Source organism: Bos grunniens, chromosome 11 (assembly GCF_055505025.1).
Source record: "Bos grunniens cultivar Pamir isolate PY7600 chromosome 11, Bosgru_T2T1.0, whole genome shotgun sequence".
In the NCBI taxonomy this organism is placed as follows: Eukaryota; Metazoa; Chordata; class Mammalia; order Artiodactyla; family Bovidae; genus Bos; species Bos grunniens.
In genome coordinates, this window is record NC_141175.1 from 42,172,937 (window position 1) to 42,245,025 (window position 72,089).

Below are 72,089 nucleotides of genomic sequence, written 5' to 3' on the forward strand. Positions count from 1 at the left end.
AATTATTTTTGAATTATGACTTCGATATTGTTTGTGCAATGATACCCATGTAGAAATATGGGTAAAGGAACAGAAGTGATTGTCTTGGGATTCTTTAATAATTATATTACCTTTCCTTTGATTTATCTAAAGTTTTTTGGTCTTTCACCTACTTTGAAGAATATAGCTATTCAGAGACAGAATGCTTCTTTTTGATAAAACCCAGATGCATAGGGCAAGATGCATTTCCTGAAGAGATTCATTCAGGGAGCAAAGGGTGCAGGAACTCCTTCCTCTTGTAATTCCACACCACATGTCCAGTTTGCTTTCACTTGGGAAGCAGGGACAGAGAGTGGACCTTTCTTTATGGCTATGCTTGTGACACGAGAATGACTGGCAAAGGATACAGCAGGTCATCAGCCTCTTCCAAGCACAACCCAGGCCCTAAGTGTGACAGTGTAAATAACTAACTGTAATTTGTTTTCTGAAACAATTTATAACATGATGGGGGTGGAGGCAGAATGTAGGGAGGATTCAATCTATTAAAAAGACATTTTTCTTTTGCCTTTTGGTTTTTGTTGTTGTTTTTAATATACAAATGCCTATGTCTCCTTTGTTCAACCAGAATATTAGATACTTTCTCAAGGTGGAGATGGAGACATGAATATTTTCTATATTAGATACTTTCTCAAGGTGGAGATGGAGACATGAATATTTTCTATTTCCTTTCCAAGAGATTCTGATATCCAACCTTCTGACCTCTCCATAGCCATTAGAACTACTGTTGTTCAGCAGCTAAGTTGTGTCTGACTCCTTGCAATGCCATGAATTGTAGTACACCAGGCTTCCCTATCCTTCACTATCTCCCAGAGTTTGTTCCAACTCATGTCCATCCATTGAGTTGGTGATGCAATCCAACCAGCTCATCCTCTGCCCCACTCTTTTTCTGCCTTCAATCTTTTCCAGCATCAGGGTCTTTTCCAATAAGTTGGCTCTTCACATCAGGTAGCCAGAGTATTGGAGCTTCAGTTTTAGCATCAGCCCTTCCAGTCCTTGCTATCCAAGAGACATAGGGTGTGGGTCTGTGAACACAATTTAGATGTAAGGCCTGTGAAATCCAGAATAGGGCCCAAGTTTCAAAAAGAAGGAGGAGTCATAGGATTGACCCTGGGATTGGGATCACAGGTCATGAGCCATTCTACCTATATTAGCATATTTTAACAGAATTCCAGTAGTGCAAGAAATCGAAACTCAACATTGGCCTTAGAGGTTAATTAATGTAAAAAACTAAAGCTCATTTTAACAGTTCGCTACCTTCATTATATATATTTTTAAATATAAAGACATATAATATGTGAGCTACCAATTCAAACACAATTTGTATTCTTGCTGAAGGTCCCCAAATTTTTAGAAGTGTGCCTGTCATTGGATACTGACATTTGTATCCCCCTTTTACATATAGACCATTCTGAACATAAAACTTCCAATGAAAAAAGGATCAAGAGCAGTTATTACTTTTTATTTGGACAGTTCTTTTGCAGCTGCCTACATTTCTTTCCAATGTTATTTGAATTTCACTTGCAAGCCGTAAGTGTCTCTCATATGCGGTGGGTTTTTTTTTTTTTTTAAAGACCTTTAACATGTACATTGGCCTATAAGATACTACTCTCTGTGGTATGGAGCAGTCAACAGTTTTTTTTTGGTTAACAGTGTTTGCAAATGTGACTTCAGAGTTGTAGGACAATGAAACCCACCCAGTTCAAAAGAGAAGGCTGGTTTGCAATGCTCCTTGGCTGTTTCACTTTTTTTTTTTAACTCATTCTCTCATTCTATTACAGTAGCATAATTTTACAAGTTTTGGGTTAGAGGTCAATTCTTGGCCTGGTCCCACCACTTACAAGATGTGCATGTCTAACTGTTCCAGGCCTCAATTTTTTTTTTTTCACCTCTAATATGGAGATAATAAATAATGTTTACCAATGAAGGATATTAAGAGGATCAAGTGAGATAAAACAAATAAAAAGTAATTAAAATTATTATCTTTACCTGCCTGATACAGAATAGTCAATAACATAATGTTTTCTATTATTTAAATAATTTATTTTTAAACTTTATTGAAGTATAATTGATATAGAACAAATTACATGTATTTAATGTATATGCTTTGATGAATTTTGACATATGCATATATCCATATACCACCACCACAATCAAGGTTTTTTCTCTTTGTTGAGGCTGTATAAATGTGTTTTTTTTGTCCCATTATATTTTTCTTCTTTGAAGTCCTTCACTTTTGACAACCATTATCTTACTATTTAACTTTTGCTTATATTCCATTGTGTAATATCAGTTTGATGTGGTTTTTCCAATTATATAGCATACTTCAGGTCAAAGGCAGTCTCTTTCACTTATTTTGTGTTCTTCACAGCTCAGTGTACAATACCAAACACAAGAAAGACCCACAAATCTCTCTTGCGTGTTTAATTAATCACTTGTAAAGAAATATTCAAAACAAATGGAACTTGAAGTTCAAGAGAAAAGTGAAGAGGAAGTAGCACAAATAAGAAGATGATTGGAATCACCAAAAAGCAAAAGTTGGAGAAGGGAAATCACCATTTTCTGACCACTGCATGTCTTCTGGCAGAATTTGGTGGGAAGACTGACATGCTTCTCCAGCTGTGTGAGGGGCCAGGGTTACTTGAATTATCAGTAAGAGTTTCCTACATCTGAGAGGCTTATCTCTTTGTGTCATATCTACCTCCCACCTTTACCCTGTGCACCCTTGGTAAATTCTGAACAGGTCTATTCTAAGTCTGCATCCTAAGAGCAGTAATTAAAATGTGGATCATCAAGGAAAAACAGGATCTGAGTGTGGAATTTTGTGAAGGCAGTTTTTTTGTGTGTTTTTGTGCATTGCATTCTGATCCTCTGGCTACTCTGTTGACCAAAAGGAAAGTAAAATCTCAAGTCAGTCCTTCCCTTCATGGTCAACTTCATCTCTCCTCTCATTTGCTTAAGGCATCAAGCAGAGCTGACTTCAGCTGGAAATGGAATTGAGCTGATTCGAGACCACAGCATAGGATCTGAACAACTGAAGGATTTAGCAAAATCCTATTTTTGTTTACTCCCTTCTGACAAAGAGAAATGTTTATGTTTATTTTTGAGGCTGTAGTATGATGCAGACTTCAAGAGTTCTGACACTTTAACACATCATGCAAGTTTAGAAGTTTATTCATCCCTTATTCATTTGTTGAGGAATATATTTGGGTTTTCACTTCACACCAATAAATGCAGGAAGGAGTGTCATTTTGATATTGTGTTTTTACTCATGCATTCCTTGTAAACAGAAGTTATCTCTCTGGCAGGCGAGTTCAGTTCAGTTCAGTCGCTCAGTTGTGTCCGACCCTTTGAGACCCCATGAATCACAGCACACCAGGCCTCCCTGTCCATCACCAACTGCCGGAGTTCACCCAAATTCATGATCATCGAGTCAGTGATGCCATCCAGCCATCTCATCCTCCGTCGTCCCCTTTTCCTCCTGCCCCCAATCCCTCCCAGCATCAGAGTCTTTTCTAATGAGTCAACTCTTCGCTTGAGGTGGCCAAAATATTGGAGTTTTAGCTTTAGCATCATGCCTTCCAAAGAACACCCGGGACTGATCTCCTTTAGAATGGACTGGTTGGATCTTCTTGCAGTCCAAGGGACTCTCAACAGTCTTCTCCAACACCACAGTTCAAAAGCATCAATTCTTCGGCTCTCAGCTTTCTTCACAGTCCAACTCTCACATCCATACCTGACCACAGGAAAAACCATAGCCTTGACTAGACGGACCTTTGTTGGCAAAGTAATGTCTCTGTTTTTGAATATGCTATCTAGGTTGGTCATAACTTTCCTTCCAAGGAGTAAGCATCTTCTAATTTCATGGCTGCAATCACCATCTGCAGTGATTTTGGAGCCCCCAAAAAATAAAGTCTGACACTGTTTCCACTGTTTCCCCATCTATTTGCCATGAAGTGATGGAACCAGATGCCATGATCTTCGTTTTCTGAATGTTGAGCTTTAAGCCAACTTTTTCACTCTCCACTTTCACTTTCACCAAGAGGCTCTTTAGTTCTTCTACACTTTCTGCCATAAGGGTGGTGTCATCTGCATATCTGAGGTTTTGATATTTCTCCCGGCAATCTTGATTCCAGCTTGTGCTTCTTCCAGTCCAGCATTTCTCATGATGTACTCTGCATAGAAGTTAAATAAGCAGGGTGACAATATACAGTGTTGATGTACTCCTTTTACTATTTGGAACCAGTCTGTTGTTCCATGTCCAGTTCTAACTGTTGCTTCCTGACCTGCATATAGGTTTCTTGAGGCAGGTCAGGTGGTCTGGTATTCCCATCTCTTTCAGAATTTTCTGCAGTTTATTGTGATCCACACAGTCAAAGGCTTTGGCATAGTCAATAAAGCAGAAATACATGTTTTTCTGGAACTCTCTTGTTTTTTCCATGATCCAGCAGATGTTGGCAATTTGATCTCTGGTTCCTCTGCCTTTTCTAAAACCAGCTTGAACATCTGGAAGTTCACGGTTCACATATTGCTGAAGCCTGGCTTGGAGAATTTTGAGCATTACTTTACTAGCGTGTGAGATGAGTGCAATTGTGCGGTAGTTTGAGCATTCTTTGGCATTGCCTTTCTTTGGGATTGGAATGAAAACTGACCTTTTCCAGTCCTGTGGCCACTGCTGAGCTTTCCAAATTTGCTGGCATATTGAGTGCAGCACTTTCACAGCATCATCTTCCAGGATTTGAAATAGCTCAACTGGAATTCCCTCACCTCCACTAGCTTTGTTCGTAGTGATGCTTTTTAAGGCCCACTTGACTTCACATTCCAGGATGTCTGGCTCTAGGTGAGTGATCACGCCATCATGATTATCTGGGTCGTGAAGATCTTTTCTGTACAGTTGTTCTGTGTATTCTTGCCACCTCTTCTTAATATCTTCAGCAGGCAAGTGGCTGTATATAAATTCCCTGTTTACTTAATTTGAATGTCCATTTCTTTTATGCTTGCTCTGCAAACTAAATTCAATGGAAAAATGTGTCTGAATTAGAAATGTGTGAGTCTAAAAAAGACATTTGGGTTCCTGAGTCACTAAAAGCACCCTCTGTTTACATGTTTCTGCCATTTCTGTCACTGCAGCTGTGTTACAGCTCAGAATAACTAATCTCTTTTTATTTGTATTTTGCTCTATTTTATTTTGTATTAAAGGTGCTTTTAAGCCATGTCTTCCAAATGTGTCTGAAGTTTCATAACTGTCTTAATAGTGTATACACATTACAGTGACAGCAGCAAATTTCCTCCAATTTGGATTTTGTTAAGAATGACTTTAAGAACAGTTTGTAGGACAATTAAAATGTGTTAATCTGTATATGAAAACTTGATCCAGTTAAAAATTGGTTTCCCCACTCACTTACATTTTGCCAAAGTTTATTATGTCATGGAGCTGGGGATTTCTTGAGAAGTGGATAAAGGAGTTTGTGGGGAGGAGAAGGTTGGAGAGAACTGGGAAGTTAGGCTAGATTTTAGGTCTTTGGGCTGATATCCTCTTAACATAACCCACATTCTGCTTTGGGAGAAAACGATGCCAAGGGGGTTGGCAATGGGGCTTAAGCAAGCTCACTTTTCATGCTCTACAAAGCCTAACGTCATTTCTCTATACATTCTAAGTTATGTGTGTGCTTTTAATAAACCAACCCTCACAAAAAATAAATAGATTTGTTCTGCTTAAACTGGCATCTAGATGGTTTTAGGGGAAAAAAAGGTCTTTAACACCTCCTGGGGATTGGAAGGGAACTTCATACACCAGCTTTACCGGGACCATGTGATAACAATTTGACAGGAAAGAAGTGGTTCCTGTCCCAGGCCTGGGAGGAGGCTTGACCCTGAGCGGAGTGTTGTGAGTCTGAAGGCCTGAGCTTCCCGCCCAGCAGGGGGTAGCCAAGCGCTGGTAACTGGGAGGGATTCACTCACAGGATCCTTCCCTCAGCCGGCAGCACAGCTCTGGGATTCTAGAAACTGTAATCCTTGCTAGTGCTTCGGTTATTTACTCCAAAAGGAGCCACTCACCTAAGGCCTTGGCCTCAGAGCTGAGACCTCTATGACAGGTTATGGTAAACAGGATCCCATCGGAGGGGTGAGAGGGTTCATCAAGCTACCTGAGGCCTGGGATGAAAACTGGTGGGAGGAGGGGCAAGTTTGACTTTTCCTTCTGACTCTTTTCCTTCTCTCCTTGTGAGCAGAAGCCCAGAGTTCCCTGAGGAAGCATGGAGAGAGACCAAGAAGTCAGGTCAGGGTATATGAGTGTGTGATTCATGGAGTGGGGGTGGAGTATGTGTGGAGTATGTGAATGTGTGTGTGTATGTGACTGTGTGTGAATACATGTGTTGGGAGTGGAGTATATGTGTGATATGTGTATGTGTATTAGTGTGCATATATGAGTGTGTGTGTATGTAAGTGTGTGTGTGTGAATATATATGCTGGGGTTGGGGTATGTGTGTAATACATGAGTGTGTATGCATGTGAATGTATGTGTGTGTGTGATTGTGTGTGAATACATGTATTGGGATGGGGTGTGTGTAGTATATGAGTGTGTGTGCATGTGAGTGTGTGAGCAGTGGTTGAGGGTAGAGTATGTGGGGGATGTGTGTGTGTGTGTCTGTGGTGTGGAGGTAGCTATGGACAGAATCTCCACAACCCTCCCTGAGAAAACCTGAGGTCCAGAAGGTGGGGCCTGGAATGGTCGGTGAAGGGGCTTGACCTGGGTGAAGGGGAGCCAGTGATGAACTGCCGGGTAGCTGGGGAGAAAGACCAGCCAGACTGAACTTGCCCGTAGGGAGGAGGAGGGAGGCAGGAGGGTGACAAGGTCACTACAGAAAAAATATTTTGAAGGAAGCCCGCGTTCCTCACTGTCTGCCATAGAAGGAGCTGGAGCCCGCAGCGCTGCTGGCGCCCAGCAAGGACGTTCCGGCCCGGGCCTCCCCAGCCCGCCTCACCTTGTTGCTTCGCACTCAAGCCGTTTTCGGTCGACGCTGCTTTTCTTTGTTCTGTTTCCTTCCAGTGCAGTGAACCCTTACGTTATGGGTTTCTGTTGTAGTTCTAACCTCTAATACACAACCATTACATCTTATCTCGTCTTCTAAATTACTCTAAAATCCAATTATAAACCCCCTCTCCTTCAAGAGCACACAACTTGCCACATTACTGAAATGTTGGGCTGCTCTTTTGTTTTTCTAAATTAATAATAACTACCATTTTCCGTCTGCTCTTAGCATGGGAGTCTTTTATATCACCACACAGCTTTCCAAAATGCATATTATGATTCTTTTTGCATCTTTCCTGGGCTACAAAAGAGCTAGGGATAATTTTCCAAATATTCATAAACGATCTGGCTGTTGGTTTTTAGTATCGAAGTGTTAGAAATCCTGCTATCCTTAAAAGAGAAAGCGTTTTTATCAGTTAAAATTGCACTACTGCTCTGCTTTCTGACAATGAAACACAAGTCCACCACTTTTAAGGTTTTAAGAGGTTAGAATGGATTTTGTCTGTTAACATTTTTATGGACTGCAAACCCTTAGTCCTACTAAGGTTTCAAAAGCACAAGTGATTTTTTCAATCCAACACACATTGTGAGTTTCTCAAATCTACAGGAGGAAACTATCTTAAAGACAGATTGAACTTCTGTTTATTATAGAATGTTTCAGTAAGAGTGAACACACCAATAACATTTTCAGGAAAAGTTTACTGAGAGTACCCGCAATTACTTTTTCTGACAGAGGGGTAATTGTGATTCATAATAGAAAATTGTTCTTATGGAAAATATGGTGAATTCAAATCTGATATTAGAAGAAGAAACCTGACTTTAGTGTTTTATTATAAACATGTAATTGAACTGCAATTGTTTTCTTTCTTACTCACAAATTCTTCCTTTTACTTTTAAGAAGAAAGTATATTTTTATACCTAAGGCATCTGACTATGTAATAACAAAATATATTTGATGTGCAGTTATTAAAACTACACATATGGCTAGTGAACCACTGTGCTTTTTGCTCCACAAGCTCGGGCAACGTTCAGTGGAGGTTTTCAAGGTAAAGTCTATATTTGTGATTCCTTTCTTATGCTCAGGCTTTAGCTGCTTAGGATAAATAAATCATTCAATCTTGTGAAGAGCAGAAAAATTCTAATGTTAAATTTCAATTGAACATTTGAATAGCAACTCTAGTTAGATATTTGGTATATGTGTTGTGCCCTGAAGTTAACTATTTATTCCTAAAATATTAAATACATGAAAGGCTAGCTATTCTTCTTTAGTAGATTTGTTAATATTATTTAATATTATTAATAAATTTAATATTAACTACTCTAGTTAGGTATTTTCAGAGGCCAAGGTGAAAGCCAAAGGAGAATTCAAGGGGGTACAACTGATTGGGCACCACTTAGAATTTATAGGCTAAGTGAGATAAACCAGAAGGACATACTAATGACTAGATAACATCATCAAATATGAAATATAGGGACCTGATTGCTATTATGGACAAAACTCAGGGAAAATGGAGATCAGGGAAGAAACACAAACATTATAGCTTTTCAGGTCATAGTAATTACATACACAATAATTATACATATAGAGATATTTATTATATATTGTATGCTTTTTAATTGTCTTGAACAAATAGATGCCATAATCTTAATTTAATCTCAATGAAAGCATCATGCTGTCACTTAACATTTCAACAGTAAGAATGAATTTCCCTTCTTTATCCCCTCCCTTCCTTCCTTTCAGTTTTTTTACCTTTTAAAAATTTCCAGTAAAGATAAAACATAGGCAAGTGTATTTTTCCCTTATATATCTAAATTCTGAATATTATCTTCTAGTTTCAGTGCAGCCTAAACACGATCTACTCATTTTGTTGGACAGAATCTAGCACAACTCACAATTTCTGTGCACTTTATGTATTTTAAGAATTGACATCTATTTTTTGCTTAGAAATGTTTGTAGTAAAGCATTCTAATAATGTGTTCTTTAAGGCATTTTTATCTTGTCTTTCATTCCTAATTTTTAATGAGTTTTAAACCATCTGGAAAAGCAGATTCAATTCTAACAATTCAAATATCTGAGTAACCCTTGTAAAATGGACTTTTTTAATATCAAGAGTGTGTTTCTTATTACTTGTGACTAGTGTGTAACAAACTTAAAAAGAAACATTTACTTTTACAATTTTATTATTTTACATACTTTGTGGGTTTTTATTTTTTTTTATTTTAAATTAAGATTTTGGGGACTTGACAAGTTAATACATGGACTATACCATCTCTAAGTTCTTTAAAATAATGTAGTATTTACATTTGCCAAACAAATCAAAAGTGACTGTGATTCGTGACATTTAAAAAATAGTATCCGGAAGATAAACCGTATTCTCCTAATTTATAAGTCACCTCTAGCAGGTCTTTGAGGTTTTGTGTCGATTTGGAGAGAGACCAGGCCTTGGGCCACAGGAGCACCATTTGGGGTGATGTAGCAGTAAATTACTCGGCAGGACCCCAGGGGCCCAGAAGGGTTAATGCAGCTTCCAGCAAAACGGAACACCTGGCCTGTAACTCAGGCAGGAGCACTGCCTGATTGAATCTGTCACAAGCATGTCTCAATCTTGATTTTTAAACAGCAAGATGCAACAGTGCCGCCGAACTTTCCCCCTTTTCCTTGCCATCCTCTGTTCCTAGGGGAGTGAGAGTTGGTGCCCCTCCTTGAAGTGTTTTGCAGCACTGGGAGATTATTATGGTCTTAAAAATGAAAGCCTTTAATTTAAAGTCATAATTCCACCTTTAAAATGGAGATTGAAATACAGTAATATAAAATACATACAGCATCAAGATGTAGCAAATGTTTCCTCCCGTTAGATTTCTCTATTTACAAGGCAGACGGTAATATGGAGTGTATTTTCCATGAGATTGTGTAGCTTCTCCATGTAAAACTGAGCAAGTTCTCTGCTGGACCCAAATTTCTTTTAATGCCTACTAAATGAAATTTCCTGGCCTTAAAATAAGATCAAATACAATAAAATGTAAAAACCCATAAAAGAAGGCTCCAATTTTCTAAGATACCAAGTATTTCTTAGAAGACACTATCTTGAAAAGTTGGATGTAAATGAACATGCAGATTGTATTTCTCTGATGGTGTCAATAGTTTACCAAAACTACATAAAATGCCACATGTAGAAAGGGTTCCCATCAACAGATCCTTGACTTTGGAAACAAAGGAACTCAAGATATTAAGCAAATTCAAAATCTCACCTTTCCTGCCTTTTATAAATGTGTTCATGTCTTTATTTCCATAACTTTTCAGAACTTTTACAGGATGCTGTGTACTGGTTTGAAAATACCAGTTTTGAATACTAAATAATGGTGAAATAAAATTTTCTGTGAATCAATTTTTCAGCCACGTGACAAAAAAAAATACTACATAGAAAATGACTGCTTTCATAGGAAAGGGAATGTCATGGGCCTCCAAATTCGGAGAAAACGTCCTTGCAGTGGTTCCTATTGGAAACTACATGCAGAATAAGCATTGTTTCTTTTTTTCCTTGAAATAAGGTTCAAGGTAACATTTAAATGAATAATTATTTACCATTTTGTTAAATGCTGGCATGTATGGCAGGAATCATGTATTAGGACAAATACTTTTTCTGCTAGAATGGCTCATTAGTTTTTGTGTAGGCTGCACTGGTTTTAAGATTCAGATTCAAAATCTCTTCTGATTTTGCTGTTCCATTTCTGGCAGCTGGCCAGCAGCAGATATGCATAATATTTCACTGTTAGACCTTGCAAACATTATATCCTGCTGTGCTAAAGAAAACATTGTGTTTCTTACCACATGAAAATAATCCATCACTTTTCAATCAGCACACACACAAAAAGCTCTACCTGTTTTTTCCATCAGACTCAAGAAAAATTAATGGCCCCAATGTGAAAGGTGGACCCTCCATACATGATCCATTAAAGTACAAACTAATCAAAATATATCTAGCATCTGATTTGCTAAGCAAGATGGAACACAAGAGGTGTGATGAAAAAATAGATCCTTCTAAGACCCTTGTAGCCTTGTTTTATCAGTACTAACCTTATGGGAAGACAGAAATAAAAGATCATGAAGTGGGTCTGTTGAGTTCAATCAATTCAAATAGACACTCTTTATGTGAAAAAGATGACGATAGACACTTTCTGTGGACTGGAGGAAACTTTTATAGTAAAAAATTGTTTTAAAAACTAAAGAAAGACAAATTACAAGTATCCCCGCCCCTGCCAAGTTGGTTACTAGATAATCTAATATACTGAAGTTTTCTTTGAAAGTTAAAATGTTAGGGTCCATGCCTTTAAAAATAATCTCAGGCCTTTAGCAATGCTGATGTTATAGTCAGTTCTGAGTAAGGCATGAGGACTTTTATTTCTAGGGCTATATGACTTCTGCTACAATATTCTAATCAGAAAGCAGCCATCTCAAAGGAGTATCAATTAAAAAACAATCCATTTAATAACTTTAAAGCAATTCCATTGAAATCACTTGGGGCTACCACTGGGGTTTTTTAGATTATTTTTCAAGTTTTCTCTCTCTCTTTTCGCTTTTGGTATAGCCTTGCCTTATAGTTTAATGTATTAATAAAAATGCAATATAATGCTAATACTTAGAAGGTATTACTGGTAAATAATTTTACACATAAGGTAGTGTTTTTTTATTCTTATAACTTTGTGTTTAAATACCACTGTTGGGAGGACAACTTCTTCCTCTACCTTTCTAGGTTCTCCTGGATGATCCAAGAATTAAATTGACATGGGACAGGTTAACAGGAGAAAATCAAACACAAATTTAATAACATGTATATATAGAAGATACACAGGAAAACAGTACCTTGCCAAAATGTCTGAAGCCCTCATCTTAAATGACATGTTTAGCAAAAGACAAAAGAGGATGCTGAGAGTAGTGGTTTGGGATTTTAAAGGATAGGAAGGCAATGTGCATGGAGAAAGAAAAGCAAATGTTTGGTAAAAAAATGTTTTCTGGGCTATGCAGAAACAGTGGGACATGCAGGGACTCTGATCTTTAGATTGCTGAGTCTCCTTAGCCCATCTTCTTTGAGGATATCGCTGGTGATGGCTCAGTTCTGGGAACAAGCTGTTTATCAAATTCTATAAACAGCTAAGGGAGAGGTTAAAAAAAATCTTCCTACAATCCTGCCTTCTGCAATCCAGAAACTGAGTTGGCAGATTGCTTTTTGTCTCATTGAGCTAGTCTCTTAGTTCTGATAACAGGTCAGTTCAGTTAACTCATATCAGGAGGCAGTGACGCAGGTGGGCTCACAAACTTAGGCTTGTGCTGTGTGCTAAGTTGCTTAAGTCGTGTCCGACTTTCTGACTCTATGGACTGTAGCCTGCCAGGCTCCTCTGTCCATGGGATTTTCCAGACAAGAATACTGGAGTGGGTTGCCATGCCCTTCTCCAGGGGATCTTCCTGACCCAGGGATAGAACCTGCATCTGTTCCCTTGGTGGCTTAAAGTTAGGCTTAGTTACAAGCAATGTGGTATTTGATAAGAAGTATTTTTATGGAGACAAAAGAGAAAAAAAAAGGTTAATAGTTGAAGTAAACTAGAAATCCCATGTTTGAGTCCTGAGAGCTGCCAGGCAAGAATATTTCTGAGTGTATGGTTCAAAACATCTTCAGATGGACTGAGAGCTAGTACTGACTCCTAAGAATTCAGGATCCAGTCCATTTCACAGGTAGAAAAACAAAACCTCAAAGACAATGAACAGAACTAGAATCTAGTATCTACAACTATCTACAACTGTGCATAATAGTTTCTACTGAAATACAATTTTTATCCCTAAAATATTCTTGTTTTTATCATAAATAGCCAAAATAAAGCTAATTTGTTCACAAAATAAGTCTAGTTTTAATAAAATTAGCTTTATTATTTATTTTTTTAGCTTGATTATTTTTTTAAGTCCAGCGAGAATAGAGAGTGACCATATAAGACCTTTAAGTCTGCTTCACTGTAACTTTTCATAAGGAATCGTTAGACTTAATTTTTTAAATGCCTCTTAAGACCAAGAAGCCAAGTCAAGAAATTGTCATCAAACTTGCCTATAATATCTATAGTTTTGGGGGAACACCTCTCTTCTTGAGGCCCTCAAAATATCCTGAAGTTCCTGAACCTGCCAGGAAGTGACTTTTCTTACTTACCTGGTAAGGCTGCTGGGAACCCTGAAAGCAAGGGACCAGGTTGTTTTCCCTAGGGGCTCCAGGACTCCATAAAGTCAATTTTATATCCTTAATGTTCTCTGGCCATATCTGATTTGATGCACATGCTCAAATATGATATTCTAGTCAAAACTTCAGTAATATAACTGATATTTCCAATCATGTCCTATTACAAGGAGAACAGATTCTTAGTGAACCAGTGTAAAACTAAATTGCCTTGAAAGTAAGAATGCTCTCTAAATACTTCTAAGTTCTGGAGTATTAGGTAGGGAGAAAATGATCAATGTTTCAATTCTGATACAAAGGTATAATTTATCAAATTGCTGTAAATCATAATTAGCTTAAGATAAAAGATTCCCTTATACCTGGAAAGCAAAGATTAAAAAGCCAGTAATATTTCAGACAAAAAGACATAAGAATTATAATTATATTCATCAGTTCATTCAGTTCTATGTAATTAATTCTTGTTGATCTTTTGTTAACAGTTTTATGAAGCCATCAGGTTTTACATTAGCGTTCTGTAATTTTTTATTCAGTTCAGTGGTATGATCTGAAAGTTATCAGAAACCTATATTTGTCAAAAAAGTCCTTTCTGTGAACAGTTTTGAAGTTGAAGAATTTTTGTAAAAGATCTGATTCATTATAATGCAATTGACAAAGAAATTTGGTTGTTTCTGTGATATAAAATTTTAAGATAACTTGAATTATGACTGATAACATTTTACCGGGAGACATCAGATTTTTAGAAATTTATATAATTTTGAAACACATATTAATAGCATTTATCCATGCAATATAACCTCAGGTTTGTCATCACTAAATTGACAATGCCTTCCATATAAATTACCATATCAAATAAGCCTAATTAGTTTAACATATCTCTTTGAGATATTTTATGGGCCCTTGAATATTACCAATGTTAGCTGCTGCTGCTAAGTCTCTTCAGTAGTGTCCAACTCTGTGAGACCCCATAGACGGCAGCCCACCAGGCTCCCCCATCCCTGGGATTCTCCAGGCAAGAACACTGGAGTGGGTTGCCATTTCCTTCTCCAGTGCATGAAAGGGAAAAGTGAAAGTGAAGTCGCTCAGTTGTGTCCAACTCTTCTCGACCCCATCGACTATAGCCCACCAGGCCCCTCCGTCCATGGGATTTTCCAGGCAAGAGTACTGGAGTGGGTTGCCATTTCCTTCTCCAACCAACGTTAGCTAGAAGGACTTAATTTAGAATTCAAGATGGGGAAGTTTTTTAAAGATATCAAAAGGTTTAAAAAGTACTTCGTCAAATAGGATCATAGATAACTGAAATGATACGTAGTTATCCACTTAACCAGTGCAAGAAAAGATTCCGAAGGCAAAAAACAAAAGTTAACAGCAGATTACTTACAATTTTCTTGTAAAAAGCAGATAACAGTCCAGGAAAATTTTGTTCTCTTAATAGAGATAGGAAACCAAATTCTAGCTTTGCACTAGCTTACTTTTGATACTAAATTCATTTGTTCAATTAAATTCAATCTAATCTTCAGTTCAGTTCAGTCGCTCAGTCGTGTCCAACTCTTTGCAACCCCATGAACCCACAGCACGCCAAGCCTCCCTGTCCATCACCAACTCCTGGAGTTCACCCAAACCCATGTCCACTGAGTTGGTGATGCCATCCAACCATCTCATCCTCTGTTGTCTCCTTCTCTTCCTGCCCTCAATCTTTCCCAGCATCAGGGTCTTTTCCCATGAGGGCAGGTCTTTGCATCAGGCGGCCAAAGTACTGGAGTTTCAGCTTCAACATCAGTCCTTCCAATGGATATTCAGGATTGATTTCCTTTAGGACGGACTGATTGGATCTCCTTGCAGACCAAGGACTCTCAAGAGTCTTCTCCAACACCACAGTTCAAAAGCATCAATTCTTCAGCACTGAGCTTTCTTTATAGTCCAACTGTCACATCCATACATGACCACTGGAAAAACCGTAGCCTTGATTAGACAGACCTTTGTTGACAAAGTAATGTCTTTGCTTTTCAATAAGCTGTCTAGGTTGGTCATAACTTTCCTTCCAAGGAGTAAGTGTCTTTTAATTTCATGGCTGCAATCACCATCTGTAGTGATTTTGGAGCCCCCAAAAATAAAGTCTGACACTGTTTCCACTGTTTCCCCATCTATTTGCCATGAAGTGATGGGACCAGATGCCATGATCTTCGTTTTCTGAATGTTGAGCTTTAAGCCAACTTTTTCACTTTCACCTTCATCAAGAGGCTCTTTAGTTCTTCTTCACTTTCGGCCATAAGGGTGGTGTCATCTGCATATCTGAGGTTATTGATATTTCTCCCGGCAATCTTGATTCCAGCTTGTGCATCCTCCAGCCCAGCATTTCTCATGATGTACTCTGCATAGAAGTTAAATAAGCAGGGTGACAATATACAGCCTTGACATACTTCTTTTCCTATTTGGAACCAGTCTATTGTTCCATGTCCAGTTCTAACTGTTGCTTCCTGACCTGCATACTGGTTTTCAAGAGGCAGGTCAGGTGGTGTGGTATTCCCATCTCTTTCACAATTTTCCACAGTTTATTGTGGTCTCAATCTAATCTTAGTGAGTAGTGACTATCCAAAAAACTCTTCTTTTCATGGCTCCTTTTCCACAAATTTTCCATAGCTTCCTTTTATAATATTCAGATTTTGTCCTAAGTTTAATTTCTCTTTAGGACAAAATTGCCTTCCCTGATAGCTCAGTTGGTAAAGAATCCACCTGCAATGCAGGAGACCCCAGTTTGATTCCTGGGTTGGGAAGATCTCCTGGAGAAGGAATAGGCTACCAGCTACATTATTCTTGGGCTTCCCTGGTAAAGAATCTGCTTGCAAAGCGGATTGCAAGATAGAAACCACCTGGGTTCTATCTCTGGGTTGGGAAGATCCCCTGGAGAAGGGAAAGGCTACCCACTCCAGCGTTCTGGCCTGGAGAATTGGTTGCAAAGAGTTGGACGTGACTGAGTGACTTTCACTTTCACTAGGACAAAATTACTTTCTTTCCCTAACAATATGCCTTTCCATTCCTTATCCCTTTTTAAAAATATTTCTTGCATACAAGGATGTTTTTCTTATTAATTTGGTAGTTTTAATTGCATATATTAATTATAATTTTTAACCCTTATAAATCTTAATTTCTAGTGCAAACTAAGAAGTAAGCAGTTGTAAATGGCTTGTAACACCACTCTTTTTGATTGACAAACTTATAAATATATTTTCTAATTGCTTCAAGCATAAGTTTCCTTATTGTATAATTTTTAAATGTGATACAGAATATGTGTAATAATAGAACCAAACATCTTTAGTGTTTCTATAATATTAAGAAAAAAGCAGGTAAACTTAGACTTGTTTAGCAATTAGTATTTCCCTGTTTAGTCTTATTTGACAGAGAAGGCAATGGCACCCCACTCCAGTACTCTTGCCTGGAAAATCCCATGGATGGAGGAGCCTGGTAGGCTGCAGTCCATGGGGTAGCTGAGAGTTGGACACGACTGAGCGACTTCACTTTCACTTTTCACTTTCATGCATTGGAGAAGGAAATGGCAACCCACTCCAGTGTTCTTGCCTGGAGAATCCCAGGGATGGGGGACCAGGTGGGCTGCCATCTATGGGGTTGCACAGAGTCGGACACGACTGAAGTGACTTAGCAGCAGCAGCAGCAGTCTTACTTAAAAATGATATATACGTTCAATGAATTTCTATCATTTAACTTAGCAAAACTCTAAAGTTTCAAGTTACCAAAAGATGTTGAAAGATATTTTTAAGTCTTATCCCACTTGTATCTGTCTAAATTATGTGCTCCCAGCAATTGTTTTGATTATCCATGAAAATTTCATGAGATACTAAACAAAGTCAGCCATTATCCCAAACTAGTTTCCTCACAAACAAATTTTATAATGGAGACAACATGAACTTATCTGACTTCTGGTAAACCTAAGTAGAATACAAACTTTATATTTCATGCTGAAAACACTAAAGATGCTCCTATTTTAATAAAACTAGAAACTATAAATTTACTAAAGATTAATCCTAGTTCACATGAACCTGAAAAATATTATGGTTAGTTTTCACTATGTTTTTGAGAATTTTTATATAAGCATTTGTTTTAGCCAGTTAAATATAGTTCTTTATATAAATTAATTTTTGCAATACTATATGAAGGTAGAAAATTATCACAGCTATAGTATACACATACAGATAGGCACAGTCAGAGATCTCATAGTGTTCTTTTTAAAATTTTAGTCAGGAATAATGTATAATAATACAAAGATCACTGATTTATAAATAACAGTTGGAATAAGTTTGCTTAGATCTTTCTACTATTAAAGTCTTTCTACTATTTAACTTTAAATAGTTAAAGTCTTTCTACTATTCATGTAGAAGAATTCTAAAATTTGTATTTGCCTTAGACAAATAGCATATTGAAAAGCAGAGACATTACTTTGCCCACAAATGTTCGTCTAGTCAAGGCTATGGTTTTTCCTGTGGTCAGGTATGGATGTGAGAGTTGGACTGTGAAGAAGGCTGAGCGCCGAAGAATTGATGCTTTTGAACTGTGGTGTTGGAGAAGACTCTTGAGAGTCCCTTGGACTGCAAGGAGATCCATTCTGAAGGAGATCAGCCCTGGGATTTCTTTGGAAGGAATGATGCTAAAGCTGAAACTCCAGTACTTTGGCCACCTCATGCAAAGAGTTGACTCATTGGAAAGGACTCTGATGCTGGGAGGGATTGGGGGCAGGAGGAGAAGGGGACGACAGAGGATGAGATGGCTGGATGGTATCACTGACTCGATGGACGGAGTGAACTCTGGGAGTTGGTGATGGACAGGGAGGCCTGGCATGCTGCGATTCATGGGATCGCAAAGAGTCGGACACGACTGAGTGGCTGAACTGAACTGAACTAGACAAATAATCTTTAGGAAGGCCGTGAATTAGATTTTGGGTGAGGAAACCTCTCCAGCAGTTTATATTTTTAAGAGGCCACTTGCCTTTTATTTCTTTCCTTTTGGTTTCGGGTTCTATCAATTGAATTAGCTGGTCTCAGTTTCAGGTGACTGCAGGCTGTGTTTACATTTCTGATTTTGTAGAGATTTATAACCTGAAGACATTGGTTTCTGTCAGACTTTGAATACTGGCTTCTAGCTTTTACCTCACCCTGTGTGGGCTCAGGCAACTCTATTTGCTCCCTTTGGCATGTTCAGTTAACACTGCCTGCTGGGTGGATTTGCATGCCCTCTTTTACAATACCAATTATGGAAAAGATCCCCATTGAGACATAGTGTACATCCCCACAATGCACTCAGCAAAAAGTACATAATCACTTTACATAAAACCTATTCACCAATTTTTCTACAAACTGTCATCTCAATTCTATCAATTCTTAAACCTCTAATCATAGTTTCCAGTAGGATCCCATCAACAAGAGTTGGTCTTACCATTTCTCCAAAGAAGACATACAGCTGGCCAAAAAGCATAGGAAAAGATGCTCAACATTGCTAATTATTAGAGAAATGCAAATTAAAGCTATAATCAGACATCACTTCACACCAGTCAGAATGGCCATCACTAAAAAATATACAAATAATCAATGCTGGAGGGCATGTAGCAACAAGGGAGCCCTCCTACACTGTCCTAATAAGCTTCAGAGTATGGCCCATGATGTGATCCATGTGTCACACCTTTATAGTAAGATGGTAGAAGCTTGAAAATTGAGTTGGGGGATAAGTGATACATTATTTAGATGGTTATCTATGAAAGCTGATTTTATGGAAAAATCAAGTATATTCCTTTGTCCAGTGTACCTCCTCATGGGCTTGACCCAATTCCTCAGATTTCCTTCTCATTATAGAATAATTTAAGTTATAATTAAGAATTGTATATGAAACAAGTCCCTTCTCTTTTTTGGTTTAGAATATAATATTTGGGTACCATCTATGATAAGGAAATTTGTGGATTGTCATGGCTAAGGGTCATCAAATTTTTTCTTAAAGTTAAAAATAGTAAGTATTTTAGATTTTGTGGTCTCTTTGACAACTACTCAATTCTGCCATTATAGTAGGAAAGCAGGTATTGGCAATATATAAACAAATGGACATTGTAGTGTCCAATGATCCTTTATGACCAAAAAAAAAAAAAAAAGGCACCAGCCAAATCTGGCATACCTATAGTAGTTTTCTGATCCTTATCATAGTGTGGTCGCTCAGTCATGTCCAGCTCTTTGCGACACCATGGACTGTAGCCCACCAGGCTTCTCCAGACGTGTCACAGAGTTGGATATGACTGGGCAACTTCACTATGGTAAGGATTGGAAAACTACTATAGGTGTGCCAGATTCGGCTGGTATCTTTTTTTGTGTGTGTGTCATAAAGGATCACTGGACGCTACAATCTCCATTTGTTTATATGTTGCCAATACCTGCTTTCCTACTTCAATGGCAGAATTGAGTAGTTGTCAAAGAGACCACAAAGTCTAAAATATTTACTATTTTGAACTTTAAGTAAAAAAAAAATGATGACTCTTAGCTGTGACAAACCACAAACTTCCAGTCTTTATTTTCTGCAGTTAACCTAGAAGTATGGTCATAATTAGATGTAGTAAAGACAGGATGAAAAATTTTTTATTAATTCTGATATTTTCCAAAGAAATTGCAGTTTCTCTTTCCTTCTTTAGCTTAATGTACCCCGTTTTCTGAGACTATCTTATTAACTCATACATTTGTTTTGTTTTATTCTTCTGTCCAATAAACAAACAGCTTTTGCAAAGATTTGATAAGCTCCCAAAGACTTACAGAGATGATCAGAAGGAAGAAAAATCATTTTGTATTCAATCACAAGAAAGTCTGTGTGGAGAATTAAGATTCAAGTTTGTTATTAAAAAGAAAAGTAGACATGATGTTCAAGCTGGTTTTAGAAAAGGCAGAGGAACCAGAGATCAAATTGCCAACATCTGCTGGATCATGGAAAAAGCAAGAGAGTTCCAGAAAAACATCTATTTCTGCATTATTGACTATGCCAAAGCCTTTGACTGTGTGGATCACAATAAACTGTGGAAAATTCTGAAAGAGATGGGAATACCAGACCACCTGACCTGCCTTGAGAAACCTATATGCAGGTCAGGAAGCAACAGTTAGAACTGGACATGGAACAACAGACTGGTTCCAAATCGGAAAAGGAGTACGTCAAGGCTGTATATTGTCACCCTGCTAATTTAACTTATATGCAGAGTACATCATGAGAAACGCTGGACTGGAAGAAGCACAAGCTGGAATCAAGATTGCCGGGAGAAATATCAATAACCTCAGATATGCAGATGACACCACCCTTATGGCAGAAAGTGAAGAGGAACTCAAAAGCCTCTTGATGAAAGTGAAAGTGGAGAGTGAAAAAGTTGGCTTAAAGCTCAACATTCAGAAAACAAAGGTCATGGCATCTGGTCCCATCACTTCATGGCAAATAGATGAGGAAACAGTGGAAACAGTGTCAGACTTTATTTTTGGGAGCTGCAAAATCACTGCAGATGGTGACTGCAGCCATGAAATTAAAAGACGCTTACTCCTTGGAAGGAAAGTTATGACCAACCTAGATAGTATATCGAAAAACAGAGACATTACTTTGCCCACAAAGGTCCGTCTAGTCAAGGCTATGGTTTTTCCCATGGTCATGTATGGATGTGAGAGTTGGACTGTGAAGAAGGCTAAGCGCCGAAGAATTGATGCTTTTGAACTGTGGTGTTGGAGAAGACTCTTGAGAGTCCCTTGGACTGCAAGGAGATCCAACCAGTCCATTCTGAAGGAGATCAGCCCTGAGATTTCTTTGGAAGGAATGATGCTAAAGCTGAAACTCCAGTACTTTGGCCACCTCACACGAAGAGTTGACTCATTGGAAAAGACTCTGATGCTGGGAGGGATTGGGGACAAGAGGAGAAGGGGACGACAGAGGATGAGATGGCTGGATGGCATCACTGACTCGATGGACGTGAGTTTGAGTGAACTCTGGGAGTTGGTGATGGACAGGGAGGCCTGGCGTGCTGCGATTCATAGGGTCGCAAAGAGTCAGACACGACTGAGCGACCGAACTGAACTGAACTGAACTGAATGAGAGAGAGAGGGAATAAATAAAGAGATTGAAATTATAACACTCAAAAGGTGTTCAGCAAGTGAGCAAGTAATAGATAAACCAGATTGGATGTTCTATACAGGTCAGTGGAAAATAGGGCTGGACTTCAAGGAGCCTGAGAGCCAGTCTAAATATTTGGCAAAGTCCTTCAATCCTTGTTACTCCACTGTAATCTCCAAAACAGCATCAGGATGCTCTGGAACCCTGTTAGAAAGGCAAATTTTCTGCTCAATTGACCAAAAGACCTGGGTCCCTTGACTCAACCTCTCGCTGGAGACCAAAGACCTCTTATACAGAAAATGGTTATACAGAGAAGTTTCTGGGACTCCTTGATGTGAGAACCCCATGAGCTGTGGTACCAAAGCCCATTGGTGGAACCCTGATGTGGGCTACAATTAGGTTGATAAAACATACAAGAGTTAATGGGATTATAATGTTTGGAAAGCCTGAGTGGATGTTACATGAAGAGGTTATAGCAATGTTGCCTGAATATTTTATGGAAATGGATGTTACATCTGGCCAGGAATGTTTCTCCTACCCAGTATAATAAGATGGAGTCTTTTTTTTTTTTTTTTTTTAGGTTTCTTAAAAAGCAGTATTTATTTATTTGAAGTGTAGTTGATTTACAGGTTGTGTTAGTTTCAGGTTTACAACAAAGTGATTCAATGATACATATGTCAATAGAATAATATGATAACTATTTTATAATCTTAGCATGCAGTGAGAAGATTCCTCTTGTGGAGATCATTGGGCATGTCCAGGAGAAGCTTTTGATAAGTCACATGAATACAGAAGTTTGTAAAAACAAGCTCAAATAACAATGTGGGGATTAAAATGTTTTCTAAGGATAGATAGATGTATTAACTGCATGGCTTTTTGTTTTTATCTGTGAGCATACAGGTTTGGGGTTGAGGTGAGTTGCTCTGTAAAACACAGGAGGCTGAAACCAGCATTGTTTGAAAGAAAAGTAGAAAGAAACCCCTTAGTTGCAGTAGGGAGACAGAGCTTTGAAGGAAAGCACATGATCGGGCGTGGGGTGTGTGTGTCATATAAAGTACTTTGTCTGATTCCCTGCAACAGAGTCAGCAGTTTCCACTGCTTATTCTGATTTCCTTTTCTTACTGGGTTTTTTCAGGGGTAGGGAGTGGGATGGGAGGAGAACCAGAAAGTATGCCAAAAAGTGAGTCATGGTGGAGGTGGTAGACAAAACGACAAAAAAATGGGAGGTCACTTCACTTCAAGGTTATATCAATATCTGATGAGAAGATTAAGGCTTCCCCGACACTTCTGTTATCAGTTTTTCACATTTAATTTTCAAGTCCTCTCCTTTCAAGACAGGGTTTTCAAATCCCACGCTGTATTAAAATCACTAATCTCTGGCACTACTCTCAAAAATTTTTATTAAGTTGGTCTGGAGGGAGACCCAGACATTGAAACATTTTTCAGGTTCCCATGTGAACAAGAAATATGCAACCAAGATTATGAACTAAAATAGAGAACCTAAATGAATCCAAATAATGCATACTGAGTGAAAGAGCACATACAGGTGAATTTCTTTCACTTTCTGTCTCTTCTTTCTTAACATTCTCTGCCTCCTTCCTTCTTTCTCTTTCTTATTTTCTTTCTCTTTATCTCTATCCCTCTTTCTTTCATCACTGTGATAATTTTAAACTATTGTTCTAACAGTTTTTTATTATGTAAACACTCAATACCTACCTTGAGTTCTTAACAAAGAGAGAATAACATCAAGCTAATCAATAAGTACAGACAAATGCATCTAAGTTATTATAATCTGTAATCATGAATAGTATAAATTTAGTACAAATATATTATAAATATGGTGTTTCCCAGGTGGCTCAGTGGTAAAGAATCCTCTTGCCAAGCAGGAGACACAGGTTCAATCCCTAGGTCAGGAAGATACCCCGGAGAAGGAAACGGCAACCCACTCCAGTGTTCTTGCCTGGGAAATCCCATGGATAGAGGAGCCTGGTGGGCTACAGTCTATGGGGTCGCAAAGAGCCAGACACTACTTAACAACTGAACAACAGCGACAAGAAACAAAATATTATAAATATATATGCATCTGAGTTGATAGTTACATGAATATACATCAGTGAAAGTAAACTACATGGAGAAGGGATCCCTTGGTAATAAAAGATTCATTAATGTGTTGACTCACTGAAATCAGTCTATTTGATTAAATTGACTCTGTCACACTAAGGCATTGGGCAGGAGATGATAAGCAAGGTATTAAAGTTGGATTCTCCAGAAAAAAAAAATCTCTCTTCATAGTATCTTCTCAAATTGGAGAAAAAATTAGAAAAGTAACCTAAGTTCTTAATTTAGCATAATATTGCTGCTAGTCACTTCAGTCGTGTTCGACTCTGTGTGACCCCATAGATGGCAGCCCACCAGGCTCCCCCGTCCCTGGGATTCTCCTGGCAAGAACACTGCAGTGGGTTGCCATTTCCTTCTCCAATGCATGAAAGTGAAAAGTGAAAGTGAAGTCGCTCAGTCGTGTCCAACTCTTCCCGACCCCATGGACTGCAGCCCACCAGGCTCCTCCGTCCATGGGATTTTCCAGGCAAGAGTACTGGAGTGGGGTGCCATTGCCTTCTCCAAGCATAATATTACTGGCTAGTTATTCAAAAGAACCTAAACAGTTAAAAGTTTACTAAAGCAGATTTGTACAGTTGTATTTCTATTACTATTGTTGTTTATTAAAGACAAACAATTTCTCAGTATATTTAATCATGTCTGTATGTACATAAGGTCATTGATTTTATCTTTTTTGAGCCCATCTTTTTACATAAACCTCATGCGAAGAGTTGACTCATTGGAAAAGAGTCTGATGCTGGGAGGGATTGGGGGCAGGAGGAGAAGGGGACGACAGAGGATGAGATGGCTGGTGGCATCACTGACTCGATGGACATGGGTCTGGGTGAACTCCGGGAGTTGGTGATGGACAGGGAGGCCTGGCGTGCTGCGATTCATGGGGTCTCAAAGAGTTGGACACGACTGAGTGACTGAACTGAACTGAACTGAGAAAAAAGTTTAATCTCACATTAATTATGTTGTGACTATTTCAGAGAAAAATTCATTCCAATGAGTCAGATCAGTTCAGTTCAGTCGCTCAGTAGTGTCTGACTCTTTGTGACCCCAAGAACCCGCAGCACGCCAGGCCTCCCTATCCATCACCAACTCCCGGAGTTCACCCAAACCCATGTCCATTGTGTCGGTGACACCATCCAACCATTGCATCCTCTGTCGACCCCTTCTCCTCCTGCCCTCAATCTTTCCCAGCATCAGGGTCTTTTCAAACGAGTCAGCTCTCCGCATCAGGTGGCCAAAGTATTGGAGTTTCAGCTTCAACATTAGTCGTACCAATGAACACCCAGGACTGATCTCCTTTAGGATAGACTGGTTGGATCTCCTTGCAGTCCAAGGGACTCTCAAGAGTCTTCTCCAACACCACAGTTCAGATATTGGTTCAAATATTATGCTCAAAAATTCAGCTAAGTGATTGATTTATTTATTAATGCTTTATTAAGCTATAATTGACATTCAGCAAGCTGTATATATTTAAAGTCTGCAATTTTATGTTTCCATATGTATGCACCCTTGAAGACATCACCTCATTCAAGACAATGAACATATGCAACACCCCTGAAAGTTTCCTCATGCCCCTTGTTATCTGTTTCCTTTCCCACTTCTCTGTATCAGGTCTTCCTTGATGGCTCAGATGGTAAAGAATCAGCGTACAGTGCCTGAGACCCGGGTTCTATCCCTGAGGTGGGAAGATCCCCTGGAGAAAGGAATGGCAACCCACTCCAGTATTCTTGCCTGGAGAATCCCATGGACAGAAGAACCTGGCAGGCTAGTCCATGGGGTCACAAAGAGTCGGACACAACTGAGTGACTAATACTTTCACTTCACTTTCTTTCACTCTGTCAAACACTATATGTTATAGTTTTGTCTGGTTTCTTTCAGTGAGTATAATTATTTTAAGATTTGTCTTTGTTACCTCACTTATCAATATTTCATTCCTTCCTGTTGCTGAGAAGTATTCCATTGTAGGAGTCACCCACAACAGTTTGTCTCCTTGTTGACTGACATTTTGGTTTCTAATTCTTGGCTATTGCAAAAAACCTATGAGTATATTTTTTATATGTCTTTGTATGGATATATGCTTCCATTTGTCAGGTTAATGCCTCTGAGTAGAATGCTGGGTGTAGAGTGGTTGCATGTTTCACTTTTGAAGAATGCACAGTCTGTTTTCCAAAGAAGTACCATTTTACATTGTTAAAATTTAATGTATATTACTGTACATCATGGGAGAGTTTCAGCTCCTTCACATCCTCAACAACACTTCATATGGTCAGTATTTTTCATGTTAGCCATTCTAATGAGTATACAGTTACCTTTAATAGAACTTCAGATAAATAATCTTAAAAACTTCCTTGCTAGGGGAATGGGAAGGTAACATATATTTAGTTTTCTTTTGCTTTCTGCCCTGTCCTAGATATTTCAAGTTGAGCATCTATTTTAGAATCTTTCTCTCTTCACTACCATGGTCAAAAAGTTCATTCACCTTTCCCCTTTGACTTTTGGAGACAATTGTGTGCCCTTAAAGGAGCTACAACAAGAATTAGAAGTGCCCTGGAGGCAAGGTAAATTTTGGCCCATGTAATCAATCATATCTGCTTCACTGAACTGTAATGACCTTGTGTACAGGAAACATCTTCAGAGTCACAGACTTGTTTTCATGAAGTCCTTAATATTTGGAGGGATAGAAAAGCAGTTTCTACATTTAGCTCCTACCAGCTCAATCACATCTTCTCTTCTTGGGCATATAGTGCATTGTCTTGGTGTACAATTATGGTAGCATATCAAAATATAAGGATAAGTAGATCAGAAAAATAATCTAATCCATTTTTTAAATATGATTAATGATTCAAGCTAAGGAAAGGATCATTTGTATAATATCCACTGTCACAAGAGCCATTTGCGAATAGTGAGTAATGGCAGCTGCCCCAGGTTTCATCAAGGTTTATCCCTCCAAATCAAATAAAATAATATAGATATAGATATATGGATAAGTAATGTGGATATACCTATATGACCTTGAAGAACAATTCCCAAGAGACACAAAGGAAATCAATTTACTAGTGTCAACATTAGGGAAAGTAGCTATAGTGTTGTAAAGATTCAGCCAATAATAATAGAGGCCAATAAAACTGCTACAAATCCCAAGCGCATGTAGCTTTATAGGGGAAGTCACTTTACAATCCAGTTTTCTGGTTTCTGTTTCCACTGAAGTTAAGATACAAACCTAGGATTTTATTTAGCTACCGAGGAGTTGAGGTTAAGCTTTTAAGATACATGAATTTCTCTGGGCACATTTCAGAACATAGAAAGTGAAGGTGAAAGTCATTCAGTCATGTCTGACTCTTTGTGACCCGACGGACTGTATAGTCCATGGATAGGTTAAGCTTTTAAGATACATGAATTTCTTTGGGCACATTTCAGAACATAGAAAGTGAAGGTGAAAGTCATTCAGTCATGTCTGACTCTTTGTGACCCAATGGACTGTATAGTCCATGGAATTCTCCAGGCCAGAATCCTGGAGTGGGTAGCCATTCTCTTCTCCAGGGGATCTTCCCAACCCAGGGATCGAACCCAGGTCTCCTGCATTACAGGCAGATTCTTTACCAGCTGAGCCACAAGGGAAGCCAAAGTCATTCCAAAGTACTCTCATGCAACATAAAGAACAAATGGGGAAAATCTCTGGCCAAGCTTCACACTTCAGAAAATTATTCCTGAATTAGATGTGATATAGTAGACATCATGACCTCTAAGAGACTAATCTACTGGATCTAATCTAAGCGTCTAATTTTGGCCAAGATGATGGTTGCGGTGAGAGGGATGATGAAGTTGCCGATAGGGATGAAATTAATGGTGATGACGGTAACGATAATCCTACTAATGATAATGGCAGCTAGCACTTTCAGAGAGCTTACTCTGGACCAGCACTCATCTAAGTGCTTTGCATGCATTGTTTCATTTAATCTTTGCAAAGCCCTGTCAAGTTGGTCCTATTATTATCACGCTTTTACAAGGAAGTTTAGTGAAATAAATTACATAGACCGTATACCACTCTGTAAGCTCTCTCCATTCTAGTCTTGTCTCTCTGTTACTACAGACATGGGAGTTTGCTCTAATAATTATTATTAGTGGAAAAACTGGAGGACAGACAACGTACAATTTGGTTGGAGGAAGAGCTCCATAATGCTCAACCTGGGTAACAATCAGTTAACGGATGTAGATATCAGGACTAAGGGAGAAAGCTCCTCAAGCAGCAGATTATTATGCAGCAGCTCAGCATGTTTATTAATCATTGTGCACAATTAAAATGCCATTTCATCCCTCTAATTAAAACAAGTAGTTCCCTGAGGCTAGCACCTGAACTAATGAAGCCTGGTTGCCTCAGGATCTCACTCAGGGAAGGGAATTAAACAATGGAGGAAGCAGTGTGTTTACCAAGTTGCCCAGACAATGTCAAACTGTATGTGACATCATGAGGGAGTGGACCAGTTGAGACGGGGATTTTAAAGAGCTAGGGATGCTTCTTCTTCTGGGCAAAAGTTGGGTTTAAGTGTTGAAATCACTCTAGTTTTTTAATTCATCAAGTTCTATCTTTTGTCATCTTTTATATGTGACAATCAAGTCTGAATTATCTTCTTTCCTGGTCTGTGAAATGGGAGTCTTGATGTTCAGAGGAAAGAGTTCTAGGAGTTGTGTGTTGGCATCTAGGTATTTGGGGGACTGCAAGGATTTCTGAAATTAGTTGATTCTGCAAATCAAAGGGAATATAGGCAGATTGTGGGATCATAATCTAAAACACTGGAAAGATGAATGGGCCAGAAGAAGGAAAACCTAAGATTCAGTCCAAGCATTGCCACCTCAACTAAATGACCCTGAACAAGGCACTTAGTTTCTTTATTGCAAAATGAAAGGACTGGGATAGGTAATTACAGAATATTCTTTTAGCTGTAAAACTCCATGGCTTTGGGAGAATTGGTGACTAACAAATCATCTCAAAGGGTTTTCATCATGTCCTAATGCCCCTACAAATTTGGCTGAATCAAGTCTTGCTTCTTCTTCTCTTCTCATTTCTGTTTACTTTACCACATATCTTTTGTGTCAGGTATTATGCACTGCATAGAGCAATTGTTCAATTAAGTATCTGTAGAAGACACAGGTAATGGCACCCCACTTCAGTACTCTTGCTTGGAAAATCCTATGGACGGAGGAACCTGGAAGGCTGCAGTCCATGGGGTCACTGAGGGTCAGACACGACTGAGCGGCTTCACTTTCACTTTTCACTTTCATGCATTGGAGAAGGAAATGGCAACCACTCCAGTGTTCTTACCTGGAGAATCCCAGGGACGACGGAGCCTGGTGGGCTGCTGTCTATGGGGTCGCACAGAGTTGGACATGACTGAAGTGACTTAGCAGCAGCAGAAGACACAAATTAGATTAAATCCACAGATTTCAGCAACTTAGTAGTTTCAGCACTCTGCTCCTAAGTATTTAGTAATGCAAAAACCACCCTACGTAGAGCTTTGCATTACTCATTTGGGGAATTGTGAAATCTGAGGATTATAAGAGTTACTTCCATTCCAGCCAAACTGCATACTCAATTTCCTACAATTCTGTGCTTGAAAAGTATGGTCCATGTTGCCTGTACTTGCACTAGGCAGAAAATCAAGGTTCATGCTTCTTCTGCTGTATCTGTTACCCTCTTGGTCCTTATAGTTCCCTAGTGCCATAGAAAAATATCTATTCCTAGAAGTTTGAAGAATGCAAAAGTATTTGTTCTTAATCTAGTTTTTATGGGTCACAGAGTTCTGTGAGTCTCTGATAGCTCTTACAGAACCTCTCACCAGAAAAATGCAAAAACAACTTTGTAAGCAACTATAGTATGAAGAGTTCACTGACTTCTTAAAATTTATCTATGGAATTCATATTGTTACAAATCCTATCTTAAAGAATCACATAGGAATTTTTGATAGTTCTTTAGGAAACCTGCATCTAATCACCTGTCTTGATTTCCTCCAGAAACTGAAGAAAGATAGTCATCTAACATACATGTTGGTATTTTTTTGTAGAGAGAGAACCAGTAATATCAATGCTGGCCAATGATGAGTTGTCTTTTACTGACCAGCAGATTCCAGAATGAGACATCATGATTTCAGTTATTATATCTTCTACCTTCTTTATTTGTAACCAGGCAGGTAGCATCTAAACAAACAAAAAGATAGCAATAAGGTGGTATTAGCCATTCTAGTAGAAAACAAATCAATTATCAAAAAATATTAAAGCCTTAATTTTCTCATACTATCTCTCCTGTTCTTGGGGCCAGGAGGAAATTAGTAACTGGAATTCACAAACTCTGATATGATCTAAGAAGCTAAGAGTGTAATCTTTCTGATTTGGGGCAATTATTTGTATGCTGACCCTAGATTTTTCTTTCAAAACAAACTCAGTCTCTCTTGTACATCATAGTAGGAAATATAACTCTGGTCAATAAGATATCCAGAAACTAGCAGAAATCAGCCAATAACTCAGATTAAGTGGCACGATAATTGGGTTTCCTAAGCATTTTTGAGTATTAAAACAAGTTAATCAACCATAAAACACAAACTCATCAGAATCCAAGGTCTTATTCAATTAACTTCTGGCCTCAAATACTTAAGTGTTTTTTTCTTTCTTTCTTTCAAATCATTATGTCATATTTCGCCAAGACATAAAGGATTTCTGGGGTGGGAAATTCCAAAGATGGAATGAGAGCCAATTCTTTTAAACTATATCATTTTACCCATAATTATTATTTTTAGTAAAAATGAAAACAAAAGTTTTATTCTTGCCCAGAGGGAGATAAAATCTTGAACTTACAAGTTCAAGCAGAAGAACTTGTCTGGATTTTTGTTTGAAGTGACCCTTATATTCTTCCATCATATTTACTCTAAAACATTGGATAAACTAGAAACTTGGGAGGCAAAATAATTATTAACATAATACCATCAACACATGATTTTGTACCTAGATGCTTTGTTTTAAATTGATTTACAACTTTTAAACACCTATTCTTGATAGTAAGGTCATAGATTTATAGTCAAACTAGGCAAGTGTAAACCTTTACTGGGCCCCAAATCATAGCTATAGCTTTAGTTCTCCTGCATATGAGCCTTTGGAAGGAAGCTTGAGCTTATATGCTGCCAAGCTATTGTGATAAAATTAAAATAGCAGAGCTTTACATATCCATCTATGTGACGCTAAGTTATTTAATCTATGTGAGTTAGTTTCTAACTGTATTTGAGAGAAAAATACTTCTTTCAAAAAGTTTATGGTGGGTACATCTACAAAAAAAAATCAGTTCCTCCACTATTCCCTGGATCATTACTACATTTGGGTAGTGTCACTATAATTTCAAGGTAAATAGGGAAGATGCAGGTGGTATAGGAAATAATCAGAGAGCAGGAAAGATGGTAGGTCAAAATTCTGGTAGCTAACCTGAGGGGAAAGATACAGGTAACTTGCTTTCAGATGTGCTAATGGACCACTGATCAAGAACACAGGTAGTTCTATAGTCAGGGTTGGCAAAGGGAAATCCAGGGGGTTGAGTATGGTCAGTGAAGTATCAGAGCATAATGTGATTCAGGAAAGGAATAAAGGAGTCAAATTTTCATTGCTCAAAACTATATACTGAGTGCTTGCACTGTTTCTGGTACTGGAGTAGTGCATTGTCTAACTCTGGAGGCAGACAACATACACAGAACAATTACAACACCCTAGAATAAGTGCTGGAGAAGGCAATGGCACCCTACTCCAGTACTCTTGCCTGGAAAATCCCATGGATGGAGGAGCCTGGTGGGCTACAGTCCATGGAGTCGCTAAGAGTCAGACACGACTGAGTGACTTCACTTTCACTTTTCACTTTCCTGCGTTGGAGAAGGAAATGGCAACCCACTCCAGTGTTCTTGCCTGGAGAATCCCAGGGATGGAGGAGCCTGGTAGGCTATAATCCATGGGGTCGCTAAGTAGTCAGACACGACTGAGCGACTTCACTTTCACTTTTCACTTTCCTGCGTTGGAGAAGGAAATGGCAACCCACTCCAGTGTTCTTGCCTGGAGAATCCCAGGGACGGGGGAGCCTGGTGGGCTGCCGTCTATGGGGTCGCACAGAGTCCGACACGACTGAAGCGACTTAGCAGCAGTAGCAGCAGAGTAAGTGCAACTGACATTAGCATAGTCCTTTGGGAATAAAGGAGTTAGAACAATTAACGTTGGAGGAGTCAGAAATCTTCATTCACTAAATGTTTATGGAATGAGGGAGGAACATTTGATCTGGCTGTTAAAAGATAAGTAGCAGTTTGTCAAGGTGAAGATGCAGGATAAGAACATTCTAGTTTGAGGGAAACAGATTGTATCTATCATGTAATCTTGAGGGTCTAATATATAAAGAAAATAATGCAAAATTCAATGATGTCAAGGAGGTTGAGTAAGGAGGGAAATGGGCACAGACTGGGGAGTTTTCTTATGCTGATTCTACTTTTTTTGCATAAGGAAGGAGAGAGCTATCAGAGATTTACTAAATGGTTGAATAACATGACAATTTTTTTTGATAATTTTGGTTTTTAGGGGAAATAGTTCTAATAGCAGGTTGAGGATGGACTAGACTGAGAATAGTCAAGTCACAAAAATATCAGGAAGCTCATTGATTTAACAAATACTTTAATAATTTTAATGGATAGAAAATAGTCATTAACCATGTGCATCTTTAAATACCTTGAATGTTATAGAATTTCCAGTTTACAGAATATTCTTATGTCCAATATTCCATTCATTCTCAAATGCAGGGATCTCCAACCTTCAGGATTGAATGCCTGATGATCTGAGGTGGCTTTTATATAATAATAGTAGAAATAATGTGTGCAATAAGTGTAAGGCACTATAATAATCTCAAAGCCATCCCCTCCACACTGGTCTGTGGCAAAATTGTCTTGCATGAAACTGGTCCCTGGTGCCAAAATGGTTGGGGACCACAGTTCAAAATAGCTCTGTGAGGTAGATACTATTCATAGCATTATTCACATTTTATAGATGAAGAAAGTAAAACCTTGAGAAGATGAAAAGTTTTATCCATCTTCCAGCTACAAAGTGGAATACCAGGTTTAACTGAGGTAGTTAATCTCCAAGACTGGTGTTTTTTCCCTAAAACAAAGATGCTCAGTAGTCAATAGTATTTTCAGCTAAGCATAAAAATTATATTTTTGCAAAAATAGCTGCAATAATTCACCTTCCTGAATCAACACACTAAGGTAGATCTCTCCCACCTTAACTTTGGACTTAGCTATTTGGCTTCCTTTGGCCAATGGGCTTCTTTTGTGGCTCAGCTGGTAAAGAATCTGTCTGCAATGCAGGATACTCGGGTTTATTCCCTAGGTTGAGAAGATCTCCTGGAGAAGGGAAAGGCTACCCACTCCAGTATTCTGGCCTAGAGAATTCCATGAAATACAGTCCATGGGGTTGCAAAGAGTTGGACACGACCAAGTAGTTTTCACTTTCACTTCGGCCAATGGGACAATGCAAACATGACCAAACTGGAGACTTGAATAGTATTTGTTCAGTGGGGCTTTCCATCTCTTGCATCTCTTTGAAACCCTAAACCTGCCACGTGGAGAAGACTTGGCTTGCCTTCTTTGTGACAGACACGTGACCAAATCATCCCTGGTGCCCCTGATGACTTCCAAACACCCACAGGACATAAGAGTAAGACCGTTTTAGGTCACCCAGCCCAAGTGCAGCCAACCCAGCAGAGAAGAATCACCCAGGTGACTCACAGACTTTGTTTATTGTTATAAGGCATTAACTTTTGGAGTTTTTATGCAGCAAGTGCTAAGTAATACCTGGAGAAAGGAATGTCAACCCACTCCAATATTCTTGCCTGGAAAATCCCATGGACAGAGGAACCTGATGGGCTACAGTCCGTAGGGTTGCAAAGAGTCAGGCGTGACTGAGCATTTGAGCATACATGCACGCTAAACAATAGGGTATTTCTTTAAATGATCTTTGATACTAATAGATATTTGACAAAGCAACAAAACAATATAGGTATTTATATCAATTACAGAAATGATTTTCATACTTTATCATGTGAGAGTTACCTGGGCAACTTGTTAAAAAAAAAAAAAAACTCAGACTTGGGATCACTCCAGATCTACTAAATTATTATTTTTGTGGCAAAAGTATAGAAGGTTGCATTTTTAACAAGCTACCCTGTGATTCTTATATTTACTAACATTTAGAATAAATTAGCATATTATTTCCCTTATCTTCTCAAATATTCTCACATGAATATTTTTTGTTTGACAATTTACTAGAAATTAACTTTTAAACTACTATATAGTAAACAGAAATCTCTGAATTTTTTTTACTTTTTTTTACATAGTGTCATTCTCTAGAGTATCTATAGTTTAATTGTATAATAAGAAACCAAGCACTTAAATAATATAGATAGTGACTGAACATCAGATGTTACTAAAATTTGGTATTTTAGTTGAATAAATTGGATATTTACTTTCATACTGAAGTTAAAATTACCGGTATAAAAGAGGAAAGAAAAGGGGAAGAAGGGAAGGGAAAGCGGTAGGTATGAACACTCTGCAAGAAAAGGGGAAAGTTAATCATTGGGGTGTGTATAGCCCCAACGTGGAGGGGAGACAGAGAGAAATAGGAGAAAGGTCAACAAGAAAAGTAGGATAGATGTGCTAAGGCTTGACCACAGTATAATTTAAAATTAATACCCACTGTAGGGACTTTCTTGGTGGTCCAGTGGTTGAGAATCTGCCTTCCAATGCAGGGGACATGAGTTCAATCCCTGACTGGGGAACTAATGTCTCACATGGCTCAGCCAACCAAGCTAGAGTGCCACCACTAGAGAAGCCTGAGCACCTCAATGAAGAGCCTGTGTGCTGCAACGAAGACCCAGCACGGCCAAAAAGAAGGAAAAACACCCATTACAGTCATCTCAAATCTCCTCTCTGAATTTATACAGTATCACAGCAAGATTCATGAAGCTTCAAAGAACAATACCTGCCTAAGTACTGGTGTCTCCTAACCAAAGGATAGGGGAGCTGAGAGCCAACTCTGAGTAAATAAACTGGTCCAGTTATGCTATCAGCTCAATTAAGAGAAAATCAACTGGCTCATTATTATACACAAGGACATTCATTCTTCTGAGTGAGGAGAGTGATTCCAACTAGAATAGGAAAGCCACAAACCACTAATCAGGGTATCTCAGGTTTGACCTATTCAAGTGTATTCCAAATTACCCAATTAGCTGGATTGCCAATAAGTTACCTGTAACAGTTATACTGGCACTAATGATACCACAATCAGTTGTCTTAATCAAGTCTTTGAAAACAAAAATGATGGGCTGAATATACTCATAACAAGGACTGAGAAATCAGTGCCACCTGGTCATGGCTGTTGTGTCACTCAGAATTCTGTTCTGCCAACTGCTTTCAGAAGACTGTGTGAATTTTGTTTACTGCCCTAGAGAAGGTAATGGCACCCCACTCCAGTACTCTTGCCTGGAAAATCCCATGGGCGGAGGAGCCTGGTAGGCTGCAGTCCATGGGGCTGCTAAGAGTCGGATACGACTGAGTGACTTCATTTTCACTTCACTTTCACTTTTCACTTTCATGCATTGGAGAAGGAAATGGCAACCCACTCCAGCGTTCTTGCCTGGAGAATCCCAGGGATGGGGGGAGCCTGGTGGGCTGCTGTCTCTGGGGTCTCACAGAGTCGGACACGACTGAAGCGACTTAGCAGCAGCAGCGGTACTGCTGCCCACTCACTCACTCTGAGGCTATACACCCATACATTCCTAACACACATATATACATTCTTAATCTTCCAGCCTCCCTTGAAAGGGCACTGTTGCTACTTGGATGATCCCTACAGCCCTTTTCCTGGTCCTGAAGCCACCAGACTTTCTGAACTGTATCTTAGTAACCTGGGTGCTTAGCCTCCTCTTTGTTACCCACCAGCTCAGGCTGGGCCTATCCCTAATCTTCAGAGGTTGGATAATCCCCTCCCCACTCCAAGCTTTTCTAATGATGACAGAGTACTTTATATTTGTTGGACACAATAATTGTTTGAGGGTAGAGACTATTCATCACTGTAGCTCCAGAATATGTGCCTGCCACATAGTATATATTTAAAATGCATGATGAATAAATCAGAAATAAATGGGAAAAAATTAAGTCAGTCATAACACTGTTCCAACAGAGGTGCGAGCATGCTGTTGCTTCAGTCATGCCTGACTGTTTGCAACCCATGGACTGTAGCCCACCATGCTCCTCTGTCCATAGGATTCTCCAGGCAGGAATACTGGAGTGGGTTGCCATGCCCACCTCCAGGAGATCTTCTCGACCCAGGGATCAAACCTATGTCTCTTAAGTCTCTTGCTTTGGCAGGTAGGTTCTTTACTGCTAGCACCACCTAGGAAACCCTCCCAACAGAGATATGAAATGGCATTTAAAGTAAGTCTAACCACAGCAAATTGGGAACCTATCAGTCTTATTTCCCCCAGAGCCTGAAATGATGTCTGGGATAGCATTTATCCTCAAGAAATATTATTTTGAATAAATGAATATCAGTGGTGCATTTCTCCTTTTCCAGTGGAAATCATGTAAGTGGACTAGGTTCCAGATATGGGTTAACACGAGGGTGGAGATAAAAGAACTGCAAACTGCAGAGCAGGGGACGAGAATTCAGCCTTCATTGGAACTTGGAGTCAGGGAATGTAAAACTGTGACCTACCCCCTGGAGAGCAAGGTAATCTTTGGGAAATCAATGGCCTGTCTACTGCAAAAAGAAGGTTAGAATCAGTTCTGTCAAGAGGTTAAAAAATAGGGGCATGACAATGGCCCACTGGGTCACCCAATTAAGATAACAGTAATCGCAGCAACAAAGAGCAACACTGCAGAAACAAATGGTTGAACAATTAACTGGAGGGATGTAGAGGAAAGACCCAAAGAGTTTACATTTAGGCTGGTCTTTTAAACATTATTGGCAAATATGGGTGCAGAGGTTCAACAAATGCTTCCTGTGTTGGTTTGGGTTCCTCTAAGATAAGCATACAAATATGAGTGTTTTTTTGGAAGGTGGTCCCAGGAAACATGGTAGGAAAGTTGGGATGTGAGTCAGGAAAGGGAAGGAAGCTGGTGAAGGTGATATATCTTCAGTTACCCAAAAACAATTGGAGGTCAGAGTCCCTAGAAAATGGGTAGACAATATAGAAGATTTGTCAGAGTCATCCCAACTGAAGTGCCAAGAAGCTGGGACATTTTTCACCAACTCTGCCATTGGTTAAAGGGCTGTTTTTAGGGACATTAACTCTTCCTTTCTCTTCCAAGTAGGTCAAGCATGCTTACTGTGCAGAATATTTCTCTGGACAGATGATCACATAGTCCACTACAGCTTCTGATTACAATGCGATCAAACTAAAGTAAATTTAGCTTCAACAGAAGTTGATTTTGTTTTGCCTTTGGAACTGCTTCCCTTTCCCCCACTGACCAGGGCTCTATAATAACAAAGGATAGTTAACAAAGGCATTGTCTCTTTTGTTTCTGCTCAACTAAGACCTGAAGCAGAATTGAATGACTTCCATAGAGCCCAGAGGTTTGACTGAACACACCCAGGCTGACAGGCAAAGTTTCCTTGAGGCAACACCTTCACTGATTCCTCCTCCCTCTTTCTTCTTCCCATCACCTGTATAGAAGATCTGATGCCAGAATGTTCAGTTCTCCAGACCATTGGGCCATTGTTTTATTCTCTTTGGAGTCTTCTTCCATTTCTGTCTATATTCTGGATTCTAATCTCTTTGCCCAATTTGTTGGAAGCAATGTCATTATGGCAGAAAGTGAAGAGGAACTAAAAAGCTTCTTGATGAAAGTGAAAGAGGAGAGTGAAAAAGTTGGCTTAAAGCTCAACTTCACAAAACAAAGATCATGGCATCTGGCCCCATTACTTCATGGGAAAGAGATGGGGAAACAGTGGAAACAGTGTCAGACTTTATTTTGGGGGGCTCCAAAATCACTGTAGATGGTGATTGCAGCCATGAAATTAAAAGATGCTTACTCCTTGGAAGAAAAGTTATGACCAACCTAGATAGCATATTGAAAAACAGAGACATTACTTGCCAACAAAGGTCCATCTAGTCAAGGTTATGGTTTTTCCTGTGGTCATGTATGGATGTGAGAGTTGGACTGTGAAGAAGGCTGAGTGCCAAAGAATTGATGCTTTTGAACTGTGGTGTTGGAGAAGACTGTTGAGAGTCCCTTAGACTGCAAAGAGATCCAACCAGTCCATTCTGAAGATGATCAGCCCTGGTATTTCTTTGGAAGGACTGATGCTAAAGCTGAAACTCCAATACTTTGGCCACCTTATGTGAACAGTTGACTTATTGGAAAAGACCCTGATGCTGAGAGGGACTAGGGGCAGGAGGAGAAGGGGATGACAGAGGATGAGATGGCTGGATGGCATCATCGACTCAATGGACATGAGTTTGGGTAAACTCCAGGAGTTGGTGATGGACAGGTAGGCCTGGTGTGCTGTGATTCATGGGGTCGCAAAGAGTTGGACACGACTGAATGACTGAACTGAACTGAGTTGCAAAGTCTGACTCCTTAGTATCACTGTATGTTCTTTCTTGCTTCTGGAATTGCTCCTGGGACATAAAAGGTATATAGGAATATTGGTGGGTGGTTGGATGGATAAATGATGAATGAGTGAAGAACTAAGTGAATGACCAATCCTTGTCCCCTATAATACTCTGATGACTAGCATTAAGCATCAATCTACATCACCATCCAGACCTTTGTTCATTTTTTCAAATAATTCAGCTTTCCTCAGAGAACTTTCCACAGAAACCTTCTTTTTCCAAAAATCTTCAAAAATATTACTGCTCAGGAAACTGGTGTTGGCAGAACTGTGTCTTGACCCCTAATTTCCACCCTTCTTCTTTACATATCTCACCCTGTTCATCTGCTTTCCCTGCAGCATTGGTACACAGGTCCTTTCAGGGAGGCAGGGCATTCATTAATGATGAACTTTCAGTTCAGTGAGTTCAGTTCAGTCACTCAGTCATGTCTGACTCTTTGCAATCCCTTTAATCACAGCGCCAGGCCTCCATGTCCATCACCAACTCCTGGAGTTCACTCAGACTCACGAGCCGAGTCAGTGATGCCATCCAGCCATCTCATCCTCTGTCGTCTCCTTCTCCTCCTGCCCCCAATCCCTCCCAGCATCAGAGTCTTTTCCAATGAGTCAACTCTTTGCATGAGGTGGCCAAAGTACTGGAGTTTCAGCTTCAGCATCATTCCTTCCAAAGAAATCCCAGGGCTGATCTCCTTCAGAATGGACTGGTTGGATCTCCTTGCAGTCCAAGGGACTCTCAACAGTCTTCTCCAACACCACAGTTCAAAAGCATCAGTTCTCCGGCGCTCAGCCTTCTTCACAGTCCAACTCTCACATCCATACCTGACCACAGGAAAAACCATAGCCTTGACTAGACGAACCTTTGTTGGCAAGTAATGTCTCTGCTTTTCAATATGCTACCTAGGTTGCTCATAACTTTTCTTCCAAGAAGTAAGCATCTTTTAATTTCATGGCTGCAATCACCATCTGCAGTGATTTTGGAGCCCCCAAAAATAAAGTCTGACACTGTTTCCCCATCTATTTCCCATGAAGTAATGGGGCCAGATGCCATGATCTTTGTTTTGTGAATGTTAAGCTTTAAGCCAACTTTTTCACTCTCCACTTTTACCTTCATCAAGAGGCTTTTGAGTTCCTCTTCACTTTCTGCCATAAGGGTGGTGTCATCTGCATATCTGAGGTTATTGATATTTCTCCCGGCAATCTTGATTCCAGCTTGTGCTTCTTCCAGCCCAGCATTTCTCATGATGTACTCTGCATATAAGTTAAATAAGCAGGGTGACAATATACAGCCTTGATGTACTCCTTTTCCTATTTGGAACCAGTCTCTTGTTCCATGTCCAGTTCTAACTGTTGCTTCCTGACCTGCATATAGGTTTCTCAAGAGGCAAGTCAGGTGGTCTGGTATTCCCATTTCTTTCAGAATTTCCCACAGTTTATTGTAAACCACACAGTCAAAGGCTTTGGCATAGTCAATAAAGCAGAAATACATGTTTTTCTGGAACTCTCTTGCTTTTTCAATGATCCAGCAGATGTTGGCAATTTGATCTCTGGTTCCTATGCCTTTTCTAAAACCAGCTTGAACATCAGGAAGTTCACAGTTCATGTATTGCTGAAGCCTGGCTTGGAGAATTTTGAACATTACTTTACTAGTGTGTGAGATGAACGCAATTGTGCAGTAGTTTGAGCATTCTTTGGCACTGCCTTCCATTGGGATAGGAATGAAAACTGACCTTTTCCAGTCCTGTGGCCACTGCTGAGTCTTCCAAATTTGCTGGCATATTGAGTGCAGCACTTTCACAGCATCATCTTTTAGGATTTGAATAGCTGAACTGGAATTCCATCACCTGCACTAGCTTTGTTCATAGTGGTGCTTTCTAAGGCCCACTTGACTTCACATTCCAGGATGTGCAGCTCTAGGGAGTGATCACACCATCGTGATTATCTGGGTCATGAAGATCTTTTTTGTACAGTTCTGTGTATTCTTGCCACCTGTTCTTAATATCTTCTGCTTCTGTTAGGTCCATACCATTTCTGTCCTTTATCAAGTTCATCTTTGCATGAAATGTTCCCTTGGTATGTCTAACTTTCTTTCTAATAGTCTTTCCCATTCTGTTGTCTTCCTCTATTTCTTTGCATTGATCGCTGAAGAAGGCTTTCTTAACTCTCCTTGCTATTGTTTGGAACTCTGCATTCAGATGTTTATATATTTTCTTTTCTCCTTTGCTTTTCAGTTCTCTTCTTTTCACAGCTATTTGTAAGGCCTCCTCAGACAGCCATTTTGCTTTTTTGCATTTCTTTTCCATGGGGATGGTCTTGATCCCTGTCCCCTGTACAATGTCACAAACCTCCATCCATTGTTCATCAGGCACTCTGTCTATCAGATCTAGTCCCTTAAATCTAATTCTCACTTCCACTGTATAATCATAAGGGTGAATTTGATTTAGGTCATACATGAATGGTCTAGTGGTTTACCCCACTTTCTTCTATTTAAGTCTGGATTTGACAATAAGGAGTTCATGATCTGAGCCACAGTCAGCTCCTGGTCTTGTTTTGCTGACTGTATAGAGCTTTCCATCTTTGGCTGCAAAGAATATAATCAATCTGATTTTGGTGTTGACCATCTGGTGATATCCATGTGTAGAGTCTTCTCTTGTGTTGTTGGAAGAGGGTGTTTGCTATGACCAGTGCGTTCTCTTGGCAAAACTCTATTAGCCTTTGCCCTGCTCCATTCCATATTCCAAGGCCAAATTTGCCTGTTAATCCAAATGTTTCTTGACTTCCTACTTTTGCATTCCAATCCCCTATAATGAAAAGGACGTCTTTTTTGGGTGTTAGTTCTAAAAGGTCTTGTAGGTCTTCATAGAACTGCTCAACTTCAGCTTCTTCAGTGTTACTGGTTGGGGCATAGGCTTGGATTACTGTGATATTGAATGGTTTGCCTTGGAAACAAACAGAGATCATTCTGTTGTCTTTGAGATTGCATCCAAGTACTGCACTTCGGACTCTTTTGTTGACCACGATGGCTACTCCATTTCTTCTAAGGGATTCCTGCCCACGGTAGTAGATATAATGGTCACCTGAGTTAAATTCACCCATTCCAGTCCATTTTAGTTCGCTGATTCTTAGAGTGTCAATGTTCACTCTTGTCTCTCCTGTTGACCACTTCCAATTTGCCTTGATTCATGGACCTAACATTCCAGGTTCCTATGCAATATTGCTCTTTACAGTATCGGACCTTGCTTCACCAGTCACATCCACATCTGGGTGTTGTTTTTGTTTTGGCTCCATCCCTTCATTCTTTCTGGAGTTATTTCTCCACTGATCTCTAGTAGCATATTGGGCACCTACTGACCTGGGGAGTTCCTCTTTCGGTATCCTATCATTTTGCCTTTTCATACTGTTCAGGGGTTCTCAAGGCAAGAATACTGAAGTGGTTTGCCATTCCCTTCTCCAGTGGACCACATTTTGTCAGAACACTTCACCATGACCCGTCTGTCTTGGGTGGCCCCACACGGCATGGCTTAGTTTCATTGAGGTAGAGAAGGCTGTGGTCTGTGTGCTCAGATTGGCTAGTTTTCTGTGATTATGGTTTCAGTGTGTCTGCCCTCTGATGCCCTCTCGCAACACCTACCGTCTTACTTGGGTTTCTCTTACCTTGGACTTGGGGTATCTCTTCATGGCTGCTCCAGCAAAGCACAGCCGCTGCTCCTTACCTTGGATGAAGGGTATCTCCTTACCACCGCCCCTCCTGACCTTGAAGGTGGAGTAGCTTCTCTCCGCCCTCCTATGCCTGCGCAGCCGCCGCTCCTTGGACGTGGGGTTGCTCCTCTCGGCTGCCACCCCGACCTCGGGCGTGGAGTAGCTCATCTCAGCCGCTCCTGTGCCGTCTATTGGCAATTTCTGCCATAGAACACTGTGCTGTCAGAAAGTCCCACAACCCAGAGAATAATTCTGAAAATAATGGTGGATAGGGTACGGAGGGAGTGAGATTCTAACCAAGGATATCATATAAGTGCCATAGAATAGTCCTAAAATGAGTAAAAATGACCCCAAAGTTCTGGACACATATATTAAAGGAAAATGAGTGACAGAATAAACTCTAGATCTCCAGGAAGAAAAGACAATGTTTGGGGATCAGAAGGAGAAGGGGCATGGAGAGAACTTAGGGTTATGGGAAAGAAAAGAGTTACAAAATTAGCAAAGAAACAGATTTCCCTAGAAAGATGCAAGTAATCTATCTTGATTTTCATGAATCAGTATATGCAAGACCTCACAAAATCCTACTTGCAAAATTAATTCAAACTGGCTTGGGTATGAGCATTGTTGCAAGAATTGAAATGTAATGATAAATGGAAGAGGGTAAAAATAAATGACATTGAATCACGGGGAAAGGGGGCTTTCAGTGCAGAGCTAGAAGGCCTGGGGTTTTGTCTGGTCTTATTTAATATCTTCATTAATGATCTTCAAGGGGGAGTAAACAATAATGCACTATTTACTGAAAGCTGCACATTTAAATTGAAAAGCAAACTCCATTGAAAGCAGAAAAATGATGCAAAGAAATATTAAGAAGTTAGAAATTGGATCAATAAAAGTTAGATGGAAATAAAGTAAAAATTAGAATATACACACTGTATATATATGGGCCCCTCAGGTGGTTCAGTGGTAAAGAACTAGCCTGCCAATGCAGGAGCTGTAATGGATGTGGGTCTGGAAGATCTCCTGGAAAAGGAAATGGCAATCCACTCCAGTATTCTTGTCTGGAAAATCCCATGGGCAGAGGAGCCTGAAGGTCTACAGTCCGTGGGGTCGCAGAGTGGGACACGCCTGAGCACACATACATGCTCATGGTCTTGTAGTTTATCTTCCAAAACCACTGTAAACAAAGATATTCTGTTAGAAGAAAATCTAGAGGGCAGTATATTAAGCAAAACTGGAAAAGATTTTACACGAGCTTGGGGCAAGAATTGCCCTTGCAGGCCTGAGCACACATACATGCTCATGGTCTTGTAGTTTATCTTCCAAAACCACTGTAAACAAAGATATTCTGTTAGAAGAAAATCTAGAGGGCAGTATATTAAGCAAAACTGGAAAAGATTTTACACGAGCTTGGGGCAAGAATTGCCCTTAGCAGGCCCACGGTCTAAGATGACCACATAGAACAATAAAACATCCACTTGGCAGGAAATTTGGGGAATCTATTTTTTCCCTGTTCCAACCCTTCCAGTCTCTCATCTCTTTGCCCTTCACACACACACACACACACACACACACACACACACGTAGCCACACACCTGCGCATTTCCTGCAAGGAAAAAACAATTTTAAGGGATGGGAATTTTTTGATCAACTTGTATTTTTATCAGTTACTACTACTGTTAGAAAAAAAATGTTTTTTGTTGTTGTTGTTGTTAATGCTTGCACAACTATAATCTTTAAAAGTAAAGTCTAGGGAATTTGATTCAAGAGAGAACAAGTCAAAACTAAATTTCCCAAATGAACTGAATGCTACCAAACATGCTCCATTTACTTGAATCTTTCCTTTTTTATAAAGGTCAGTCCTACTCAAAATTTTTCACCTAGAGACCCCTTACACTCTTAAATTACAGAAAACCTCTAGAATCTTTGATTTATGTGGGTTATAGCTATCAATATTTACCATATTAGAAATTAAAACAAGAAAATTCTAAAGTATGTGCTGTTTTACTTAAAATAGCAGTAAGCAGTATATCACATATATTATGAAGAATAATTATATTTCCCAGATAAAATAATTAATGGCATTGTTTCAAATTTTACAAATCTTTAATATTTGGCTTAATAGAAGACCACACTGAATTCTCATATAGGCTTCTATATTCAATCTGCTGGATATGTTATCCTTGTTGAAATATGTGAATAAAATCCAGCCCTTCACAGATATGTAGTTGGAAGAGAAAGGATAATGTAGAGCATCTGAAAGAGTCTTAGGGAACCCAGGACTGAGGTCCTCATTTCAAATGCTGAGAGTCCTACTCTGGGTCAAAAATTAATTATGTCATTCAGGGTCTATATATAGGCTTCCCCGGTAGCTCAGAGGTTAAAGCGTCTGCCTGCAATGCGGGAGACATGGGTTTGATCCCTGGGTCAGGAAGATCCCCTGGAGAAGGAAATGGCAACCCACTCCAGTATGCTAAGATAAATTCCCTTAATTAATAAATAAGCCACATTTTAAATCTCCAAATTGCATGGAATAAAACTTTGACAGCATGGAAAGAGTGTTTGGGATACGCAGCAAGGTGCTAACACTAGGAGATGTAACATACACAGTTTAAGAAAGCCACCATTGCATGAGGTCAGACCAGAGAGAATTATAAAAAATCAGCTACCCCTAGAAAAAGTTCTTGAGTTTACCCAAGAGCTTGTTTGAAATTGAATATATTTTACAGAGTCACTTGCATCATTCCAATAGAAGTGCAAGCAAACCATTTCCAATGCTGAATGTTTGATCTTAGTTAACTCCAATATGAAGGCTACAAAACCTGAAGGTCATCCAAATATAATCTCTGGAACAGAAACCGCCAGAACCTGAAGACTGAGTTGTGTTATTAAAGGAAGTCCAAAAGCACACAATAACACTATTCTTAGCATGATAAGTTCAGAGAAGCACTTTAAAATAGTTCCAAGTCAGACCGTTGAGTTACCTTTAAATCTGAATTGGCCAATGAGTTTGGCAAATATTTTCACTGCCCTGATAAGTATTTTTAATGACTTGACCAAATAGTTGTTTTGGCATTCTCTATAATATTACCAAAGTATTCAACATGCAATTCTGATTATGTAACTACCTTGCTTGCTCAGATTTCTTCTAAGACTTCACTTGTGCCGTGGTCCAAAAACCACATAGAGGGATTTTCTTAAAGTGCAGAACCCCAGTGTCTATCTCAGGTTATAGAATTTGGAGAGAAGTTGGTTTTGAAAATATGCCTTTTAATTTTCTCCCCATGTGAGTCTTCTGGTATTCAATTTACAGACAAAATTCTAATCTTTGTTGGATATAATAATATCCTTCATGATCTGTCCCCACACTTCCTACCTTAATTTAAATAATTTAATATTGCTTAACTCATATACTACCCACACAACTACTTGTTAATTCCCCAAATACACCCCATTTTCTCATACCTCTTTGCCTTTCGCCCTGCTGTTTCCTTAGCAATGTCTTCGCCTGCAGTCTCAGGTACATTTGGCCAACTTGAATTCCTCTTTGAAAAATTGGGTCCGTATCACCTCGCTTCTGAAATCTTCCCTGACTTACCCAAGGAGCGTGGCTTCCTTTTTATGAAAATTGCTCCTCAACTCAGCCTTATATGATTATTCCATTATAGAATAAGTATCCATTTTCTTGACTACATCTTTGTTGAAATGTTAGTTCTTTAGCAGCATAAGCCATATTTTTTTTTTCACTCAACCTAAGGGTTAGAACACTGTACATGCAAAATAAAAATGTTTGAAATGAACATAGTACTTTGCAGAACATATAACGTTAAGGTTAAAATTCTTACAGAATGTTTTCAGATTTTTTTTTTTTAAGGTTTCCTTAGTTGTAGAAGTAGAAAGTTAAAAACAAAAGGAAGAGGTGAGAGAGACAGAGACAGAGGAAGTGGGGATCACTGTGTACAAAATTAGCTAATATAAACCAACCTTATACAACTAACATTGGAAAAATGGGGGATTGCCACATACCTTGGAGGAAGAAAATCTCATTAGTATACAATGGAATAAACAATAGATTCCAAATTCAAGTGAAAACAATAATAAATAAACCCAATAAGGTGAAAAAGATGGGATCAGCAACAGCAGTACCTGCTGTGAGACTAAGTAACTTAGAGAGATTTTTTGGAAAAACAATTCTGATGCTAGACCTAGAGCAAAAACATAAGTTTGAAATGGGTGAGAGATAAACAGAGGTTCTGGATATTTGAACATATTTGCAAGATCAGGATGGAAATTTGAGCTTCTCAAGAACCCTTTCTTAATGACAAAAGAACTCCAAACAGTATTTTTAAAGGCAAGTGTGTCAGTACTTTCTGAGGATTTCTAATGGAACGGGTTCAATATTTGACAACTCCTGTTGGTTTCATTGTTATCTTGTGATTCAGAAGAGTTAAGGTATTTCTCCTGGTATTTCTCTTCAGGAGAAACAAAGTGATATTGCTGTAGTTGTTTAGTCCCTAAGTAATGTACGACTCTTTGAGATCCCATGGACTGTAGCCTGCCTGGATCTTCTGTCCATGGGATTTTCCAGGCAAGAATACTGCGGTGGGTTGCCATTTCCTTCTCCAGGGAATATTCCTGACCCAGGGATCGAACCCATGTTTCCTGCTTTGCAGGAGGATTCTTTACCACTGAGCCACCAGGTATACCCAAGGCAATGCTAGCATTAGAAACAAAAGGAAGAAGGGAGAGAGCAAGACACTGAGACAGAGAGGGTGGAGGTCATGTATACAAAATTAGCTAATATAAATAAAATGTAATTTGTGGTTCTAATAAATATTGCAACATTAATTAATGGCTACTTGTTACCAATAATGTTTGGCTTGAAATAGCATGGTAAAAATATTTGTGAAATATTTGATTTTTCAGTTATTCCCCCTCTAAAATCAAGTCAAACTCATCCTTCAGCAAAAAAAAAAAAAAAAATGGATAACCCTAATAATGATGGACAGGGAGGCCTGGCGTGCTGCAATTCATGGGGTTGCAAAGAGTCGGACACAACTGAGCGATTGAACTGAACTGAATAATGGAGAAGCCTTCTAAATAACACAGGTAAACATTTTTACAGCTCAAATTGGATTGGTGTAAGCTTTTACTGACTTTTGGCAAAAACAAAACAAAAAGTGTTTAGCATATAGACAGATATAGCAATAAATAAGGATTTACTATGTGCCAAGTATAGTAGTCAGAGAAGGCAATGGCATCCCACTCCAGTACTCTTGCCTGGAAAATCCCAAGGACGGAGGAGCCTGGTGGGCTGCAGTCCATGGGGTCGCTAAGAGTCGGACACAACTGAGCGACTTCCCTTTCACTTTTCACTTTCATGCATTGGAGAAGGAAATGGCAACCCACTCCAGTGTTCTTGCCTGGAGAATCCCAGGGACGGGGGAGCCTGGTGGGCTGCCATCTATGGGGTCGCACAGAGTCGGACACGACTGAAACGACTTAGCAGCAAGTATAGTAGTATTCTTATGTCCCCAGATATACAACAGGGTGAAGATGAAGGCATTGACAAGGCAGCAGAATGTACCAAATCCGCTAATTATAATAAAATAAAGGATATTCATTAGAGACACGAGTCTGATTTACTTTCAAATAACTTGGAAATATAATTTCCTCATAAATGCTATTTCTTTGGCTCTTACTTCCATGTAAGAATCAGGGCACTATGGAAAGCAGGAGGGATGGTCCCCCAGAAACTAAACCCAGAGTTGCCATATAGTCCTGTAATCCTATTCCTGGGCATATATCCAGACAAAACTATAATTTAAAAGATACCTGCACCCATATGTTCATAATAGCACTATTCACAAATGGTCAAGCAATGGAAGCAACCTAAATATAGATCAACAGATGACAGGATAAGTAAAATGTGGTACATGTATACGATGGGATATTACTCAGCAACAAAAAAGAATAAAATAATGACATTTGCAGCAACATGGAAGGACCTAGATATCATTGTGATAAATGAAGTTAGTCAGAAAGGGAAAGAAAAATACTGTAGATATCACTTATACATGAAATCTAAAATATGATACAAATGAACTTATCTATGAACAGAACAGACTCACAGAAATAGAGAATAGATTTGCGGTTGCCGAGGGGTGGTAGGAGAGGGATGGATTGAGAGTTTTGGATTAACAGAGGCAAACTGTTATATATAAATAAGATGGGGGGACTGCTCTGGCAGTCCAGTGGTTAAGGACTCCATGCTTCCACTGCAGGGGCCATAGGTTTGATCCCTGGTCAGGGAACTAAGATTCTGCATATCACATGGTGCAGCCAAAAAAAGCACTTAAAATGTAAAATAAGATGGATAAAAAATAAGGTCCTACTGTAGAACATAGGAAACTATATTCAATACCCTGTAATAAACCATCATAAAAAGAATATGGTTAGGGACTTTGGGAAGGTCCATGTACACTTTGCTATATTTAAAATGGATAACCAACAAAGACCTACTGTATACTGTATAGCACATGGAACTCTGCTGAATGGTATGTGACAGATTAAACGGGAGAGGGGTTTGAAAGAGAATGGATACATGTATCCATTGTATCACTGTTCACCTGAAACTACCAGGACATTGTTAATGGGCTATATACCCCAATACAAAATGTTTTGGTGTTAAAAATAAAATGCTAAAAAGAATATATATGTATATGTATAACTGAATCACTTTGCTATAATGCAGAAATTAACACTCCTTATAAATCAGTTAGATGTCAATAAAATACAATTTTTAAAAGGAGTCAGGCTGGGGCCTATGACACCACCCTTATGGCAGAAAGCAAAGAACTAAAGAGCCTCTTGATGAAAGTGAAAGAGGAGAGTGAAAAAATTTGACTTAAAACTCAACATTCAGAAAACTAAGATCATGGCATCTGGTCCCATCACTTCATGGCAAATAAATGGGGAAACAGTGGAAATAGTGACAGACTTTATTTTCTTGGGCTCCAAAATCACTGCAGATAGTGACTGCAGCTATGAAATTAAAAGACACCTGCTCCTTGGAAGAAAAGTTATCACCAATCTAGACAGCATATTTAAAAGCAGAGACATTACTTTGCCAACAAAGGTCCATCTAGTCAAAGCTGTGGTTTTTCCAGTAGTCATGTATGGATGCGAGAGTTGGACTATAAAGAAAGCTGAGTGCGGAAAAATGATGCTTTTGAACTGTGGTGTTGGAGAAGACTTTTGGGAGTCCCTTGGACTGCAAGGAGATCCAACCAGTCCATCCTAAAGGAAATCAGTCCTGAATATTCATTGGAAGGACTGATGCTGAAGCTGAAACTCCAATCCTTTGGCCACCTGATGTGAAGAACTGACACATTGGAAAAGACTCTGATGCTGGGAAAGATTGAAGGCGGGAGGAGAAGGGGACGACAGAGGAAGAGATGGATGGCATCACCAACTCGATGGACATGAGTTTGAGTAAACTCTGGGAGTTGGTGGTGGACAGGGAGGCCTGGCATGCTGCAGTCCATGGGGTTGCAAAGAGTTGAATATGACTGAGTGACTGAACTGAACTGAACTGGGGCCTATGTCTAATTCCTATAGCATTCCTTCTCACAAGTTGTTCACGAGTCACTGCTGATACCCTTTGTTCATTATGAACAGAGTTTCAAAACCCACTGAGATAGATTACTTTCTTTCAGTTCTCCACGGCTCTTGTCTGGCTGCTGTGAAAGCAATTCTAATCTGATCTTGGACCCACCTCCTTGCCCCTTGCTGCTATTGCTTTGATCCTGGAGCCTTTTAACCTTGGTCACTTTGCAACAAATGCAGTAACAACAATAACACAACAAACTGGCTACAACGTGTGTTTCAGTTCCAGGCAATTTTTGAAGAACAAAACATAAACAAATAGGTAATCAACTGAATCTCTTCTTTATGGTGATTAAACTTAGTTGTCAGAGATTTCCTACATGTGAACTGCAGTGCCAGAAAATAAAGTACAGGAGTGGAACATAAATATCAAAAAATTATTTAATGAATACTGTGAAGAAGCTGAGACATCAGCTGAATCAGGAAAAAGCATTGCTGAATGCAAATCATTAGACTGCTACTCAGCTGAGCAAATTATTATGTAAACCATAACTCACAGAGGGGAGTACCTGCAGCGCCCAACTCCTGCGTTTGCACCCCTAAGGGCCTGAGGTGTCAGAGGTGATGTATCGCCTGATGAATGTCCTCCTATGGTTAAGCAGAGCATATAAACACGTGTGTGTGCTAAGTTGCTTCAGTCGTGTCTGACTCCGTGCGACCCTACGGACTGAAGACTTTCAGGTTCCTCTGTCCATGGGATTCTCTAGGCAAGAATAATGGAGTGGGTTGCCCTGCCCTCCTCCGGGGGATCTTCCTGACTCATGGATTGAACCCCCATCTCTTAAGTTTATCTGCATTGGTAGATGGATTCTTTACCACTTGAGCCACCTGGGAAATCCACACATACGCATGTGTGTGCATATATATGTATATGTTTCTTTGTGTGTGTACTTGTAACTTATTCCTTGAGTAAAAGAATGTTTATGTGGCTCGTTGAAAGCAAAGTTGAATATTATTACTTAAACAACACTGTTCAAATTGCTAATAGCAGATTTCTGCTTTTATATTTGATAATTAATTTTAGAAGTAAGAGCTCAGAGCCTTAAGTATACACTTAAGGAATCTAGCACTCACTCAGTAAGGAAATTGCTAGCTTACGTACATCAGTGAGAGAAGAATCTTTCTATTATTTAAAAATTGAAAGTTCTCTTTCTATTTCAGTTTCATCATATGTTATAGCTCCTATCAGAAGTTCAACTCTGCAGGGAATGCATGTGTTCTCTGCTACAACCAAATAGTGAGTAGGTGTGAAGGGGACTCAGGGACTCAGGAATGCATATCACTTGTCTAGATATGCAGCTGCGAATAAGCATGATATGGGGCCTAGAGCTCATGTTGCCTTTGGACTTCAACCGAGCCTGATGATCCCTAATCTTAGGGCTCTCTTAATATGATGGTGATGTTAGGACCAAAGGGAGATTGTGTAAGATAAGAGAGTGGATACCAGTGGACGAAATACATCAAGGCACACATGATGCCATTAATTAAAACAAAGAAGTAGAATCTCAAAAAGCAATTTTACATTCCTCTTTGGAAGGAGAGTTCTACAAAGCTGTCAGATATATTGGATCCTATGGGGTAGATGGGAGATAGGTTTCCCACACCTTTTGGAATTGGGCACTGGTGAGGTTTAAACAGGGAGTTAGAAGAGGCTGACTAGGCATATTTGGATGTCTAACAGTGCCCCTCTCTTTAGGCAGTTTTTCCCAGAGAAAAGACATCAGAGCAGGTGTTTCAGTATCAGTCATTTGCAGGATATGTGCTTGGGAGAAAAATCACGGCTGGCAGATGCTGGCTAGATCTGTTAACTGACAACAGCCTACATTTATTGAGTGTTCACTGTATGCTACGTGTTTGATGCTTTATAAGGAACATCTCATTTAATCTATTTTTAAATTGAAATATAGTTGATTTACAAAGTTGTGTTAATTTCTGCTACACAGAAAAGTTATATATATATATATATACACTCTTTTTTATATTCTTTTCTATTATGGTTTATCACAGGATACTGAATATAGTCCCCTATACAGAAGGACCTTTCTGTTGCTTTTTCATTCTTCGTCTAATCTATATAACAACACTATGAAGTAGGTACCATTATTATTTCTATTCTTAGAGAGGAAAATTAATCCAGCAAATTTCTAGGACTAGGGTTCTCACATAAGCAGTTTAACAGTAGAGCCAAACCTCATAAGCAAAGAATGACCCTGCCTCCTGGCTTAGTGAGTAAGCACGATCTTTTGGCGGGAAAGCAGAACAATAGTATCCCTTTGTTAGTCTATGGCATGATCTTTCAAGCTTCCCCGTACTTTCTGCTTTATGCTTATAGTCACAATATTATAATATTATCTCCTACATCGTCCCTAGTCCCCCTCATCCACACCCATTGTTCATAGTTACACTGCTTTCACAGCACTGACTGCACAGGAAGGAATACATGGTCACTCAGCTGCCACTGCTCAAGGGACTTAGCAGATGAAGGTAAGGAAACAACATGCTCTGGGAAGATCATTCAGAAGAGAAAAAGCTACGGGATGGTGTTAAAACAAAGGTTTGCTGCCTAGGAAACAGGAGACAAGGGGATGGACCAAAAGCCAGGATATGTTCTCAAACAAGCAGAGCAAATAGGCAGCCTGTTGAAAGGAGAGCAGTAAGTTCCCTTTAGAGTTTCAAAAGATGTTATATCTGTCTGATAAGCCTTGTGGCACATATTACTTTAATCACTATCATATCGTCTATCATTGAAATTCAATGAGTTGTCTCCTCTTTCCTTGAGATAAGGTAATACACTCTTTTAAGCCTGGCTGAATGAATTATATAATACGGTAAGTCTCCTACATACGAATCTTCAAGTTGTGACCTTTCAAAGATATGAAAGTGCTTTTGCATGCACAGTCACATAAGGAGAGTGGTACACAAAAGTGATTGCAGGCATTCAGAATGCAATTCTGTGCTACTGTGTCATCTAAGATGATAAAAAAGGAGCTACTATTGAGACATCAATGGATTATTTTTTTCAAGAGGGTAGATATGTTTAAATTCAGCAAGGAACCAGAACCTGTGTCATCATTGTCAGGCATGAGTGAAACTGTAACTTGCCTTCTGTCTCCTATTGTTGATGATCCTTCAGCTCTACCATCTCCCACCTCTTCTCCCTGCTTGTCAGTAACTTTTCTTTCCTGATCACTCAATGCCAGCCCCTGTGTGCCAGCTGTTGTACTGACCTACTGTACTTTTCAAGGTACTGTACTATAAGATTAAAAATGTTTTATTTGTTCTTTGTGTTTGTTTGTGTATTATTGTGTGAAATGTATTATAAACCTATTACAGTGTGGTACCATATAACCGATTGTGTTAGTTGGATACTTAAGCTAACTTTGTTGGACTTAGGAACAAATTGGAATTAATGAACATCCTCTCAGAACAGAGCTTGTTTATATGTAGGGTCTGTAATGGACTTGGTGGGTATTTGGGAACAAGACAAGAAACTGACTTTCCATTCTCTATTCATCAAGCTGAATTGGAATAAGGATCCCTAATTAAAGATTCACAAATAAGGAAATTTGTCATTATAAAAGACATTATACTTAGTCACTATAAAAGATTTCATGTTCTGTGTGGGTATAGAACATTTCCACATGGTTCTTATTGAATTATATTAATTTTAAAAACTTACCTGAATCCTAAAATATTTTGACTGTAATTCTTTTTTTTTCGGTCCAGATAAAAATGACACCTGGTCTTATACGGCTGTAATGGATGATCTTTCAGTCATAACAGAACACTTGATCTCTGGTCACTACTGAAACTAATGTAACAGTGAATACACATCGATTGTGTTGCCCTGATAACTCACTGGTAAAGAATCTGCCTGCAATGCAGGAGATGCAGGAGACACAGGTTTGATCCCTGAGTCGGGAAGATCCCCTGGAGAAGAAAATGGCAACCCACTCCAGTATTTTTGTCTGGGGAATCCCATGAACAGAGGAGCCTGGTGGGCTACAGTCCAAAGAGTCACAAAAATCAGACATGACTGGGTGAGCAAGTGAATACAATGATTATTTCCCTCTTAGTTTCAGATTTTTTTTTTAATTTCTGAATTTGTCTATTAGTCTCATATTCCTTTCTGTTACACAAACTCAGTCTATGTTGAATTGGATAATTGTAGGACTACTCAAACTCTGGTCTATTAGTCATGGTACATTGGCATCCACATCATGGTGCTAGGGGTTAATATGGTTAATATGATCCTGGCTAAGGGATTAGATAAAAATTACATTTTGAATGTAATTTAAAACACTAAAAATTATTAGAGGCATTAAAAATATAAGTTCCTATTTATCGGTTAGAAGAATATGACCTTTACTTTGATCCTTGTACCTGCTAGGCAGTAGCAAAATGTATGTAAGAAAAAGAAAGTGTGATTTTGTTCTCTGTCTCTAAGATACTTATAATTAACTCCAGATAGTTTCTCCAAAACAGAATGATGCATGCATGCATGCTAAGTCGTTTTAGTTGTGTCCGACTCTTTTCGACCCTATGGCTGTAGTCTGCCAGACTTCTCTCTCCATAGATTCTCCAGGCAAGAATACTGAAGTGGGTTAATAAAAGGGCAGGCCTTAGTTATTCTAGTATAAGCTCTGCAATATTCATAAAGATTTTAGATCTATGATCAAATGTATGAAAGCAAACTATTTGAAGTGGCTTGAAATTTCACATAGAAATCTATTTCTTTATTATTTCATAAACAGTTTAGTAAAATCAAATAGAATATTGTAATAGTTGAATTACAGAAATGAATGGATTTTGGCAAGTTTTTTTTTTTCTTGTGTGTTGTCTATGTGTGTGTGTTTGTGTGTGTGTGTGAGAGAGAGAGAGAGATAGAGAGTGAGCTTGAGAGTTTGACTATGGATTTAGTATGGTGTTGTTTGTTCATGCTAACTACCCCCTTCCCCCATCCCTCCTCCCCCAAGAAGATTATGAAGCAAGAGGGAGGAGGTAGATGGGGAGGAAATATGAATTATTTAAGCTGCATTAAAATGCTCTAGAATAAAATGAACATTCAAAGCTCCTTTGGTTGAATTTCATTCGCCAAGGAAATCTGTCTCAAATGGTTCATCTTAAAGAATATGATGACACCAGTCACCTATCCTAGACTGTACATTTGCTATAAAGACTTTTGCAGCTTGATGATAGATGAGGAAATTTACTCCTATAGTCTGCACTGGAGACAAGTGACAATAATTTAAGACTTTCAATGACGCAGTACTAACTTTATATTCTAAGCAATCACAGCCTATATTTATCCACCTGCTGTTTTTATGGCTTAGAGATCACACTATTTGTTTGTGATGGTAATTTATTATATTACAGAAGATTTTCAAATTACAGACTTTCATTGAGTTAGAGAAGGAATTAAGATACTTTGCTCACTCTTCTTGATAAATAAAAATAATACATTAGGTAGATGGCAAGTTCTCAAGGAAATGGGATCCTTGGTCATTTTTAGAGTTTGCATTTATGAATAAAATGTGGGAATGTATTTAAGTTTTAGATAAAAGAGAAGCATGAAAATCACTTTTTTTTTTTTAAGTAGAGTGGTAACTACAACACTTTGAAGGATTTTATCAAGTGTGATATCGTCTCATTGGATTTTTCAAAATAATGTTTGAAATGGCAACCCACTCCAGTGTTCTTGCCTGGAGAATCCCAGGGACGGGGGAGCCTTGTGGGCTGCCATCTATGGGGTCGCACAGAGTCGGACACGACTGAAGCAACTTAGCAGCAGCAGCAGCAGCAGCAACAACCATTAAAACAGTATTTCTCTTACTTTAGGCATTTGACAGCTATCTTTATAATTTTGGCCATAGTCTATGTTACATTTATACTATTATTTGCCTGTTTTTTTCCAAACACACCCGCTGTATAGTTATTTATTTTAGAAGCCAATACTACTAGTGATATACCTCCTACACTTTGGAAAACACTTCATTAAAACAGTAATTTGCAGCTAAATTAATTGACAATATTCTATCTCCATTTTACCAGAACTTGATGAAACCTAAAAAATATTTTATTTTTCTCCATATCTCAATGATGGTTGATTTCAACTGAATACTATTTTAAACTGTATCTGAATGATTCTACCACCAGTAATATGAATTCATCGATAGCTAAACTATCCTTTTTTAATTTAAGTAGTCTTTTTTTTATCATTTTGCTCAACCTATGCATAATTGCCAGGTACAATTAAATGTCTGTGAGCATGTATTTTTCTATTTCAATTATATTACTTACGTAAGAAGAATAAATAGCACATTTCACAGGTTTTTGTTTTTGTTTTTTAAGTATCCCCATGTCAGTGGGTAAAAAGGTGTTCACTGTAAGGTTATTTTCATTTTTCTGTACTTTTGAAAACTTTAATAATAAAATATTGAGGGAAAAAATCCAACTTATACTCCATGAGAACCAAAAACACACATCTTTGAGTTTTTTTCTAAAGATAGTAGTTAAAAGCAAGTGAAACATACTGTAGCTAAATCAGTATATAACCAAATTTTCTTCATATAAGCTGTGGGTCTTTACAGTTTTGGGTTAAGGAAGATGACAAAACCTTATGGATGGTTATAAATTCTTTGAGGTACTGACAATTACCCATAAGTGAATACATTTGGTTCATTTCCTCTACCAATTGCTGAAAGGGCTGTGCTCAGTCACTTCAGTTATGTCTGACTCTTTGTAACCTGCCAGACTCTTCTGTCCTTGGGATTTTCTTGGCAAGAGTACCAGAGTGGGTTGCCATGCCCTCCTCTAGGGAATCTTCCTGACCCAGGGATCAAACCCTTACCTCCTGTGTCTCTTGCACTGCAGGCAGATTCTTCATCACCGAGCCACGAGGGAAGCCCAGTTGAAAGGAAGGAACTTCAAATATTAAGCCCGCTTGCTTTTTTTTTCTTTTAACATTTGTACAGAATATTTATTATAGTATCCGTCACAATGAACAAAAACTGTTGACAAATTTATTTTACTTTTTATTTTAAAATTATTATTTCTGTATTTTACAGTTGCTAATATCACCATTTTATTGAATTATGGTTGATTTATGATATCATGTTAGTTTCAGGTGTACAACATAGTAATTCAGTGTTTTTATAACCCATTAAGCATTATTACAAAATAGTGGCTGTAATTCCCTGTGTCATACAATATTTTATTCTTGGTTATTTACTTAATATGTAGTAGATTATATCTCTTAATCACATACTCCTATCTTGCTCCTCCTCACTTCCTTCTCCCAATGGTAACCGCTAGTTTGTTTTCTATATATTTCATGTCTATTTCTGTTTTTACTACATATATTTGTTTTATTGTTGAGATTCTACAAATATGCTATATCATACAGTATTTCTTTCTCTAACTTATTTCACTAAGCATAATATTCTCTAGGTTCATCCACATTGCTGCAAATGGCTGAATTTCATTTTTTATAACTGAGCTATACTTCACATCTTCTTTATCCAATGTCTGTTGATGGATACTTGGGCTGCCTATATATTTTGGCTATAGCAAAGAGTGCTGCTATGAACATTGAGGTATATGTATTTTTTCAAATTAATTTTTAAAATTCTGTTCAGATACGTGCCCAAGAGTTGTATTGTTGGATCATATGGTAGTTGTACTTTTTTTAGTTTTTTGAGGAATAGCCACACTGTTTTTCTGTAGTGGCTATATCAGTATTCATTTCCACACACAGTATACTAAGGTTCCCTATTTATCCATTTGTTATTTGTGGTCTTTTTGACAATTCCCATTCTGATAGGTATGAGTTGATATCTTGTTATGGTTTGATCTGCATTTCTCTGATGATTAGTCTTGTTGAGTATTCTTTCATGTGCCTGAAGGCCATCTGTATGTCCTTTTAGAAAAATATCTACTCAGATCTTCTGCCCATTTTTTAATTAGGTTGTTTTTTATTTTTGCACTTTTTGATATTGAGTTGTATGATTTTATATATTTTTCAATATTTACTCCTTTTTATTTGCAGATATTTTCCCCAATTCAGTAATGTCTTTTCATTTTGTCGATGGTTTCCCTACTCAGAGGCTTCCCTGGGACCCAGCCACCTCTATAAACCATGACTGGACTTTCTACCCAGTTGTGGCAGCTCTAAATCCAGTCCCACACTGTGCCGAGGAGTGAGTAGGGCTAGAGTGTTTGCTTGGCTCAGGCTAAGCCTTATGCCAAGGCAGTCATAGGAAACCTAGTAGCCACTAGAGCAGACCTCCCTCTCTCATCTCTGCACAGCCTAGGGTAAAGTCAGCATGTATTCCTCATGATCAGAGTCCAGACTTTCCACAGCCCTCCTGTTTGTCCAGCTGGTCCGCCAGCTGCAATGGGGCTCATCTCCCCTGGCCTGGGACACCCAGTCTTGAACTGCTCACTCCCCACCTGTGTATTCTCCCTTTTCTTCTAAATCCTCTCCCAGGGACACAAGTCCAGACCCAACTGCTTCTCTTCTCTTCCTACCTGATTACATGTATATCTTTCTTACAGTTTTGGTTATACAGGTGTCTTTCCACCAGTTTCCAGTTAGTTTTCAATGAGATTTTTCCACATGTAAAATGTATTTTTGATGTGCTTATTGAGGAGAGCTGAGTTCTGCATCCTACTACTCTGTCATCTTAATCAGTTCCTTGCTGTCTAGAATCAGTTTTGAACTAGACTCCTGTCTCCTGCTCAGCCACTTTGCAATGATTTTTTTTTTTTTAATTCTTTGGTCTACATTTTTGCTGTAACAAAAGTTTACTGAATCTGATTATTGGAAAGATATAAAAGATAATATTAAGATATAGGAGATTATAAACTCTTCAAGTGTTTATATTGGATTTTTCAAAATAATGTTTGAAATGGCAACCCATTCCAGTGTTCTTGCCTGGAGAATCCCAGGGACGGGGGAGCCTGGTGGGCTGCCGTCTATGGGGTCACAGAGAGTTGGACACGACTGAAGTGACTTAGCAGCAGCAAACTTGAAGAGTATAAGCATTAACAGCTCATCCCTTTCTGTTCCTCCTGTCTCAATTTGCTTGACATATCCTTTCAAGGAAATATATTCATCAGTTTATTACTTGATAAATTTTTACCTTAATTTCTAGTGGTAAAGTTTCACCCAAACTCTCATATACGACTGTATATATGGAACATTCAAAAATCTTTGTAGTGATTTTTGAGACATTTTCAGTGTGTGTGGAATATTCTAATGTGTATAGCAGGCTGTTTCCTGAATACAGAATAATACATATAACAGTTCTGCAGTGTGACGAGTCCTCATTATTTTTCAACAAATAATAGTGACTCATCAAAAAAAATTAATGATTTTAATGAAGAATCATTGGAACTCATTGTTATTAGAGAAAGACAGATGCCTGGGTTGATGCACACGGTAACATGCCCTGAAAAATGACTACACTAGGTCTTTACTCTTCTCGATTGATATGCAAGCTGTAATAAAGCTTTTACTGTTATTCAATATCAGCAATGGTATTAACAATATAATTTGAGTTGCTTGGTAGAGAAGCAGCCAAAACAAAGATAATTGAATATTGTTGTTTGACTTTAACCTTTAAGATATTAACTTCATTCAACTCAGTCACATCAAATTCCTAGAGTGAGAAAAGCAACTGAACAAAGGGAAAGAAGCAGAATACGTGAAATGTATTCACATGCATTTTTATGCTCACAGCAGCTTTTCAAAAACTGAGATCTCAATTAATTATTTGCAATAGGACAAGCACAGAACATTCTATAACAAGTATTTTAAGCCTAGTATTAAAACACCCTATTTAGATGGGCAGATCATGCAGCATCCTTTAAAAATTTTTTTGTAGTTTCTTCATTGTAATGATTAATTACAATTGCTATGGGTAAAAAAAAAAAAAAAAAAAACCAACAACAATGCCTTCACTTTCTAATATCCAGTACCTTAAACCATCAACGCATAGGATATATAAGTAAAGATTGCAGATGTTCTCTGGGACAGCACATCCTTCCACACCCCTGAAATTTCTGATCCTTGACCCCTGGTGTAAAACGATCCACTGTCCACCTGGCACACGGATTGCACCATATCTTAAATGTTAAAGTTTCATGAAATTAGCTTAACCCACAAGGGAACTTGAATGTTTGAACTTCAACTGACATCCTTGAGGATGGATGGTTTCAAGGAAGAATGGTCATGGTCAACCCAGAGCATACGGACTTTGTTTGTACCTAAGCCTTTTGTCTTCAGAATTTTTTTTTCAATTGAGAAAGTTCAAACCATATAACCTATAGATCACCTACCTGAATGTCCTGTGATTGTTTACCACAGCTATTTTTATTCCTAAACAGTATCGTTCAACATGCACAAATAACTTTTATGTATACTTTGTTTTTTTTTAAATTTTCTTTTCCATTATGGTTTATCACAGGATATTGAATATAGCTCCCTAGGCTATACAGTAGGACCTTGCTGTTTACTTATTTTCTAAATAAGAGTTTGCAACTGCTAATCCCAAATCTCAATCTACCCCTTCCTCAACATGCACAAATAACTTGGTGCTCATTAAGTCAAATGAATTTTGAAGCAAATTTAAAATCGCAATATGTGCACTGATAAACGCTATTGAAAACTTTAAAATTCTTATGCCATTTGAGAACAAAACTGTAACATATTCCAGAATTGTTTCCAGCTTTTTACAGCTTTTACAAATGACCAGGGAATTTGGTTATTAAACAACAATATTACAAAAGTGTAGATGGAAAATGGGGAAGTTTTGAAAGGCAGAGAATAGTTACCATAGAATTCTAGAGCCATAGAAATAAAATAATATAATAGAAGTAATAATAATGCCTAGCCCTTTATCTCTTTGTTCAATCCACAAAAACTTATTAAGTATCTACTGCTGCTACTGCTGCTAAGTCGCTTCAGTCGTGTCCGACTCTGTGCAACCCCATAGACGGCAGCCCACCAGGCTTCCCTGTCCCTGGGATTCTCCAGGCAAGAATACTGGAGTGGGTTATTAAGTATCTGCTGCTAAGTCACGTCAGTCGTGTCCGACTCTGTGCGATCCCATAGACACAGCCCACCAGGCTTCCCGTCCCTGGGATTCTCCAGGCAAGAACACTGGAGTGGGTTGCCATTTCCTTCTCCAATGCATGAAAGTGAAAAGTGAAAGTGAAGTGCTCAGTCATGTCCGACTCTAGCGACCTCGTGGACTGCAGCCTAGCAGGCTCCTCCATCCATGGGATTTTCTAGGCAAAAGTACTGGAGTGGGGTGTGTCGATGACAAAGAGATATGCTAAGGGGACAGGGCTGAAGGGGAGAGATATATACACAAGGACACAATAAAATAGGGAAATAGACAGGAGTTTTGGGGACACAAGGGAGAGTACAGTTCTGTTTGAGGGCTTGAAATCATTCCTTCCTCTAAGGTTTGTTTATTTCCTTCTCTTGATCACATCTAAATAGCACATGGGATCTATGCAGATTTTACATGATTATAAGTCATTGATGAAGGTGTTGGTTAGGAACCTGCTATGCATGGTAGAGAAAGACGACAGTTTCTCTTGTGATAATTCACATTAAAACAAATGTATTTGATGATTTTTAGTAGGAAATTCTTGACCAGAAATGTGTTAAGGATAAAAGTATATGCACTGCTTCTAGTTAACTAGATAATTATTTCAAGTTAGACCACACGTATGCTAAGTCCCTTTAGTCTGTCTGGCTCTTTGCAACCTTATAGACCATCGTTGGCCAGGTTCCTCTGTCCATGAGATTCTCCAGACAAGAATACTGAAGTGTGTTACCATGTCCTCCTCTAGGGGATCTTCCTAATCCAGGGATCAAACCCTGGTCTCTTACCTGGGAAGTTCCCCAAGTTAGACTAGTTGGGAAGTTTCCTCAATCGTGGTTGCATATTAGACTCATCTGCAAAACTTAAAACACACACACACACAGTTTCCTATCCCAGAGAGTCTGATTTAATTGGTTTTAGATGGACTGAGGGAACCATTGTTTTTACATAGGTCTACCTTTGATCTTGTCCTGTCAAGAGTTGAGAGTCTTTGGTTTAGAGTAATAGCCTTTCACAACACTTTCTCAACTTGAGTTGAATAAATTCTCACACTTTCCAGTACTGCATTAGTCAGACACACTGCTTATCAACTAAGATACTCGAGATACGCGTCAGCCTGAATCAAGTACCTCTGCTGTTTCTGGAACCTCAGAAGAGTTGGTATTCTCACTCACTGTTCTACTCTTTTCCTTAAACAATCTGTCATAATTCTTCCAGTTACCAAAGTATTTGCCTTATGCTTAGGAAGTTGCCACATCTAGTTTTAGGACAACTCTTGGTTGTGAACTGCCTTCAATTTTCTCTTTTGTTCTGTGAAAATAATTTTTATTATAAGCTATGAGTTTTTATAAAAAAATTATAAAACATAAGGCATAAAATTGAGAACAAAGATTTTCCCTAAAACTACAAGAATAGGCAGCACGACAGTGGCATTTATTTTCTATCTTTTTTTCTGTAATAGACATACTAACGTTTTACTTATATATTTGGAACTCCATAATATCAAAACATGTTTTGTAATCAAAACTTCACCTGGAAATCTTACCTTGAAGTACTTCAATATTTTTAAATTAACTGGTAGATCAGAATTTTTAATAGTTGCTTGGCATTCCATTGACTATATGATATATATTTTTAAATAGGCTCCTATTTGGGGCATTGAATTGGTGCCATTTTAAAATTTTTACTTGAAAACGTTTATAGCTGGATTTTAGTTTTTGATGCCAGATTAGAATTTTGGAGTTTTGAATCCATTCATGCTGATTTTAGTCCTTTGCAATTTTAGTCTGCTTTAAAATCATCTTGTCTCCCCTTTTCAAGGGCTTCCCTGGTGGCTCAGTGGTAAAGAACACCCATGCAATGCTGGAGATTCAAGAGATGTGTGTTGTATCCCTAGGTTGGGAAGATCCCCTGGAGAAGGAAATGGCAACCCACTCCAGTATTCTCGCCTGAGATATCCCATGGACAGAGGAGCCTGGCGGGCTACAGTCCCTGGATCACAAAAGAATCAGGTACAACTGAGCAACTAAACAACCCCTTTTAAAGAAGTTTTCTTCCCTGCTTTCCTTTTTCTTTTCCTCATCATTTGGCCATCAGTGATGAGGCGAACTGGCCTGGGAACAAACACCATGGCAAGTTCCTTGCTCATTACTGGATTATCCTTTGTCTCCAGCTCACTTTATTCCAGGAAATATTGAGAATATTCTTCTGCCTGAATTTCTTTTTCCCTCTTCCTAGGCCAGATCCACTTTCTTGTACAGGTCAGAACTAGATTTACTTCAGTGTGATCTATATATCCTGGAAAATCTATATGCAGGTCAGGAAGCAACAGTTAGAACTGGACATGGAACAATGGACTGGTTCCAAATCAGGAATGGAGTATGTCAATGCTGTATATTATCACCCTGCTTATTTAACTTATATGCAGAATACATCATGAGAAATGCAGGACTGGATGAAACACAAGCTGGAATCAAGATTGCCAGGAGAAATATCAATAACCTCAGATATGCAGATGACACCACCCTTATGGCAGAAAGTGAAGAGGAACTGAAGAGCCTCTTGGTGAAAGTGAAACAGGAGAGTGAAAAAGTTGGCTTAAAACTCAACATTCAGAAAACTAAAATCATGGCATCTGGTCCCATTACTTCATGGCAAATAGATGGAGAAACAATAGAAATAGTGACAGACTTTATTTTCTTAGGCTCCAAAATCACTGCAGATGGGTCACTGCAGCCATGAAATTAAAAGACACTTGCTCCTTGGAAGAAAAGTTATGACCAACCTAGACAGCACATTAAAAAGCAAAGACATTACTTTACAAACAAAGGTCTCTCTAGTCAAAGCTATGGTTTTTCCATTAGTCATGTACAGATGTGAGAGTCAGACTATAAAGAAAGCTGAGCGCCAAAGAATTGATGCTTTTGAATTGTGGTGTTAGAGAATACTCTTGAGAGTCCCTTGGACTGCAAGGAGATCCAACCAGTCCATCCTAAAGATCTGTCCTGAATATTCATTGGAAGGACTGATGCTGAAGCTGAAACTCCAATCCTATGGCCACCTGATACGAGGAACTGACTCATTTGAAAAGACCCTGATGCTGGGAAAGATTGAAGGCAGGAGGAGAAGAGGACAACAGAGGATGAGATGGCTGGATGGCATCACCAACTCGATGGATGTGAGTTTGGATGAACTCTGGAAGTTGGTGATGGACAGGGAAGCCTGGCGTGCTGCAGTCCATGGGGTCACAAAGAGTTGGACATGAATGAGTGACTGAACTGAACTGATATCTTGTAGAATTCTTATAAGTTTCTGCAATTTATATATAATATTTCTGTTTCCAACAGTTGATATAGGTTTTCCTTTGTGTGTCTATTATGTCAGCCATGAGAAGTAGTCTTGTAAAGGGATTCCAGACTCGGACATAGATGAAGATGAATCCAGCATCTGTCGTTTATTCATTTTGTGTGTTCATGCAATAACTTAACTCTCTAAATCTTAGTTTTCTCACTTATAATAATGACCAGGATTTGTACTTCACTCATAAAATTAATACAGGGATTAAACAAAATAGAGCTTGTAGTGTGTGTAGTACAATGTGCAACATCAAGAAGTAAATGTTACCTTGGCGATGAGGAGGGGTAGCATGATAATGATGAAGATGGTGAAGAAGATGAGGGTTGCAGTGAATACTTCAGGTTGACATCATGCCCAGAACCAGTTAATGAGGAATGAGTAAAAAGTAACCTGATTTTTTTTATAGAATGCACATCGTTTCAAACTAGAACAAGCATCTGTTATATTACAAAATCAAATAATAAGGTATTGAAAGCAGATTTTTAAATTGTTTGTTTTAATGTTGAATCATTCTGTACCTTAAAAGTTTTCCTTTTTATTTCTTAGATACAAGTATATTTCCAGCTTTTATCACCTCCAAATTTGTGCTACAGCTTAGTCCACGTTATGGACTGAATTGTGTTCCCCAACCCCAATTCACATGAAATTCTAACTCCTCATAACATAAAATGTGATGTATTTGGATATAGGATATTTATAGAGGTATAATTAAGGTTAAATGAGGTCTTTTGGGGGGGCCCTAACCCAACATGACTAGTATTCTTACAAAAAGAGATTAAGACAGGCATACATAGAGAAAGCCCAGGTAAAGACACTGGAAGACAGCCATTTATAAGCTAAGGAGAGAGGGCTTAGTAGGATCCAACCCTGTTAATGCCTTGATCTTGGCCTTTCAGCCTTCAGAACTAGAAAAAATAAATAAATTTCTATTGGTTCAGCCACCCAGTCTGTGGTGCTTTGTTATGGCAGCCCTAGCAAACTAATGAAGTTTAAATTTAATTTTTGCCTTCTGTAGAGTTTAAAAATTTGTGGCCTAACCTGGCTTTTTAGAACTTATTATCATCATCATATTGCTTTTTAGCAAAATAGCTTCAATTTATATTTTTCTCATTAATTCTGTTTTTAAAGTATTTTGACAAAAGCCACAAATACAAAATAAGAGTTGCTTCAATCTGAATATCTATATTCTTCAGATCAGATCAGATCAGATCAGATCAGTCGCTCAGTCGTGTCCGACTCTTTGCGACTCCTTTAATCGCAGCACGCAAGCCTCCTTGTCCATCACCAACACCCGGAGTTCACTCAGACTCACGTCCATCGAGTCAGTGATGCCATCCAGCCATCTCATCCTCTGTAGTCCCCTTCTCCTCCTGCCCCCAATCCTTCCCAGCATCAGAGTCTTTTCCAATGAGTCAACTCTTCGCATGAGGTGGCCAAAGTACTCAAGTTTCAGCTTTAGCATCGTTCCTTCCAAAGAAATCCCAGGACTGATCTCCTTCAGAATGGACTGGTTGGATCTCCTTGCAGTCCAAGGGACTCTCAACAGTCTTTTCCAACACCACAGTTAAAAAGCATCAATTCTTCGGCGCTCAGCTTTCTTCACAGTCCAACTCTCACATCCATACATGACCACAGGAAAAACCATAGCCTTGACTAGACGAACCTTTGTTGGCAAAGTAACGTCTCTGCTTTTGAATATGCTATTTAGGTTGGTCATAACTTTCCTTCCAAGGAGTAAGCGTCTTTTAATTTAATGGCTGCAATCACCATCTGCAGTGATTTTGGAGCCCAGAAAAATAAAGTCTGACACTGTTTCCCCATCCACTTCCCATGAAGTGATGGGACCGGATGCCATGATCTTCATTTTCTGAATGTTGAGCTCTAAGCCAACTTTTTCACTTTCCACCTTCACCTTCATCAAGAGGCTTTTGAGTTCCTCTTCACTTTCTGCCATAAGGGTGGTGTCATCTGCATATCTAAGGTTATTGATATTTCTCCCGGCAATCTTGATTCCAGTTTGTGTTTCTTTCAGTCCAGCGTTTCTTAAAAAATGGTATTTCTTGTTTAAGTCTTACTGAATATCTTAGTATGATACTCATATGCTGAAAAGTTTATGGCGCTTCTGTCAATCTAAATTTCTTTGTTAGACTACAGAAGGATCTCTTAAAGTGTCCAAAAAATATGTATCACTGGATTTTTTTCCCCTTTATAATCTCTTTCAAGAGCTCATTTTCTCTTACATTTAGAGACATAGTGCATCGAGTGCTCAATAAAATTTACTTAAGTGAACATGTAGAAGAGAATCAATGAACAGTTTGAAGTTGTAGCTTTGTGAAGCCAAAAGAGCCAAACAAGCATTATATCTGATTGTTCAGAGTTCTACAATCTGCAAAACTGAATTTTTGTATTTGCTTGAACTTACCTCAATTAGCAGCCTCTGAAAAATGAACTAGTTTAATTTACTTATTTACTCATCTTTTCACCTAACAGTGAAAAGAAGTCAAGGAAATACTATCTCTCTTTTCTCATTAAAAGAGAGCTTTTTGAGATTAAAAAGAGTGATAGAATACCCCAGTAACTATCCAGAATTTAGAACATGGTGGATGTTGATTAGTGGTTGTTTTTTGTTTTTTTTTTCTTTTTTTGCTGGTTGAGAAATTTGCTAAATGTGAGAGGCTGTTGTCATGAGCTGAAAAAGTGCTGCCATTATAAGATAATGTCTTGGTAATTTTCTGGTGGTCCAGGAGTTAGGTGTTGGTGCTTTTACTGCCGAGGACCCCGGGTTCAATCCCTGGCTGGGTAACTAAGATCCCACAAGTTGTGTGGCACAACCAAAGGTAGATAAATAAATAAGATGGTTCTATTCATCTGAATAATTGTTAATGAAGTCTCTGAAAATAGCAGGATGGGTATTCTTAGGTCTTTCATGCTTTGTAGTTTTCTCCTTAGAATCAGTAAATAGAAGGAAGCTTCAAATTTACTAAAATATTTTGTATTTCATAGTGCTTTCTAAGAAAGATGTTTTAGAATTAGACTAATTAGACCCTGATGCTGGGAGGGATTGGGGGCAGGAGAAGGGGACAATAGAGGATGAGATGGCTAGATGGCATCACCGATTCGGTGGACATGAGTTTGAGTGAACTTCAGGAGTTGGTGATGGACAGGGAGGCCTGGCATGCTGTGATTCATGGGGTTTCAAGGAGTCAGACATGACTGAGCAACTGAACTGAACTGAACTTAATTAGATAACTAGATGCTTTCTCAAGAACGAATTTAGTCTGTTTTCCAAAGTTTTAGGACATATAAACAGTCTTGGGTGAATTTTTTTTTTTTGGGGGGGGGATGACTTTTTATCTATAAGTTTTTTTTATATATAAATTTATTTATTTTAATTGGAGGTTAATTACTTTACAATATTGTATTGGTTTTGCCATACATCAACATGAATCCACCACAGGTATATACGTGTTCCCCATCCTTAGCCCCCCTCCCTCCTCCCTCCCCGTTTTAAAAGAACATCATAGTGATTCTATAGCCATCTATAAATAAATTTTCATTTCTTGTCTGTCCTTGATTAAGGGAGGAACTTGGAAACATTTTGTTGCTAGAGTCTTAAAATGTCAGAAAAAAGAAATCCATATAGGCGTTGTCTGTCCCATAGTTTTTCATTTTCCCTCCTACAATGTGAATATAACATTAAAAATATTTTATTTTGGACTATAGTTGATTTACAGTGTTGTGTTAGTTTCAAGTATACATCAAAGTATACACAGATTCTTTTCCCATATTGGTTGTTACATATTATTGAATAGATTTCCTTGTGCTATGACGGTGCTTCTTTGTTGATTATCTATTTTTACATATGGTCATGTGTATATGTTAATTCCAACTTTCTATTCATCTCCCCTCACCACAGTTTTTCTCTTCAGGAGATCTTATTCCCTGAGTATGGTATATGGTATTCTTCCTCCTGTTTTCAAATCCCAAGATAATTATTCTTAATAAGTTTTATTGCATGACAACATTTCTGAGTAAATTAATATCCCAATTTTAACTGTTCCTTGTCAATAGCATACATTCCTCCTCATCCATTTTACTCTTACCACTGTAGGCTCTGCAATTGGGCATATACTTCTATCTTATCAAAATTTAACACATTGGCTCACTTCTTTATCATATTTGAAGCTTACTGTGTTTGGGGCGTTCTTACTGCCATGTTCATTTAGTTGCCTTTCCTTTAGTGTAAATTAAGTTACTAATTCAGTTATAGTCATTTCCTGGCAGAGAGAGGCAATTAAACTGCTTGGGTCCAGAGGTGGTAATGACTTCACAATTATAAAACAACCACAGACCATGGTTTCCATATAAATGATCAGAGTCGATCAACATAGTCTTTCATGTGAGAACCTATTCTCAAAAGATGCTTGGCAAAACTTTGTAGCTAACTATATCATTTTAACTTATGTCTCTTGACATTGGAATTCTCTTTGTTAAATTTGCCAGTGATGTTCTTCTTCAGTGGAGCACTATGGAGTATTTTCATTCTAACCACATACTGATTTATCTAATTTCATACTTGAATAATCATAATTTATAAAATTTGAAGAGTTTGAGATATTTAGCTTGTGTTGTTTACTTTTTGGTAGTTGGATTATTTTCCTCTTTCTGAATGGAGTTTCTAACTAAAATCTCAGTTAATATGACCTGACACTGCCACAAGGCACTCTGTGTGCAATAGCTTTGGGTGGTTTTGATTTAATCAAGAGGAAGATGAGAGTGGGTGTCCATTTCTTTCAACTCCTAAGCTCTTTCACCATCCATCTTAGTCCATGTGTGGTTACTTGGGACACTGCATTAATGATAGCTGTCAAAATAATAGTCTGTGGGTTAGAGGTCAAGAAAAATATGTAGATGACTTCAGGGTGAACAGATGATAAAGTAATTCATTTAGTCATTTAAATGCTAGACTAGCCTGGTCTTGGTGGGATCAGGGGTTAGTGGAAGCAAGAAGAATAAATGGGGACATCTCCAAGTAGTTTACTCTTGTTAAAAGGGAAAAAAAGGATGATAATAGCATTACCCAACAAGCAAGCTAGAGGCAATTTTCTTAATTACAGTGCTGACCCAGCGGTGTACACAGAGTGGTCTTGCTACTGGCATGAAAGCTTTTACTTTCAAACAATATTAACCCTTCTTAGTACTGTATGTCTTAATTAAGATAATTCCTCGAAGTGCCGCCAGTGTCAGCAGCTTTCTGTTTCTGTTGGTGTTTATAAGCCCCTTGTGAGAGAAATGAGCTGGGCTCTTGGCACGCAGTCCAAAATGAGTTACTTTAAGTAACTTTTTGAATGGATCCAAGCGAAAAGCTCACAATATTCTATTCTATTAGATTAGTTAGTTAATAAAACAGTACACAAATTCCTGAGAGAGAGAAAGAGATGGTCTTGTTCCATTTAAATCTTCTGGCACAGTCAATACCATGCCATATGATCTATACAAATATACCTTGGTTAGTGCTAGTTCAGTCACTCAGTCATGTCCGACTCTTTGCAGCCCCATAGACTGCAGCATGCCAGGCTTCTCTTGTCCAACACCAATTCCCAGAGCTTGCTCAAACTCATGTCCATTGAATCGGTGATATCATCCAACGATCTCATACACTGTCGTCCCCTTCTCCTCCTGCCTTCAATCTTTCCCAGCATCAGGGTCTTTTCCAATGAGTCATTTCTTCTTCAGGTGGCCAAAGTATTGGAGCTTTGAAAGTATTTTTCAGAATGTCGTTTGAAAAATACATTATTTGATTTTAAATACGAAATTGGCATTTATGGTCTTGTGGCTTAATCATTGAGCTTCTCAGGTGGTGCCCGTGGTAAGGAACCTGCCTTCCAATGCAGGAGAGGTAAGAGACATGGGTTCAATCCCTGGGTCAGGAAGATCCTTTGGAGGAGAGCATGGCAACCCTCCCCAGTATTCTTGCCTGGAGAATCCCACGAACAGAGAAGCCTATAGCCCATGGGGTCACAAAGAGTCAGACATGACTGAAATGACTTAACACATGCACAGCTCAATTATTAGGTATAATGAAGTATAATATATTTTTATTTATAGTGTACAAAAGTATTAGATCAATTGTTGTAGTAATTATACAAGGAAGAATCATTGTAATCCTAACATCTGAAAAACACTGGATTGATGTAAGTTTTAAACACATTTCTGCATTTCTTTACCACTGCAGGGCTCCAGAAAGGAATATTTGACATTCTTCATTTAATTGCTGGAGTCAATTCATGTTTACCTGAAGAATTGCTTTTGAAATGAGACCTGTGATATGTAACGTCACTCCAAAGTAAGCTTTTCTGACTTCCCTACTTGGAGATGTGAAATGTGGTCTCTGAGAGAACTTGTGGTTCATGTAAATACTGGGCATATTGAGAATGAAACAAAAGAGAACCTTGAATGCTAATTGACCAGTTTGAGTTCCTGTGTGTTCTAGAGTGGAGAGCTATGCCTTAAATACTCTATGGGCCATTGCCAAGTCCTCATATACTTGACTCTGGTTTAGAAAGATAGAGGGGTAAAATTTTTCCCATGGTTTGATTTAGAGAGACTAGACTTACTCTCTTTCATGAATGTTTACTATGGTTTCTTTACATCTCTAATATCTTATAGTGATGACATTATACTATATCGAGTGCAAGCTCAGTTCAGTTCAGTTCAGTCGCTCAGTCATGTCCGAGTCTTTGTGACCCCATGGACTGCAGCACACCACATCTCCCTGTCCATCACCAACTCCTGGAGTTTACTCAAACTCATGTCCATTGCATTGGTGATGTCATCCAACCATCTCATCCTCTGTTGTTCCCTTCTCCTCCGGCTTTCAATCTTTCCCAGCATCTGGGTCTTTACAAATGAGTCAGTTATTCACATCAGGTGGCCAAAGGATTGGAGTTTCAGCTTCAACATCAATCCTTCCAATGAATATTCAGGGCTGATTTTCTTTAGAATGGACTGGTTGGATCTCCTTGCAGTCCAAGGGACTCTCAAGAGTCTTCTCCAACACCACAATTCAAAAGCATGAATTCTTCGGTGCTCAGCTTTCTTTATAGTATGACTCTCACATCTGTACATGACTACTGGAAAAACCATAGCTTTGACTAGACAGACCTTTGTTTGCAAAATAATGTCTCTGCTTTTTAATATGCTGTCTAGGTTGGTCATAACTTTTCTTCCAAGGAGCAAGTGTCTTTTAATTTCATGGCTGCAGTGACCATCTGCAGTGATTTAGGAGCCCAAAAAGGTAGTCTGTCACTATTTCCACTGTTTCCCCATTTTTTTTGCCATGAAGTGATGGGACTGGATGCCATGATCTTAGTTTTCTGAGTGTTGAGTTTTAAGCCAAATTTTTCACTCTCTTGTTTCACTTTCATCAAGAGGCTCTTTAGTTCTTCTTCGCTTTCTGCCATAAGGGTGGTGTCATCTGCGTATCTGCGGCTGTGGCACAGGGATCAACTGTGAGGAGATACCCCACGTCCAAGAGCAGAGAAGTCCCAGCAAGATTGACAGCAAGCATATTTTCAAATTCTTGTTCAGTTTATGAGTTGTTTTCAAACTTAACATGTCACATATATCATCAACCTTTTTCTTTTACTGCTTATGTTATAAGAATATGAGATAATGCAAAAATACATTATTAATTCTGTTGAAATGAATTTCTAGGCCAGTTTGGAAGTACTCTTCCTTCTGGGTGCCATGTTGACAAACTGAACCTTATGTAACTTACATGTGCCTATAAGTGCTTCTCTGTGCCTGAAATGCAATATATCCAATCAGCTAATCTCCAAATGCCAAGACAGCTTTGGGTGTTAGTGTAAGTTCATGTGCCCACCACACAGGGAGGCTAAATATACCAAAACATCAGTTTGGAGCAGAGAAAGGTTTATTGCAGGGCCATGTAAAGAGACAGATGTCTCATGCCCTAAAAAGCCCTGAGCTCCCTGAAGGCTTTTGGCAAAGAATTTTTAAAAGCCAGGTGAAATAAAGAGGTGGGTTGTAGAGTAC

The 72,089-nt window shown here is 38.7% G+C and overlaps 1 long non-coding RNA gene across 1 annotated transcript; it reads left to right on the forward strand.

Annotated features, from left to right (window-relative positions):
- The first annotated feature begins 6,237 nt into the window (after window positions 1-6,237).
- On the forward strand, window positions 6,238-22,252 carry LOC147362996 (uncharacterized). Its single transcript, XR_015135858.1, has 2 exons — window positions 6,238-6,313; window positions 20,040-22,252. It is a non-coding gene; the product is annotated as an uncharacterized LOC147362996 (long non-coding RNA).
- Window positions 22,253-72,089: the final 49,837 nt, after the last annotated feature.